The sequence below is a fragment of the Pygocentrus nattereri genome, chromosome 11, assembly GCF_015220715.1.
Source record: "Pygocentrus nattereri isolate fPygNat1 chromosome 11, fPygNat1.pri, whole genome shotgun sequence".
Taxonomy (NCBI): domain Eukaryota; kingdom Metazoa; phylum Chordata; class Actinopteri; order Characiformes; family Serrasalmidae; genus Pygocentrus; species Pygocentrus nattereri.
Window position 1 is genome coordinate 979,716 of NC_051221.1, and position 68,689 is coordinate 1,048,404.

Consider the following 68,689-nt stretch of genomic DNA (forward strand, 5'->3'; position numbering starts at 1 on the left):
GTTGTTGCTACAGCTGAACTTGTGGAAGGTGATGAAACCGTTAAAGCTGCAGTGCTTGTTTCAGTAGCTTTTGCAGTTGCAGAAGTTTTTGTGGTAATCTGACTTGCAGTTTTGGGTGTTGAAGTGGACTGAGCAACAGTTGTCAATGTTGGTGTTGTTTCCTCAGTGGAACTTGTAGAAGATGATAAAAAGGTTGTGGCTTCGGTGCTTTTCTGTGTAGTTTTTGTAGTTGCAGAAGTTCTTGTGCTAGTCTGACTTGCAGTTTTGGGTGTTGAAGTGGACTGAGCAACAGTTGACAATGTTGGTTTTGTTTCCTCAGTGGAACTTGTAGCAGCAACTGAAGACATTTCTGCAGTGGTGGTTATTTCAGGTGTTGTTGCAGTGGTCATTTGTGGTGCCAGTGAAGTTGCAGTGGAATCACCTGATGTTGTTCCTACAGCTGAACTTGTAGAAGGTAATAAAAAGGTTATGGCTGCAGTGCTTGTTTCAGTAGCTTTTGTAGTTGCAGAAGTTCTTGTGCTAGTCTGACTTGCAGTTTTGGGTGTTGAAGTGGACTGAGCAACAGTTGTCAGTGTTTGTGTTGTTTCCTCAGTGGAGCTTGTAGCAGCAACTGAAGATATTTCTGCAGTGGTAGTTATTTCAGGTGTTGTTGCAGTGCTCATTTGTGGTGCCACTGAAGTTGCAGTAGATTCACCTGATGGTGTTCCTACAGCTGGACTTGTGGAAGGTGATGAAAAAGTTAAAGCTGCAGTGCTTGTTTCAGAAGCTTTTGTAGTTGCAGAAGTTCTTGTGCTAGTCTGACTTGCAGTTTTTGGTGTTGAAGTGGACTGAGCAACAGTTGTCAGTGTTGGTGTTGTTTCCTCAGTGGAACTTGTAGCAGAAACTGAAGACATTTCTGCAGTGGTTGTTATTTCAGATGTCGTTGCAGTGGTAGTTTGAGGTGCCACTGATGTTGCAGTAAATGTGCCTTGTGGTGTTGTTGCTACAGCTGAACTTGTGGAAGGTGATGAAACCGTTAAAGCTGCAGTGCTTGTTTCAGTAGCTTTTGCAGTTGCAGAAGTTTTTGTGGTAATCTGACTTGCAGTTTTGTGTGTTGAAGTGGACTGAGCAACAGTTGTCAGTGTTGGTGTTGTTTCCTCAGTGGAACTTGTAGCTGAAACTGAAGACATTTCTGCAGTGGTTATTTCAGATGTCGTTGCAGTGGTAGTTTGAGGTGCCACTGATGTTGCAGTAGATGTGCCTTGTGGTGTTGTTCCTACAGCTGAACTTGTGGAAGGTGATGAAAAAGTTAAAGCTGCAGTGCTTGTTTCAGTAGCTTTTGTAGTTGCAGAAGTTCTTGTTGTAGTCTGACTTGCAGTTTTGGGTGTTGAAGAGGACTGAGCAACAATTGTCAGTGTTGGTGTTGTTTCCTCAGTGGAACTTGTAGAAGGTGAAAAAAGGGTTGTGGCTTCAGTGCTTTTCTGAGTAACTTTTGTAGTTGCAGAAGTTCTTGTGGTAGTCTGACTTGCAGTTTTGGGTGTTGAAGTGGACTGAGCAACAGTGGTCAGTGTTCGTGTTGTTTCCTCAGTGGAACTTGTAGCAGAAATTAAAGACATTTCTGCAGTGGTTGTTATTTCAGATGTCGTTGCAGTGGTAGTTTGAGGTGCCACTGATGTTGCAGTAGATGTGCCTTGTGGTGTTGTTCCTACAGCTGAACTTGTGGAAGGTGATGAATATGTTGAAGCTGCAGTACTTGTTTCAGTAGCTTTTGTAGTTGCAGAAGTTCTTGTGGTAGTCTGACTTGCAGTTTTGGGTGTTGAAGTGGACTGAGCAACAGTTGTCAGTGTTGGTGTTGTTTCCTCAGTGGAACTTGTAGAAGATGATAAAAAGGTTGTGGCTTCAGTGCTTTTCTGTGTAGCTTTTGTAGTTGCAGAAGTTCTTGTGGTAGTCTGACTTGCAGTTTTGGGTGTTGAAGTGGACTGAGCAACAGTTGTCCGTGTTTGTGTTGTTTCCTCAGTGGAGCTTGTAGCAGCAACTGAAGATATTTCTGCAGTGGTAGTTATTCCAGGTGTTGTTCCAGTGCTCATTTGTGGTGCCACTGAAGTTGCAGTAGATTCACCTGATGTTGTTCCTACAGCTGAACTTGTAGAAGGTAATAAAAAGGTTATGGCTGCAGTGCTTGTTTCAGTAGCTTTTGTAGTTGCAGAAGTTCTTGTGGTAGTCTGACTTGCTGTTGTGGATGTTGAAATGGACTGAGCAACAGCAGTCAATGTTGGTGTTGTTTCCTCAGCTGAACTTGTAGAAGGTAATAAAAAGGTTATGGCTGCAGTGCTTGTTTCAGTAGCTTTTGTACTTGCAGATGTTCTTATGCTACTCTGACTTGCTTTTGTGGATGTTGAAATGGACTGAGCAACAGCAGTCAGTGTTGGTGTTGTTTCCTCAGTGGAACTTGTAGAAGATGATAAAAAGATTGTGGCTTCAGTGCTTTTCTGAGTAACTTTTGTAGTTGCAGAAGTTCTTGTGCTAGTCTGACTTGCAGTTTTGGGTGTTGAAGTGGACTGAGCAACAGTTGACAATATTGGTGTTGTTTCCTCAGTGGAACTTGTAGCAGCAACTGAAGACATTTCTGCAGTGGTGCTTATTTCAGGTGTTGTTGCAGTGGTCATTTTTGGTGCCAGTGAAGTTGCAGTGGATTCACCTGATGTTGTTCCTACAGCTGAAATTGTAGAAGGTAATAAAAAGGTTATGGCTGCAGTGCTTGTTTCAGTAGCTTTTGTAGTTGCAGAACTTCTTGTGCTAGTCTGACTTGCAGTTTTGGGTGTTGAAGTGGACTGAGCAACAGTGGTCAGTGTTGGTGTTGTTTCCTCAGTGGAACTTGTAGCAGAAACTGAAGACATTTCTGCAGTGGTTGTTATTCCAGATGTCGTTGCAGTGGTAGTTTGAGGTGCCACTGATGTTGCAGTAGATGTGCCTTGTGGTGTTGTTCCTACAGCTGAACTTGTGGAAGGTGATGAAAACGTTAAAGCTGCAGTGCTTGTTTCATTAGCTTTTGTAGTTGCAGAAGTTCTTGTGGTAGTCTGACTTGCAGTTTTGGGTGTTGAAGTGGACTGAGCAACAGTTGTCAGTGTTTGTGTTGTTTCCTCAGTGGAGCTTGTAGCAGCAACTGAAGATATTTCTGCAGTGGTAGTTATTTCAGGTGTTGTTGCAGTGCTCATTTGTGGTGCCACTGAAGTTGCAGTAGATTCACCTGATGTTGTTCCTACAGCTGAACTTGTGGAAGGTGATGAAAAAGTTAAAGCTGCAGTGCTTGTTTCAGTAGCTTTTGTAGTTGCAGTTCTTGTGGTAGTCTGACTTGCAGCTTTGGGTGTTGAAGTGGACTGAGCAACAGTTGTCAGTGTTGGTGTTGTTTCCTCAGTGGAACTTGTAGAAGGTGAAAAAAAGGTTGTGGCTTCAGTGCTTTTCTGAGTAACTTTTGTAGTTGCAGAAGTTCTTGTGCTAGTCTGACTTGCAGTTTTGGGTGTTGAAGTGGACTGAGCAACAGTTGACAATGTTGGTGGTTTTTCCTCAGTGGAACTTGTAGCAGCAACTGAAGACATTTCTGCAGTGGTGGTTATTTCAGGTGTTGTTGCAGTGGTCATTTTTGGTGCCACTGAAGTTGCAGTGGATTCACCTGATGTTGTTCCTACAGCTGAACTTGTAGAAGGTAATAAAAAGGTTATGGCTGCAGTGCTTGTTTCAGTAGCTTTTGTAGTTGCAGAAGTACTTGTGCTAGTCTGACTTGCAGTTTTGGGTGTTGAAGTGGACTGAGCAACAGTGCTCAGTGTTGGTGTTGTTTCCTCAGTGGAACTTGTAGCAGCAACTGAAGACATTTCTGCAGTGGTAGTTATTTCAGGTGTTGTTGCAGTGCTCATTTGTGGTGCCACTGAAGTTGCAGTAGATTCACCTGATGTTATTCCTACAGCTGAACTTGTGGAAGGTGATGAAAACATTAAAGCTGCAGTGCTTGTTTCAGTAGCTTTTGCAGTTGCAGAAGTTCTTGTTGTAGTCTGACTTGCAGTTTTGGGTGTTGAAGTGGACTGAGCAACAGTGGTCAGTGTTCGTGTTGTTTCCTCAGTGGAACTTGTAGCAGAAACTAAAGACATTTCTGCAGTGGTTGTTATTTCAGATGTCGTTGCAGTGGTAGTTTGAGGTGCCACTGATGTTGCAGTAGATGTGCCTTGTGGTGTTGTTCCTACAGCTGAACTTGTGGAAGGTGATGAAAACGTTGAAGCTGCAGTGCTTGTTTCAGTAGCTTTTGTAGTTGCAGAAGTTCTTGTGGTAGTCTGACTTGCAGTTTTGGGTGTTGAAGTGGACTGAGCAACAGTTGTCAGTGTTTGTGTTGTTTCCTCAGTGGAGCTTGTAGCAGCAACTGAAGATATTTCTGCAGTGGTAGTTATTTCAGGTGTTGTTGCAGTGCTCGTTTGTGGTGCCACTGAAGTTGCAGTAGATTCACCTGATGTTGTTCCTACAGCTGGACTTGTGGAAGGTGATGAAAAAGTTAAAGCTGCAGTGCTTGTTTCAGAAGCTTTTGTAGTTGCAGAAATTCTTGTGCTAGTCTGACTTGCAGTTTTTGGTGTTGAAGTGGACTGAGAAACAGTGGTCAGTGTTGGTGTTGTTTCCTCAGTGGAACTTGTTGCAGAAACTGAAGATATTTCTGCAGTGGTTGTTATTTCAGATGTCGTTGCAGTGGTAGTTTGAGGTGCCACTGATGTTGCAGTAGATGTGCCTTGTGGTGTTGTTCCTACAGCTGAACTTGTGGAAGGTGATGAAAACGTTAAAGCTGCAGTGCTTGTTTCAGTAGCTTTTGTAGTTGCAGAAGTTCTTGTGGTAGTCTGACTTGCAGTTTTGGGTGTTGAAGTGGACTGAGCAACAGTTGTCAGTGTTTGTGTTGTTTCCTCAGTGGAGCTTGTAGCAGCAACTGAAGATATTTCTGCAGTGGTAGTTATTTCAGGTGTTGTTGCAGTGCTCATTTGTGGTGCCACTGAAGTTGCAGTAGATTCACCTGATGTTGTTCCTACAGCTGAATTTGTGGAAGGTGATGAAAAAGTTAAAGCTGCAGTGCTTGTTTCAGTAGCTTTTGTAGTTGCAGTTCTTGTGGTAGTCTGACTTGCAGCTTTGGGTGTTGAAGTGGACTGAGCAACAGTTGTCAGTGTTGGTGTTGTTTCCTCAGTGGAACTTGTAGAAGGTGAAAAAAAGGTTGTGGCTTCAGTGCTTTTCTGAGTAACTTTTGTAGTTGCAGAAGTTCTTGTGCTAGTCTGACTTGCAGTTTTGGGTGTTGAAGTGGACTGAGCAACAGTTGACAATGTTGGTGTTGTTTCCTCAGTGGAACTTGTAGCAGCAACTGAAGACATTTCTGCAGTGGTGGTTATTTCAGGTGTTGTTGCAGTGGTCATTTTTGGTGCCACTGAAGTTGCAGTGGATTCACCTGATGTTGTTCCTACAGCTGAACTTGTAGAAGGTAATAAAAAGGTTATGGCTGCAGTGCTTGTTTCAGTAGCTTTTGTAGTTGCAGAAGTACTTGTGCTAGTCTGACTTGCAGTTTTGGGTGTTGAAGTGGACTGAGCAACAGTGCTCAGTGTTGGTGTTGTTTCCTCAGTGGAACTTGTAGCAGCAACTGAAGACATTTCTGCAGTGGTAGTTATTTCAGGTGTTGTTGCAGTGCTCATTTGTGGTGCCACTGAAGTTGCAGTAGATTCACCTGATGTTATTCCTACAGCTGAACTTGTGGAAGGTGATGAAACCGTTAAAGCTGCAGTGCTTGTTTCAGTAGCTTTTGCAGTTGCAGAAGTTCTTGTTGTAGTCTGACTTGCAGTTTTGGGTGTTGAAGTGGACTGAGCAACAGTGGTCAGTGTTCGTGTTGTTTCCTCAGTGGAACTTGTAGCAGAAACTAAAGACATTTCTGCAGTGGTTGTTATTTCAGATGTCGTTGCAGTGGTAGTTTGAGGTGCCACTGATGTTGCAGTAGATGTGCCTTGTGGTGTTGTTCCTACAGCTGAACTTGTGGAAGGTGATGAAAACGTTGAAGCTGCAGTGCTTGTTTCAGTAGCTTTTGTAGTTGCAGAAGTTCTTGTGGTAGTCTGACTTGCAGTTTTGGGTGTTGAAGTGGACTGAGCAACAGTTGTCAGTGTTTGTGTTGTTTCCTCAGTGGAGCTTGTAGCAGCAACTGAAGATATTTCTGCAGTGGTAGTTATTTCAGGTGTTGTTGCAGTGCTCGTTTGTGGTGCCACTGAAGTTGCAGTAGATTCACCTGATGTTGTTCCTACAGCTGGACTTGTGGAAGGTGATGAAAAAGTTAAAGCTGCAGTGCTTGTTTCAGAAGCTTTTGTAGTTGCAGAAGTTCTTGTGCTAGTCTGACTTGCAGTTTTTGGTGTTGAAGTGGACTGAGCAACAGTTTTCAGTGTTGGTGTTGTTTCCTCAGTGGAACTTGTAGCAGAAACTGAAGACATTTCTGCAGTGGTTGTTATTTCAGATGTCATTGCAGTGGTAGTTTGAGGTGCCACTGATGTTGCAGTAAATGTGCCTTGTGGTGTTGTTGCTACAGCTGAACTTGTGGAAGGTGATGAAACCGTTAAAGCTGCAGTGCTTGTTTCAGTAGCTTTTGCAGTTGCAGAAGTTTTTGTGGTAATCTGACTTGCAGTTTTGGGTGTTGAAGTGGACTGAGCAACAGTTGTCAGTGTTGATGTTGTTTCCTCAGTGGAACTTGTAGCTGAAACTGAAGACATTTCTGCAGTGGTTATTTCAGATGTCGTTGCAGTGGTAGTTTGAGGTGCCACTGATGTTGCAGTAGATGTGCCTTGTGGTGTTGTTCCTACAGCTGAACTTGTGGAAGGTGATGAAAAAGTTAAAGCTGCAGTGCTTGTTTCAGTAGCTTTTTTAGTTGCAGAAGTTCTTGTTGTAGTCTGACTTGCAGTTTTGGGTGTTGAAGAGGACTGAGCAACAATTGTCAGTGTTGGTGTTGTTTCCTCAGTGGAACTTGTAGAAGGTGAAAAAAGGGTTGTGGCTTCAGTGCTTTTCTGAGTAACTTTTGTAGTTGCAGAAGTTCTTGTGGTAGTCTGACTTGCAGTTTTGGGTGTTGAAGTGGACTGAGCAACAGTTGTCAGTGTTTGTGTTGTTTCCTCAGTGGAGCTTGTAGCAGCAACTGAAGATATTTCTGCAGTGGTAGTTATTTCAGGTGTTGTTGCAGTGCTCATTTGTGGTGCCACTGAAGTTGCAGTAGATTCACCTGATGTTGTTCCTACAGCTGAACTTGTAGAAGGTAATAAAATGGTTATGGCGGCAGTGCTTGTTTCAGTAGCTTTTGTAGTTGCAGAAGTTCTTGTGGTAGTCTGACTTGCAGTTTTGGGTGTTGAAGTGGACTGAGCAACAGTTGTCAGTGTTGGTGTTGTTTCCTCAGTGGAACTTGTAGAAGATGATAAAAAGGTTGTGGCTTCAGTGCTTTTCTGTGTAGCTTTTGTAGTTGCAGAAGTTCTTGTGGTAGTCTGACTTGCAGTTTTGGGTGTTGAAGTGGACTGAGCAACAGTTGACAATATTGGTGTTGTTTCCTCAGTGGAACTTGTAGCAGCAACTGAAGACATTTCTGCAGTGGTGCTTATTTCAGGTGTTGTTGCAGTGGTCATTTTTGGTGCCAGTGAAGTTGCAGTGGATTCACCTGATGTTGTTCCTACAGCTGAAATTGTAGAAGGTAATAAAAAGGTTATGGCTGCAGTGCTTGTTTCAGTAGCTTTTGTAGTTGCAGAACTTCTTGTGCTAGTCTGACTTGCAGTTTTGGGTGTTGAAGTGGACTGAGCAACAGTGGTCAGTGTTGGTGTTGTTTCCTCAGTGGAACTTGTAGCAGAAACTGAAGACATTTCTGCAGTGGTTGTTATTTCAGATGTCGTTGCAGTGGTAGTTTGAGGTGCCACTGATGTTGCAGTAGATGTGCCTTGTGGTGTTGTTCCTACAGCTGAACTTGCGGAAGGTGATGAAAACGTTAAAGCTGCAGTGCTTGTTTCAGTAGCTTTTGTAGTTGCAGAAGTTCTTGTGGTAGTCTGGCTTGCTGTTGTGGATGTTGAAATGGACTGAGCAACAGCAGTCAGTGTTGGTGTTGTTTCCTCAGTGGAACTTGTAGCTGAAACTGAAGACATTTCTGCAGTGGTTGTTATTCCAGATGTCGTTGCAGTGGTAGTTTGAGGTGCCACTGATGTTGCAGTAGATGTGCCTTGTGGTGTTGTTCCTACAGCTGAACTTGTGGAAGGTGATGAAAACGTTAAAGCTGCAGTGCTTGTTTCAGTAGCTTTTGTAGTTGCAGAAGTTCTTGTGGTAGTCTGACTTGCAGTTTTGGGTGTTGAAGTGGACTGAGCAACAGTTGTCAGTGTTTGTGTTGTTTCCTCAGTGGAGCTTGTAGCAGCAACTGAAGATATTTCTGCAGTGGTAGTTATTTCAGGTGTTGTTGCAGTGCTCATTTGTGGTGCCACTGAAGTTGCAGTAGATTCACCTGATGTTGTTCCTACAGCTGAACTTGTGGAAGGTGATGAAAAAGTTAAAGCTGCAGTGCTTGTTTCAGTAGCTTTTGTAGTTGCAGTTCTTGTGGTAGTCTGACTTGCAGCTTTGGGTGTTGAAGTGGACTGAGCAACAGTTGTCAGTGTTGGTGTTGTTTCCTCAGTGGAACTTGTAGAAGGTGAAAAAAAGGTTGTGGCTTCAGTGCTTTTCTGAGTAACTTTTGTAGTTGCAGAAGTTCTTGTGCTAGTCTGACTTGCAGTTTTGGGTGTTGAAGTGGACTGAGCAACAGTTGACAATGTTGGTGTTGTTTCCTCAGTGGAACTTGTAGCAGCAACTGAAGACATTTCTGCAGTGGTGGTTATTTCAGGTGTTGTTGCAGTGGTCATTTTTGGTGCCACTGAAGTTGCAGTGGATTCACCTGATGTTGTTCCTACAGCTGAACTTGTAGAAGGTAATAAAAAGGTTATGGCTGCAGTGCTTGTTTCAGTAGCTTTTGTAGTTGCAGAAGTACTTGTGCTAGTCTGACTTGCAGTTTTGGGTGTTGAAGTGGACTGAGCAACAGTGCTCAGTGTTGGTGTTGTTTCCTCAGTGGAACTTGTAGCAGCAACTGAAGACATTTCTGCAGTGGTAGTTATTTCAGGTGTTGTTGCAGTGCTCATTTGTGGTGCCACTGAAGTTGCAGTAGATTCACCTGATGTTATTCCTACAGCTGAACTTGTGGAAGGTGATGAAACCGTTAAAGCTGCAGTGCTTGTTTCAGTAGCTTTTGCAGTTGCAGAAGTTCTTGTTGTAGTCTGACTTGCAGTTTTGGGTGTTGAAGTGGACTGAGCAACAGTGGTCAGTGTTCGTGTTGTTTCCTCAGTGGAACTTGTAGCAGAAACTAAAGACATTTCTGCAGTGGTTGTTATTTCAGATGTCGTTGCAGTGGTAGTTTGAGGTGCCACTGATGTTGCAGTAGATGTGCCTTGTGGTGTTGTTCCTACAGCTGAACTTGTGGAAGGTGATGAAAACGTTGAAGCTGCAGTGCTTGTTTCAGTAGCTTTTGTAGTTGCAGAAGTTCTTGTGGTAGTCTGACTTGCAGTTTTGGGTGTTGAAGTGGACTGAGCAACAGTTGTCAGTGTTTGTGTTGTTTCCTCAGTGGAGCTTGTAGCAGCAACTGAAGATATTTCTGCAGTGGTAGTTATTTCAGGTGTTGTTGCAGTGCTCGTTTGTGGTGCCACTGAAGTTGCAGTAGATTCACCTGATGTTGTTCCTACAGCTGAACTTGTGGAAGGTGATGAAAAAGTTAAAGCTGCAGTGCTTGTTTCAGAAGCTTTTGTAGTTGCAGAAGTTCTTGTGCTAGTCTGACTTGCAGTTTTTGGTGTTGAAGTGGACTGAGAAACAGTGGTCAGTGTTGGTGTTGTTTCCTCAGTGGAACTTGTTGCAGAAACTGAAGATATTTCTGCAGTGGTTGTTATTTCAGATGTCGTTGCAGTGGTAGTTTGAGGTGCCACTGATGTTGCAGTAGATGTGCCTTGTGGTGTTGTTCCTACAGCTGAACTTGTGGAAGGTGATGAAAACGTTAAAGCTGCAGTGCTTGTTTCAGTAGCTTTTGTAGTTGCAGAAGTTCTTGTGGTAGTCTGACTTGCAGTTTTGGGTGTTGAAGTGGACTGAGCAACAGTTGTCAGTGTTTGTGTTGTTTCCTCAGTGGAGCTTGTAGCAGCAACTGAAGATATTTCTGCAGTGGTAGTTATTTCAGGTGTTGTTGCAGTGCTCATTTGTGGTGCCACTGAAGTTGCAGTAGATTCACCTGATGTTGTTCCTACAGCTGAACTTGTGGAAGGTGATGAAAAAGTTAAAGCTGCAGTGCTTGTTTCAGTAGCTTTTGTAGTTGCAGTTCTTGTGGTAGTCTGACTTGCAGCTTTGGGTGTTGAAGTGGACTGAGCAACAGTTGTCAGTGTTGGTGTTGTTTCCTCAGTGGAACTTGTAGAAGGTGAAAAAAAGGTTGTGGCTTCAGTGCTTTTCTGAGTAACTTTTGTAGTTGCAGAAGTTCTTGTGCTAGTCTGACTTGCAGTTTTGGGTGTTGAAGTGGACTGAGCAACAGTTGACAATGTTGGTGTTGTTTCCTCAGTGGAACTTGTAGCAGCAACTGAAGACATTTCTGCAGTGGTGGTTATTTCAGGTGTTGTTGCAGTGGTCATTTTTGGTGCCACTGAAGTTGCAGTGGATTCACCTGATGTTGTTCCTACAGCTGAACTTGTAGAAGGTAATAAAAAGGTTATGGCTGCAGTGCTTGTTTCAGTAGCTTTTGTAGTTGCAGAAGTACTTGTGCTAGTCTGACTTGCAGTTTTGGGTGTTGAAGTGGACTGAGCAACAGTGCTCAGTGTTGGTGTTGTTTCCTCAGTGGAACTTGTAGCAGCAACTGAAGACATTTCTGCAGTGGTAGTTATTTCAGGTGTTGTTGCAGTGCTCATTTGTGGTGCCACTGAAGTTGCAGTAGATTCACCTGATGTTATTCCTACAGCTGAACTTGTGGAAGGTGATGAAACCGTTAAAGCTGCAGTGCTTGTTTCAGTAGCTTTTGTAGTTGCAGAAGTTCTTGTTGTAGTCTGACTTGCAGTTTTGGGTGTTGAAGTGGACTGAGCAACAGTGGTCAGTGTTCGTGTTGTTTCCTCAGTGGAACTTGTAGCAGAAACTAAAGACATTTCTGCAGTGGTTGTTATTTCAGATGTCGTTGCAGTGGTAGTTTGAGGTGCCACTGATGTTGCAGTAGATGTGCCTTGTGGTGTTGTTCCTACAGCTGAACTTGTGGAAGGTGATGAAAACGTTGAAGCTGCAGTGCTTGTTTCAGTAGCTTTTGTAGTTGCAGAAGTTCTTGTGGTAGTCTGACTTGCAGTTTTGGGTGTTGAAGTGGACTGAGCAACAGTTGTCAGTGTTTGTGTTGTTTCCTCAGTGGAGCTTGTAGCAGCAACTGAAGATATTTCTGCAGTGGTAGTTATTTCAGGTGTTGTTGCAGTGCTCGTTTGTGGTGCCACTGAAGTTGCAGTAGATTCACCTGATGTTGTTCCTACAGCTGGACTTGTGGAAGGTGATGAAAAAGTTAAAGCTGCAGTGCTTGTTTCAGAAGCTTTTGTAGTTGCAGAAGTTCTTGTGCTAGTCTGACTTGCAGTTTTTGGTGTTGAAGTGGACTGAGCAACAGTTTTCAGTGTTGGTGTTGTTTCCTCAGTGGAACTTGTAGCAGAAACTGAAGACATTTCTGCAGTGGTTGTTATTTCAGATGTCATTGCAGTGGTAGTTTGAGGTGCCACTGATGTTGCAGTAAATGTGCCTTGTGATGTTGTTGCTACAGCTGAACTTGTGGAAGGTGATGAAACCGTTAAAGCTGCAGTGCTTGTTTCAGTAGCTTTTGCAGTTGCAGAAGTTTTTGTGGTAATCTGACTTGCAGTTTTGGGTGTTGAAGTGGACTGAGCAACAGTTGTCAGTGTTGATGTTGTTTCCTCAGTGGAACTTGTAGCTGAAACTGAAGACATTTCTGCAGTGGTTATTTCAGATGTCGTTGCAGTGGTAGTTTGAGGTGCCACTGATGTTGCAGTAGATGTGCCTTGTGGTGTTGTTCCTACAGCTGAACTTGTGGAAGGTGATGAAAAAGTTAAAGCTGCAGTGCTTGTTTCAGTAGCTTTTTTAGTTGCAGAAGTTCTTGTTGTAGTCTGACTTGCAGTTTTGGGTGTTGAAGAGGACTGAGCAACAATTGTCAGTGTTGGTGTTGTTTCCTCAGTGGAACTTGTAGAAGGTGAAAAAAGGGTTGTGGCTTCAGTGCTTTTCTGAGTAACTTTTGTAGTTGCAGAAGTTCTTGTGGTAGTCTGACTTGCAGTTTTGGGTGTTGAAGTGGACTGAGCAACAGTTGTCAGTGTTTGTGTTGTTTCCTCAGTGGAGCTTGTAGCAGCAACTGAAGATATTTCTGCAGTGGTAGTTATTTCAGGTGTTGTTGCAGTGCTCATTTGTGGTGCCACTGAAGTTGCAGTAGATTCACCTGATGTTGTTCCTACAGCTGAACTTGTGGAAGGTGATGAAAAAGTTAAAGATGCAGTGCTTGTTTCAGTAGCTTTTGTAGTTGCAGTTCTTGTGGTAGTCTGACTTGCAGTTTTGGGTGTTGAAGTGGACTGAGCAACAGTTGTCAGTGTTGGTGTTGTTTCCTCAGTGGAACTTGTAGAAGGTGAAAAAAAGGTTGTGGCTTCAGTGCTTTTCTGAGTAACTTTTGTAGTTGCAGAAGTTCTTGTGGTAGTCTGACTTGCAGTTTTGGGTGTTGAAGTAGACTGAGCAACAGTTGACAATGTTGGTGTTGTTTCCTCAGTGGAACTTGTAGCAGCAACTGAAGACATTTCTGCAGTGGTGGTTATTTCAGGTGTTGTTGCAGTGGTCATTTTTGGTGCCACTGAAGTTGCAGTGGATTCACCTGATGTTGTTCCTACAGCTGAACTTGTAGAAGGTAATAAAAAGGGTATGGCTGCAGTGCTTGTTTCAGTAGCTTTTGTAGTTGCAGAAGTACTTGTGCTAGTCTGACTTGCAGTTTTGGGTGTTGAAGTGGACTGAGCAACAGTGCTCAGTGTTGGTGTTGTTTCCTCAGTGGAACTTGTAGCAGCAACTGAAGACATTTCTGCAGTGGTAGTTATTTCAGGTGTTGTTGCAGTGCTCATTTGTTGTGCCACTGAAGTTGCAGTAGATTCACCTGATGTTATTCCTACAGCTGAACTTGTGGAAGGTGATGAAACCGTTAAAGCTGCAGTGCTTGTTTCAGTAGCTTTTGCAGTTGCAGAAGTTCTTGTTGTAGTCTGACTTGCAGTTTTGGGTGTTGAAGTGGACTGAGCAACAGTGGTCAGTGTTCGTGTTGTTTCCTCAGTGGAACTTGTAGCAGAAACTAAAGACATTTCTGCAGTGGTTGTTATTTCAGATGTCGTTGCAGTGGTAGTTTGAGGTGCCACTGATGTTGCAGTAGATGTGCCTTGTGGTGTTGTTCCTACAGCTGAACTTGTGGAAGGTGATGAAAACGTTGAAGCTGCAGTGCTTGTTTCAGTAGCTTTTGTAGTTGCAGAAGTTCTTGTGGTAGTCTGACTTGCAGTTTTGGGTGTTGAAGTGGACTGAGCAACAGTTGTCAGTGTTTTTGTTTTTTCCTCAGTGGAGCTTGTAGCAGCAACTGAAGATATTTCTGCAGTGGTAGTTATTTCAGGTGTTGTTGCAGTGCTCATTTGTGGTGCCACTGAAGTTGCAGTAGATTCACCTGATGTTGTTCCTACAGCTGGACTTGTGGAAGGTGATGAAAAAGTTAAAGCTGCAGTGCTTGTTTCAGAAGCTTTTGTAGTTGCAGAAGTTCTTGTGCTAGTCTGACTTGCAGTTTTTGGTGTTGAAGTGGACTGAGCAACAGTTGTCAGTGTTGGTGTTGTTTCCTCAGTGGAACTTGTAGCAGAAACTGAAGACATTTCTGCAGTGGTTGTTATTTCAGATGTCGTTGCAGTGGTAGTTTGAGGTGCCACTGATGTTGCAGTAAATGTGCCTTGTGGTGTTGTTGCTACAGCTGAACTTGTGGAAGGTGATGAAACCGTTAAAGCTGCAGTGCTTGTTTCAGTAGCTTTTGCAGTTGCAGAAGTTTTTGTGGTAATCTGACTTGCAGTTTTGGGTGTTGAAGAGGACTGAGCAACAATTGTCAGTGTTGGTGTTGTTTCCTCAGTGGAACTTGTAGAAGGTGAAAAAAGGGTTGTGGCTTCAGTGCTTTTCTGAGTAACTTTTGTAGTTGCAGAAGTTCTTGTGGTAGTCTGACTTGCAGTTTTGGGTGTTGAAGTGGACTGAGCAACAGTTGTCAGTGTTCGTGTTGTTTCCTCAGTGGAACTTGTAGCAGAAATTAAAGACTTTTCTGCAGTGGTTGTTATTTCAGATGTCGTTGCAGTGGTAGTTTGAGGTGCCACTGATGTTGCAGTAGATGTGCCTTGTGGTGTTGTTCCTACAGCTGAACTTGTGGAAGGTGATGAATACGTTGAAGCTGCAGTGCTTGTTTCAGTAGCTTTTGTAGTTGCAGAAGTTCTTGTGGTAGTCTGACTTGCAGTTTTGGGTGTTGAAGTGGACTGAGCAACAGTTGTCCGTGTTTGTGTTGTTTCCTCAGTGGAGCTTGTAGCAGCAACTGAAGATATTTCTGCAGTGGTAGTTATTTCAGGTGTTGTTGCAGTGCTCATTTGTGGTGCCACTGAAGTTGCAGTAGATTCAGCTGATGTTGTTCCTACAGCTGAACTTGTAGAAGGTAATAAAAAGGTTATGGCTGCAGTGCTTGTTTCAGTAGCTTTTGTAGTTGCAGAAGTTCTTGTGATAGTCTGACTTGCAGTTTTGGGTGTTGAAGTGGACTGAGCAAAAGTTGTCAGTGTTGGTGTTGTTTCCTCAGTGGAACTTGTAGAAGGTGAAAAAAAGGTTGTGGCTTCAGTGCTTTTCTGAGTAACTTTGGTAGTTGCAGAAGTTCTTGTGCTAGTCTGACTTGCAGTTTTGGGTGTTGAAGTGGACTGAGCAACAGTTGACAATATTGGTGTTGTTTCCTCAGTGGAACTTGTAGCAGCAACTGAAGACATTTCTGCAGTGGTGCTTATTTCAGGTGTTGTTGCAGTGGTCATTTTTGGTGCCAGTGAAGTTGCAGTGGATTCACCTGATGTTGTTCCTACAGCTGAAATTGTAGAAGGTGAAAAAAAGGTTGTGGCTTCAGTGCTTTTCTGAGTAACTTTTGTAGTTGCAGAAGTTCTTGTGCTTGTCTGACTTGCAGTTTTTGGTGTTGAAGTGGACTGAGAAACAGTGGTCAGTGTTGGTGTTGTTTCCTCAGTGGAACTTGTTGCAGAAACTGAAGACATTTCTGCAGTGGTTGTTATTTCAGATGTCGTTGCAGTGGTAATTTGAGGTGCCACTGATGTTGCAGTAGATGTGCCTTGTGGTGTTGTTCCTACAGCTGAACTTTTGGAAGGTGATGAAAACGTTAAAGCTGCAGTCCTTGTTTCAGTAGCTTTTGTAGTTGCAGAAGTTTTTGTGGTAGTCTGACTTGCAGTTTTGGGTGTTGAAGTGGACTGAGCAACAGTTGTCAGTGTTGGTGTTGTTTCCTCAGTGGAACTTGTAGAAGATGATAAAAAGGTTGTGGCTTCGGTGCTTTTTTGTGTAGCTTTTGTAGTTGCAGAAGTTCTTGTGGTAGTCTGACTTGCAGTTTTGGGTGTTGAAGTGGACTGAGCAACAGTTGACAATGTTGGTGTTGTTTCCGTAGTGGAACTTGTAGCAGCAACTGAAGACATTTCTGCAGTGGTGCTTATTTCAGGTGTTGTTGCAGTGGTCATTTGTGGTGCCACTGAAGTTGCATTGGATTCACCTGATGTTGTTCCTACAACTGAACTTGTAGAAGGTAATAAAAAGGTTATGGCTGCAGTGCTTGTTTCAGTAGCTTTTGTAGTTGCATAAGTTCTTGTGGTAGTCTGACTTGCAGTTTTGGGTGTTGAAGTGGACTGAGCAAAAGTTGTCAGTGTTGGTGTTGTTTCCTCAGTGGAACTTGTAGAAGGTGAAAAAAAGGTTGTGGCTTCAGTGCTTTTCTGAGTAACTTTTGTAGTTGCAGAAGTTCTTGTGCTAGTCTGACTTGCAGTTTTGGGTGTTGAAGTGGACTGAGCAACAGTTGACAATGTTGGTGTTGTTTCCTCAGTGGAACTTGTAGCAGAAACTGAAGACATTTCTGCAGTGGTGCTTATTTCAGGTGTTGTTGCAGTGGTCATTTGTTGTGCCACTGAAGTTGCAGTAGATTCACCTGATGTTGTTCCTACAGCTGAACTTGTAGAAGGTAATAAAAAGGTTATGGCTGCAGTGCTTGTTTCAGTAGCTTTTGTAGTTGCAGAAGTTCTTGTGGTAGTCTGACTTGCAGTTTTGGGTGTTGAAGTGGACTGAGCAACAGTTGTCAGTATTCGTGTTGTTTCCTCAGTGGAACTTGTAGAAGGTGAAAAAAGGGTTGTGGCTTCAGTGCTTTTCTGAGTAACTTTTGTAGTTGCAGAAGTTCTTGTGGTAGTCTGACTTTCAGGTTTGGGTGTTGAAGTGGACTGAGCAACAGTTGTCAGTGTTTGTGTTGTTTCCTCAGTGGAGCTTGTAGCAGCAACTGAAGATATTTCTGCAGTGGTAGTTATTTCAGGTGTTGTTGCAGTGCTCATTTGTGGTGCCACTGAAGTTGCAGTAGATTCACCTGATGTTGTTCCTAAAGCTGAACTTGTGGAAGGTGATGAAAAAGTTAAAGCTGCAGTGCTTGTTTCAGTAGCTTTTGTAGTTGCAGAAGTTCTTGTGCTAGTCTGACTTGCAGTTTTGGGTGTTGAAGTGGACTGAGCAACAGTTGACAATGTTGGTGTTGTTTCCTCAGTGGAACTTGTAGCAGCAACTGAAGACATTTCTGCAGTGGTGGTTATTTCAGGTGTTGTTGCAGTGGTCATTTGTGGTGCCACTGAAGTTGCAGTGGATTCACCTGATGTTGTTCCTACAGCTGAACTTGTAGAAGGTAATAAAAACGTTATGGCTGCAGTGCTTGTTTCAGTAGCTTTTGTAGTTGCAGAGGTTCTTGTGCTAGTCTGACTTGCAGTTTTGGGTGTTGAAGTGGACTGAGCAACAGTGGTCAGTGTTGGTGTTGTTTCCTCAGTGGAACTTGTAGCTGAAACTGAAGACATTTCTGCAGTGGTTGTTATTTCAGATGTCGTTGCAGTGGTAGTTTGAGGTGCCACTGATGTTGCAGTAGATGTGCCTTGTGGTGTTGTTCCTACAGCTGAACTTGTGGAAGGTGATGAAAACGTTAAAGCTGCAGTGCTTGTTTCAGTAGGTTTTGTAGTTGCAGAAGTTCTTGTTGTAGTCTGACTTGCAGTTTTGGGTGTTGAAGAGGACTGAGCAACAGTTGTCAATGTTGGTGTTGTTTCCTCAGTGGAACTTGTAGCAGAAACTGAAGACATTTCTGCAGTGGTTGTTATTTCAGATGTCGTTGCAGTGGTAGTTTGAGGTGCCACTGATGTTGCAGTAGATGTGCCTTGTGGTGTTGTTCCTACAGCTGAACTTGCGGAAGGTGATGAAAACGTTAAAGCTGCAGTGCTTGTTTCAGTAGCTTTTGTAGTTGCAGAAGTTCTTGTGGTAGTCTGGTTTGCTGTTGTGGATGTTGAAATGGACTGAGCAACAGCAGTCAGTGTTGGTGTTGTTTCCTCAGTGGAACTTGTAGAAGGTGAAAAAAAGGTTGTGGCTTCAGTGCTTTTCTGAGTAACTTTTGTAGTTGCAGAAGTTCTTGTGCTAGTCTGACTTGCAGTTTTTGGTGTTGAAGTGGACTGAGAAACAGTGGTCAGTGTTGGTGTTGTTTCCTCAGTGGAACTTGTTGCAGAAACTGAAGATATTTCTGCAGTGGTTGTTATTTCAGATGTCGTTGCAGTGGTAGTTTGAGGTGCCACTGATGTTGCAGTAGATGTGCCTTGTGGTGTTGTTCCTACAGCTGAACTTGTGGAAGGTGATGAAAAAGTTAAAGCTGCAGTCCTTGTTTCAGTAGCTTTTGTAGTTGCAGAAGTTTTTGTGGTAGTCTGACTTGCAGTTTTGGGTGTTGAAGTGGACTGAGCAAAAGTTGTCAGTGTTGGTGTTGTTTCCTCAGTGGAACTTGTAGCAGGAACTGAAGACATTTCTGCAGTGGTAGTTATTTCAGGTGTTGTTGCAGTGGTCATTTGTGGTGCCACTGAATTTGCAGTAGATTCACCTGATGTTGTTCCTACAGCTGAACTTGTGGAAGGTGATGAAAAAGTTAAAGCTGCAGTGCTTGTTTCAGTAGCTTTTGTAGTTGCAGAAGTTCTTGTGGTAGTCTGACTTGCAGTTTTGGGTGTTGAAGTGGACTGAGCAACAGTTGTCAGTGTTGGTGTTGTTTCCTCAGTGGAACTTGTAGAAGATGATGAAAAGGTTGTGGCTTCAGTGCTTTTCTGAGTAACTTTTGTAGTTGCAGAAGTTCTTGTGCTAGTCTGACTTACAGTTTTGGGTGTTGAAGTGGACTGAGCAACAGTTGACAATGTTGGTGTTGTTTCCTCAGTGGAACTTGTAGCAGCAACTGAAGACATTTCTGCAGTGGTGGTTATTTCAGGTGTTGTTGCAGTGGTCATTTTTGGTGCCAGTGAAGTTGCAGCGGATTCACCTGATGTTGTTCCTACAGCTGAAATTGTAGAAGGTAATAAAAAGGTTATGGCTGCAGTGCTTGTTTCAGTAGCTTTTGTAGTTGCAGAAGTTCTTGTGGTAGTCTGGCTTGCTGTTGTGGATGTTGAAATGGACTGAGCAACAGCAGTCAGTGTTGGTGTTGTTTCCTCAGTGGAACTTGTAGAAGGTGAAAAAAAGGTTGTGGCTTCAGTGCTTTTCTGAGTAACTTTTGTAGTTGCAGAAGTTCTTGTGCTTGTCTGACTTGCAGTTTTGGGTGTTGAAGTGGACTGAGAAACAGTGGTCAGTGTTGGTGTTGTTTCCTCAGTGGAACTTGTTGCAGAAACTGAAGACATTTCTGCAGTGGTTGTTATTTCAGATGTCGTTGCAGTGGTAATTTGAGGTGCCACTGATGTTGCAGTAGATGTGCCTTGTGGTGTTGTTCCTACAGCTGAACTTTTGGAAGGTGATGAAAACGTTAAAGCTGCAGTCCTTGTTTCAGTAGCTTTTGTAGTTGCAGACGTTTTTGTGGTAGTCTGACTTGCAGTTTTGGGTGTTGAAGTGGACTGAGCAACAGTTGTCAGTATTCGTGTTGTTTCCTCAGTGGAACTTGTAGAAGGTGAAAAAAGGGTTGTGGCTTCAGTGCTTTTCTGAGTAACTTTTGTAGTTGCAGAAGTTCTTGTGCTAGTCTGACTTACAGTTTTGGGTGTTGAAGTGGACTGAGCAACAGTTGACAATGTTGGTGTTGTTTCCTCAGTGGAACTTGTAGCAGCAACTGAAGACATTTCTGCAGTGGTGGTTATTTCAGGTGTTGTTGCAGTGGTCATTTTTGGTGCCAGTGAAGTTGCAGCGGATTCACCTGATGTTGTTCCTACAGCTGAAATTGTAGAAGGTAATAAAAAGGTTATGGCTGCAGTGCTTGTTTCAGTAGCTTTTGTAGTTGCAGAAGTTCTTGTGGTAGTCTGGCTTGCTGTTGTGGATGTTGAAATGGACTGAGCAACAGCAGTCAGTGTTGGTGTTGTTTCCTCAGTGGAACTTGTAGAAGGTGAAAAAAAGGTTGTGGCTTCAGTGCTTTTCTGAGTAACTTTTGTAGTTGCAGAAGTTCTTGTGCTTGTCTGACTTGCAGTTTTGGGTGTTGAAGTGGACTGAGAAACAGTGGTCAGTGTTGGTGTTGTTTCCTCAGTGGAACTTGTTGCAGAAACTGAAGACATTTCTGCAGTGGTTGTTATTTCAGATGTCGTTGCAGTGGTAATTTGAGGTGCCACTGATGTTGCAGTAGATGTGCCTTGTGGTGTTGTTCCTACAGCTGAACTTTTGGAAGGTGATGAAAACGTTAAAGCTGCAGTGCTTGTTTCAGTAGCTTTTGTAGTTGCAGACGTTTTTGTGGTAGTCTGACTTGCAGTTTTGGGTGTTGAAGTGGACTGAGCAACAGTTGTCAGTGTTGGTGTTGTTTCCTCAGTGGAACTTGTAGAAGATGATAAAAAGGTTGTGGCTTCGGTGCTTTTTTGTGTAGCTTTTGTAGTTGCAGAAGTTCTTGTGGTAGTCTGACTTGCAGTTTTGGGTGTTGAAGTGGACTGAGCAACAGTTGACAATGTTGGTGTTGTTTCCGTAGTGGAACTTGTAGCAGCAACTGAAGACATTTCTGCAGTGGTGCTTATTTCAGGTGTTGTTGCAGTGGTCATTTGTGGTGCCACTGAAGTTGCAGTGGATTCACCTGATGTTGTTCCTACAGCTGAACTTGTAGAAGGTAATAAAAAGGTTATGGCTGCAGTGCTTGTTTCAGTAGCTTTTGTAGGTGCAGAAGTTCTTGTGGTAGTCTGACTTGCAGTTTTGGGTGTTGAAGTGGACTGAGCAAAAGTTGCCAGTGTTGGTGTTGTTTCCTCAGTGGAACTTGTAGAAGGTGAAAAAAAGGTTGTGGCTTCAGTGCTTTTTTGAGTAACTTTTGTAGTTGCAGAAGTTCTTGTGCTAGTCTGACTTGCAGTTTTGGGTGTTGAAGTGGACTGAGCAACAGTTGACAATGTTGGTGTTGTTTCCTCAGTGGAACTTGTAGCAGAAACTGAAGACATTTCTGCAGTGGTGCTTATTTCAGGTGTTGTTGCAGTGGTCATTTGTTGTGCCACTGAAGTTGCAGTAGATTCACCTGATGTTGTTCCTACAGCTGAACTTGTAGAAGGTAAAAAAAAGGTTATGGCTGCAGTGCTTGTTTCAGTAGCTTTTGTAGTTGCAGAAGTTCTTGTGGTAGTCTGACTTGCAGTTTTGGGTGTTGAAGTGGACTGAGCAACAGTTGTCAGTATTCGTGTTGTTTCCTCAGTGGAACTTGTAGAAGGTGAAAAAAGGGTTGTGGCTTCAGTGCTTTTCTGAGTAACTTTTGTAGTTGCAGAAGTTCTTGTGGTAGTCTGACTTTCAGTTTTGGGTGTTGAAGTGGACTGAGCAACAGTGGTCAGTGTTCGTGTTGTTTCCTCAGTGGAACTTGTAGCAGAAACTAAAGACATTTCTGCAGTGGTTGTTATTTCAGATGTCGTTGCAGTGGTAGTTTCAGGTGCCACTGATGTTGCAGTAGATGTGCCTTGTGGTGTTGTTCCTACAGCTGAACTTGTGGAAGGTGATGAAAACGTTGAAGCTGCAGTGCTTGTTTCAGTAGCTTTTGTAGTTGCAGAAGTTCTTGTGGTAGTCTGACTTGCAGTTTTGGGTGTTGAAGTGGACTGAGCAACAGTTGTCAGTATTCGTGTTGTTTCCTCAGTGGAACTTGTAGAAGGTGAAAAAAGGGTTGTGGCTTCAGTGCTTTTCTGAGTAACTTTTGTAGTTGCAGAAGTTCTTGTGGTAGTCTGACTTTCAGTTTTGGGTGTTGAAGTGGACTGAGCAACAGTGGTCAGTGTTCGTGTTGTTTCCTCAGTGGAACTTGTAGCAGAAACTAAAGACATTTCTGCAGTGGTTGTTATTTCAGATGTCGTTGCAGTGGTAGTTTCAGGTGCCACTGATGTTGCAGTAGATGTGCCTTGTGGTGTTGTTCCTACAGCTGAACTTGTGGAAGGTGATGAAAACGTTGAAGCTGCAGTGCTTGTTTCAGTAGCTTTTGTAGTTGCAGAAGTTCTTGTGGTAGTCTGACTTGCAGTTTTGGGTGTTGAAGTGGACTGAGCAACAGTTGTCAGTATTCGTGTTGTTTCCTCAGTGGAACTTGTAGTAGGTGAAAAAAGGGTTGTGGCTTCAGTGCTTTTCTGAGTAACTTTTGTAGTTGCAGAAGTTCTTGTGGTAGTCTGACTTTCAGTTTTGGGTGTTGAAGTGGACTGAGCAACAGTGGTCAGTGTTCGTGTTGTTTCCTCAGTGGAACTTGTAGCAGAAACTAAAGACATTTCTGCAGTGGTTGTTATTTCAGATGTCGTTGCAGTGGTAGTTTCAGGTGCCACTGATGTTGCAGTAGATGTGCCTTGTGGTGTTGTTCCTACAGCTGAACTTGTGGAAGGTGATGAAAACGTTGAAGCTGCAGTGCTTGTTTCAGTAGCTTTTGTAGTTGCAGAAGTTCTTGTGGTAGTCTGACTTGCAGTTTTGGGTGTTGAAGTGGACTGAGCAACAGTTGTCAGTGTTTGTGTTGTTTCCTCAGTGGAGCTTGTAGCAGCAACTGAAGATATTTCTGCAGTGGTAGTTATTTCAGGTGTTGTTGCAGTGCTCATTTGTGGTGCCACTGAAGTTGCAGTAGATTCACCTGATGTTGTTCCTACAGCTGAACTTGTGGAAGGTGATGAAAAAGTTAAAGCTGCAGTGCTTGTTTCAGTAGCTTTTGTAGTTGCAGAAGTTCTTGTGGTAGTCTTACTTGCAGTTTTGGGTGTTGAAGTGGACTGAGCAACAGCAGTCAATGTTGGTGTTGTTTCCTCAGCTGAACTTGTAGAAGGTAATAAAAAGGTTATGGCTGCAGTGCTTGTTTCAGTAGCTTTTGTACTTGCAGATGTTCTTATGCTACTCTGTATTGCTGTTGTGGATGTTGAAATGGACTGAGCAACAGCAGTCAGTGTTGGTGTTGTTTCCTCAGTGGAACTTGTAGAAGATGATAAAAAGATTGTGGCTTCAGTGCTTTTCTGAGTAACTTTTGTAGTTGCAGAAGTTCTTGTGGTAGTCTGACTTGCAGTTTTTGGTGTTGAAGTGGACTGAGCAACAGTTGACAATGTTGGTGTTGTTTCCTCAGTGGAACTTGTAGCAGCAACTGAAGACATTTCTGCAGTGGTGGTTATTTCAGGTGTTGTTGCAGTGGTCATTTGTGGTGCCACTGAAGTTGCAGTGGATTCACCTGATGTTGTTCCTACAGCTGAACTTGTAGAAGGTAATAAAAACGTTATGGCTGCAGTGCTTGTTTCAGTAGCTTTTGTAGTTGCAGAGGTTCTTGTGCTAGTCTGACTTGCAGTTTTGGCTGTTGAAGTGGACTGAGCAACAGTGGTCAGTGTTGTTGTTGTTTCCTCAGTGGAACTTGTAGCTGAAACTGAAGACATTTCTGCAGTTGTTGTTATTTCAGATGTCGTTGCAGTGGTAGTTTGAGGTGCCACTGATGTTGCAGTAGATGTGCCTTGTGGTGTTGTTCCTACAGCTGAACTTGTGGAAGGTGATGAAAACGTTATGGCTGCAGTGCTTGTTTCAGTAGGTTTTGTAGTTGCAGAAGTTCTTGTTGTAGTCTGACTTGCAGTTTTGGGTGTTGAAGAGGACTGAGCAACAGTTGTCAGTGTTGGTGTTGTTTCCTCAGTGGAACTTGTAGAAGATGATAAAAAGGTTGTGGCTTCAGTGCTTTTCTGTGTAGCTTTTGTAGTTGCAGAAGTTCTTGTGGTAGTCTGACTTGCAGTTTTGGGTGTTGAAGTGGACTGAGCAACAGTTGTCCGTGTTTGTGTTGTTTCCTCAGTGGAGCTTGTAGCAGCAACTGAAGATATTTCTGCAGTGGTAGTTATTTCAGGTGTTGTTGCAGTGCTCATTTGTGGTGCCACTGAAGTTGCAGTAGATTCACCTGATGTTGTTCCTACAGCTGAACTTGTGGAAGGTGATGAAAAAGTTAAAGCTGCAGTGCTTGTTTCAGTAGCTTTTGTAGTTGCAGAAGTTCTTGTGCTAGTCTGACTTGCAGTTTTGGGTGTTGAAGTGGACTGAGCAACAGTGGTCAGTGTTGGTGTTGTTTCCTCAGTGGAACTTCTAGCAGAAACTGAAGACATTTCTGCAGTGGTTGTTATTTCAGATGTCGTTGCAGTGGTAGTTTGAGGTGCCACTGATGTTGCAGTAGATGTGCCTTGTGGTGTTGTTGCTACAGCTGAACTTGTGGAAGGTGATGAAACCGTTAAAGCTGCAGTGCTTGTTTCAGTAGCTTTTGCAGTTGCAGAAGTTTTTGTGGTAATCTGACTTGCAGTTTTGGGTGTTGAAGTGGACTGAGCAACAGTTGTCAGTGTTGGTGTTGTTTCCTCAGTGGAACTTGTAGAAGATGATAAAAAGGTTGTGGCTTCGGTGCTTTTCTGTGTAGCTTTTGTAGTTGCAGAAGTTCTTGTGCTAGTCTGACTTGCAGTTTTGGGTGTTGAAGTGGACTGAGCAACAGTTGACAATGTTGGTGTTGTTTCCTCAGTGGAACTTGTAGCAGCAACTGAAGACATTTCTGCAGTGGTGGTTATTTCAGGTGTTTTTGCAGTGGTCATTTGTGGTGCCAGTGAAGTTGCAGTGGATTCACCTGAGGTTGTTCCTATAGCTGAACTTATAGAAGGTAATAAAAAGGTTATGGCTGCAGTGCTTCTTTCAGTAGCTTTTGTAGTTGCAGAAGTTCTTGTGCTAGTCTGACTTGCAGTTTTGGGTGTTGACGTGGACTGAGCAACAGTGATCAGTGCTCGTGTTGTTTCCTCAGTGGAACTTGTAGCAGAAACTAAATACATTTCTGCAGTGGTGGTTATTTCAGATGTCGTTGCAGTGGTAGTTTGAGGTGCCACTGATGTTGCAGTAGATGTGCCTTGTGGTGTTGTTCCTACAGCGGAACTTGTGGAAGGTGATGAAAACGTTAAAGCTGCAGTGCTTGTTTCAGTAGCTTTTGTAGTTGCAGAAGTTCTTGTGGTAGTCTGACTTGCAGTTTTGGGTGTTGAAGTGGACTGAGCAACAGTTGTCAGTGTTGGTGTTGTTTCCTCAGTGGAACTTGTAGAAGATGATAAAAAGGTTGTGGCTTCAGTGCTTTTCTGTGTAGCTTTTGTAATTGCAGAAGTTCTTGTGGTAGTCTGACTTGCAGTTCTGGGTGTTGAAGTGGACTGAGCAACAGTTGTCAGTGTTGGTGTTGTTTCCTCAGTGGAACTTGTAGAAGATGATAAAAAGGTTGTGGCTTCAGTGCTTTTCTGTGTAGCTTTTGTAGTTGCAGAAGTTCCTGTGGTAGTCTGACTTGCAATTTTGGGTGTTGAAGTGGACTGAGCAACAGTTGTCAGTGTTGGAGTTGTTTCCTCAGTGGAACTTGTAGCAGCAACTGAAAACATTTCTGCAGTGGTGGTTATTTCAGGTGTTGTTGCAGTGGTTATTTGTGGTGCCAATGAAGTTGCAGTGGATTCACCTGATGTTGTTCCTACAGTTGAACTTGTAGAAGGTAATAAAAAGGTTATGGCTGCAGTGCTTCTTTCAGTAGCTTTTGTAGTTGCAGAAGTTCTTGTGGTAGTCTGACTTGCTGTTGTGGATGTTGAAATGGACTGAGCAACAGCAGTCAATGTTGGTGTTGTTTCCTCAGCTGAACTTGTAGAAGGTAATAAAAAGGTTATGGCTGCAGTGCTTGTTTCAGTAGCTTTTGTACTTGCAGATGTTCTTATGCTACTCTGACTTGCTTTTGTGGATGTTGAAATGGACTGAGCAACAGCAGTCAGTGTTGGTGTTGTTTCCTCAGTGGAACTTGTAGAAGATGATAAAAAGATTGTGGCTTCAGTGCTTTTCTGAGTAACTTTTGTAGTTGCAGAAGTTCTTGTGGTAGTCTGACTTGCAGTTTTGGGTGTTGAAGTGGACTGAGCAACAGTTGACAATGTTGGTGTTGTTTCCTCAGTGGAACTTGTAGAAGGTGAAAAAAGGGTTGTGGCTTCAGTGCTTTTCTGAGTAACTTTTGTAGTTGCAGGAGTTCTTGTGCTAGTCTGACTTGCAGTTTTGGGTGTTGAAGTGGACTGAGCAACAGTTGACAATGTTGGTGTTGTTTCCTCAGTGGAACTTGTAGCAGAAACTGAAGACATTTCTGCAGTGGTTGTTATTTCAGATGTCGTTGCAGTGGTAGTTTGAGGTGCCACTGATGTTGCAGTAGATGTGCCTTGTGGTGTTGTTCCTACAGCTGAACTTGTGGAAGGTGATGAAAACGTTAAAGCTGCAGTGCTTGTTTCAGTAGCTTTTGTAGTTGCAGAAGTTCTTGTGGTAGTCTGACTTGCAGTTTTGGGTGTTGAAGTGGACTGAGCAACAGTTGACAATGTTGGTGTTGTTTCCTCAGTGGAACTTGTAGCAGCAACTGAAGACATTTCTGCAGTGGTGGTTATTTCAGGTGTTGTTGCAGTGGTCATTTTTGGTGCCACTGAAGTTGCAGTGGATTCACCTGATGTTGTTCCTACAGCTGAACTTGTAGAAGGTAATAAAAACGTTATGGCTGCAGTGCTTGTTTCAGTAGCTTTTGTAGTTGCAGAGGTTCTTGTGCTAGTCTGACTTGCAGTTTTGGCTGTTGAAGTGGACTGAGCAACAGTGGTCAGTGTTGGTGTTGTTTCCTCAGTGGAACTTGTAGCTGAAACTGAAGACATTTCTGCAGTGGTTGTTATTTCAGATGTCGTTGCAGTGGTAGTTTGAGGTGCCACTGATGTTGCAGTAGATGTGCCTTGTGGTGTTGTTCCTACAGCTGAACTTGTGGAAGGTGATGAAACCGTTAAAGCTGCAGTGCTTGTTTCAGTAGGTTTTGTAGTTGCAGAAGTTCTTGTTGTAGTCTGACTTGCAGTTTTGGGTGTTGAAGAGGACTGAGCAACAGTTGTCAGTGTTGGTGTTGTTTCCTCAGTGGAACTTGTAGAAGATGATAAAAAGGTTGTGGCTTCAGTGCTTTTCTGTGTAGCTTTTGTAGTTGCAGAAGTTCTTGTGGTAGTCTGACTTGCAGTTTTGGGTGTTGAAGTGGACTGAGCAACAGTTGTCCGTGTTTGTGTTGTTTCCTCAGTGGAGCTTGTAGCAGCAACTGAAGATATTTCTGCAGTGGTAGTTATTTCAGGTGTTGTTGCAGTGCTCATTTGTGGTGCCACTGAAGTTGCAGTAGATTCACCTGATGTTGTTCCTACAGCTGAACTTGTGGAAGGTGATGAAAAAGTTAAAGCTGCAGTGCTTGTTTCAGTAGCTTTTGTAGTTGCAGAAGTTCTTGTGCTAGTCTGACTTGCAGTTTTGGGTGTTGAAGTGGACTGAGCAACAGTGGTCAGTGTTGGTGTTGTTTCCTCAGTGGAACTTCTAGCAGAAACTGAAGACATTTTTGCAGTGGTTGTTATTTCAGATGTCGTTGCAGTGGTAGTTTGAGGTGCCACTGATGTTGCAGTAGATGTGCCTTGTGGTGTTGTTGCTACAGCTGAACTTGTGGAAGGTGATGAAACCGTTAAAGCTGCAGTGCTTGTTTCAGTAGCTTTTGCAGTTGCAGAAGTTTTTGTGGTAATCTGACTTGCAGCTTTGGGTGTTGAAGTGGACTGAGCAACAGTTGTCAGTGTTGGTGTTGTTTCCTCAGTGGAACTTGTAGAAGATGATAAAAAGGTTGTGGCTTCGGTGCTTTTCTGTGTAGCTTTTGTAGTTGCAGAAGTTCTTGTGCTAGTCTGACTTGCAGTTTTGGGTGTTGAAGTGGACTGAGCAACAGTTGACAATGTTGGTGTAGTTTCCTCAGTGGAACTTGTAGCAGCAACTGAAGACATTTCTGCAGTGGTGGTTATTTCAGGTGTTTTTGCAGTGGTCATTTGTGGTGCCACTGAAGTTGCAGTGGATTCACCTGAGGTTGTTCCTATAGCTGAACTTATAGAAGGTAATAAAAAGGTTATGGCTGCAGTGCTTCTTTCAGTAGCTTTTGTAGTTGCAGAAGTTCTTGTGCTAGTCTGACTTGCAGTTTTGGGTGTTGACGTGGACTGAGCAACAGTGATCAGTGCTCGTGTTGTTTCCTCAGTGGAACTTGTAGCAGAAACTAAATACATTTCTGCAGTGGTGGTTATTTCAGATGTCGTTGCAGTGGTAGTTTGAGGTGCCACTGATGTTGCAGTAGATGTGCCTTGTGGTGTTGTTCCTACAGCTGAACTTGTGGAAGGTGATGAAAACGTTAAAGCTGCAGTGCTTGTTTCAGTAGCTTTTGTAGTTGCAGAAGTTCTTGTGGTAGTCTGACTTGCAGTTTTGGGTGTTGAAGTGGACTGAGCAACGGTTGTCAGTGTTGGTGTTGTTTCCTCAGTGGAACTTGTAGAAGATGATAAAAAGGTTGTGGCTTCAGTGCTTTTCTGTGTAGCTTTTGTAATTGCAGAAGTTCTTGTGGTAGTCTGACTTGCAGTTCTGGGTGTTGAAGTGGACTGAGCAACAGTTGTCAGTGTTGGTGTTGTTTCCTCAGTGGAACTTGTAGAAGATGATAAAAAGGTTGTGGCTTCAGTGCTTTTCTGTGTAGCTTTTGTAGTTGCAGAAGTTCCTGTGGTAGTCTGACTTGCAATTTTGGGTGTTGAAGTGGACTGAGCAACAGTTGTCAGTGTTGGAGTTTTTTCCTCAGTGGAACTTGTAGCAGCAACTGAAAACATTTCTGCAGTGGTGGTTATTTCAGGTGTTGTTGCAGTGGTTATTTGTGGTGCCAATGAAGTTGCAGTGGATTCACCTGATGTTGTTCCTACAGTTGAACTTGTAGAAGGTAATAAAAAGGTTATGGCTGCAGTGCTTGTTTCAGTAGCTTTTGTAGTTGCAGAAGTTCTTGTGGTAGTCTGACTTGCTGTTGTGGATGTTGAAATGGACTGAGCAACAGCAGTCAATGTTGGTGTTGTTTCCTCAGCTGAACTTGTAGAAGGTAATAAAAAGGTTATGGCTGCAGTGCTTGTTTCAGTAGCTTTTGTACTTGCAGATGTTCTTATGCTACTCTGACTTGCTGTTGTGGATGTTGAAATGGACTGAGCAACAGCAGTCAGTGTTGGTGTTGTTTCCTCAGTGGAACTTGTAGAAGATGATAAAAAGATTGTGGCTTCAGTGCTTTTCTGAGTAACTTTTGTAGTTGCAGAAGTTCTTGTGGTAGTCTGACTTGCAGTTTTGGGTGTTGAAGTGGACTGAGCAACAGTTGACAATGTTGGTGTTGTTTCCTCAGTGGAACTTGTAGCAGCAACTGAAGACATTTCTGCAGTGGTGGTTATTTCAGGTGTTGTTGCAGTGGTCATTTTTGGTGCCACTGAAGTTGCAGTGGATTCACCTGATGTTGTTCCTATAGCTGAACTTGTAGAAGGTAATAAAATGCTTATGGCTGCAGTGCTTGTTTCAGTAGCTTTTGTAGTTGCAGAAGTTCTTGTGGTAGTCTGACTTGCAGTTTTGGGTGTTGAAGTGGACTGAGCAACAGTTGTCAGTGTTGGTGTTGTTTCCTCAGTGGAACTTGTAGAAGGTGAAAAAAGGGTTGTGGCTTCAGTGCTTTTCTGAGTAACTTTTGTAGTTGCAGGAGTTCTTGTGCTAGTCTGACTTGCAGTTTTGGGTGTTGAAGTGGACTGAGCAACAGTGGTCAGTGCTCGTGTTGTTTCCTCAGTGGAACTTGTAGCAGAAACTAAAGACATTTCTGCAGTGGTTGTTATTTCAGATGTCGTTGCAGTGGTAGTTTGAGGTGCCACTGATGTTGCAGTAGATGTGCCTTGTGGTGTTGTTCCTACAGCTGAACTTGTGGAAGGTGATGAAAACGTTAAAGCTGCAGTGCTTGTTTCAGTAGCTTTTGTAGTTGCAGAAGTTCTTGTGGTAGTCTGACTTGCAGTTTTGGGTGTTGAAGTGGACTGAGCAACAGTTGTCAGTGTTGGTGTTGTTTCCTCAGTGGAACTTGTAGAAGATGATAAAAAGGTTGTGGCTTCAGTGCTTTTCTGTGTAGCTTTCGTAGTTGCAGAAGTTCTTGTGGTAGTCTGACTTGCAGTTTTGGGTGTTGAAGTGGACTGAGCAACAGTTGTCAGTGTTGGTGTTGTTTCCTCAGTGGAACTTGTAGAAGATGATAAAAAGGTTGTGGCTTCAGTGCTTTTCTGTGTAGCTTCTGTAGTTACAGAAGTTCTTGTGGTAGTCTGACTTGCAATTTTGGGTGTTGAAGTGGACTGAGCAACAGTTGTCAGTGTTGGAGTTGTTTCCTCAGTGGAACTTGTAGCAGCAACTGAAAACATTTCTGCAGTGGTAGTTATTTCAGGTATTGTTGCAGTGGTTATTTGTGGTGCCAATGAAGTTGCAGTGGATTCACCTGATGTTGTTCCTACAGTTGAACTTGTAGAAGGTAATAAAAAGGTTATGGCTGCAGTGCTTGTTTCAGTAGCTTTTGTAGTTGCAGAAGTTCTTGTGGTAGTCTGACTTGCAGTTTTGGGTGTTGAAGTGGACTGAGCAACAGCAGTCAATGTTGGTGTTGTTTCCTCAGCTGAACTTGTAGAAGGTAATAAAAAGGTTATGGCTGCAGTGCTTGTTTCAGTAGCTTTTGTACTTGCAGATGTTCTTATGCTACTCTGACTTGCTGTTGTGGATGTTGAAATGGACTGAGCAACAGCAGTCAGTGTTGGTGTTGTTTCCTCAGTGGAACTTGTAGAAGATGATAAAAAGATTGTGGCTTCAGTGCTTTTCTGAGTAACTTTTGTAGTTGCAGAAGTTCTTGTGGTAGTCTGACTTGCAGTTTTGGGTGTTGAAGTGGACTGAGCAACAGTTGACAATGTTGGTGTTGTTTCCTCAGTGGAACTTGTAGCAGCAACTGAAGACATTTCTGCAGTGGTGCTTATTTCAGGTGTTGTTGCAGTGGTCATTTTTGGTGCCACTGAAGTTGCAGTGGATTCACCTGATGTTGTTCCTACAGCTGAACTTGTAGAAGGTATTAAAATGGTTATGGCTGCAGTGCTTGTTTCAGTTGCTTTTGTAGTTGCAGAAGTTCTTGTGGTAGTCTGACTTGCAGTTTTGGGTGTTGAAGTGGACTGAGCAACAGTTGTCAGTGTTGGTGTTGTTTCCTCAGTGGAACTTGTAGAAGGTGAAAAAAGGGTTGTGGCTTCAGTGCTTTTCTGAGCAACTTTTGTAGTTGCAGAAATTCTTGTGCTAGTTTGACTTGCAGTTTTGGGTGTTGAAGTGGACTGAGCAACAGTGATCAGTGCTCGTGTTGTTTCCTCAGTGGAACTTGTAGCAGAAACTAAAGACATTTCTGCAGTGGTGGTTATTTCAGGTGTTGTTGCAGTGCTCATTTGTGATTCCACTGAAGTTGCAGTAGATTCACCTGATGTTGTTCCTACAGGTGAACTTGTGGAAGGTGATGAAAAAGTTAAAGCTGCAGTGCTTTTTTCAGTAGCTTTTGTAGTTGCAGAAGTTCTTGTGGTAGTCTGACTTGCAGTTTTGGGTGTTGAAGTGGACTGAGCAACAGTTGTTAGTGTTGGTGTTGTTTCCTCAGTGGAACTTGTAGCAGGAACTGAAGACATTTCTGCAGTGGTGGTTATTTCAGATGTCGTTGCAGTGGTAGTTTGAGGTGCCACTGATGTTGCAATAGATGTGCCTTGTGGTGTTGTTCCTACAGCTGAACTTGTGGAAGGTGATGAAAACGTTAAAGCTGCAGTGCTTGTTGCAGTAGCTTTTGTAGTTGCAGAAGTTCTTGTGGTAGTCTGACTTGCAGTTTTGGGTGTTGAAGTGGACTGAGCAACAGTTGTCAGTGTTGGTGTTGTTTCCTCAGTGGAACTTGTAGAAGGTGAAAAAAAGGTTGTGGCTTCAGTGCTTTTCTGAGCAACTTTTGTAGTTGCAGAAGTTCTTGTGGTAGTCTGACTTGCAGTTTTGGGTGTTGAAGTGGACTGAGCAACAGTTGACAATGTTGGTGTTGTTTCCTCAGTGGAACTTGTAGCAGCAACTGAAGACATTTCTGCAGTGGTGGTTATTTCAGGTGTTGTTGCAGTGGTCATTTTTGGTGCCACTGAAGTTGCAGTGGATTCACCTGATGTTGTTCCTACAGCTGAACTTGTAGAAGGTAATAAAATGGTTATGGCTGCAGTGCTTGTTTCAGTAGCTTTTGTAGTTGCAGAAGTTCTTGTGGTAGTCTGACTTGCAGTTTTGGGTGTTGAAGTGGACTGAGCAACAGTTGTCAGTGTTGGTGTTGTTTCCTCAGTGGAACTTGTAGAAGGTGAAAAAAGGGTTGTGGCTTCAGTGCTTTTCTGAGCAACTTTTGTAGTTGCAGAAATTCTTGTGCTAGTCTGACTTGCAGTTTTGGGTGTTGAAGTGGACTGAGCAACAGTTGTCAGTGTTGGTGTTGTTTCCTCAGTGGAACTTGTAGAAGGTGAAAAAAGGGTTGTGGCTTCAGTGCTTTTCTGAGCAACTTTTGTAGTTGCAGAAGTTCTTGTGCTAGTCTGACTTGCAGTTTTGGGTGTTGAAGTGGACTGAGCAACAGTGATCAGTGCTCGTGTTGTTTCCTCAGTGGAACTTGTAGCAGAAACTAAAGACATTTCTGCAGTGGTGGTTATTTCAGATGTCGTTGCAGTGGTAGTTTGAGGTGCCACTGATGTTGCAGTAGATGTGCCTTGTGGTGTTGTTCCTACAGCTGAACTTGTGGAAGGTGATGAAAACGTTAAAGCTGCAGTGCTTGTTTCAGTAGCTTTTGTAGTTGCAGAAGTTTTTGTGGTAGTCTGACTTGCAGTTTTGGGTGTTGAAGTGGACTGAGCAACAGTTGTCAGTGTTGGAGTTGTTTCCTCAGTGGAACTTGTAGCAGCAACTGAAGACATTTCTGCAGTGGTGGTTATTTCAGGTGTTGTTGCAGTGCTCATTTGTGATTCCACTGAAGTTGCAGTGGATTCACCTGATGTTGTTCCTACAGCTGAACTTGTGGAAGGTGATGAAAAAGTTAAAGCTGTAGTGCTTTTTTCAGTAGCTTTTGTAGTTGCAGAAGTTCTTGTGGTAGTCTGACTTGCAGTTTTGGGTGTTGAAGTGGACTGAGCAACAGTTGTTAGTGTTGGTGTTGTTTCCTCAGTGGAACTTGTAGCAGGAACTGAAGACATTTCTGCAGTGGTGGTTATTTCAGATGTCGTTGCAGTGGTAGTTTGAGGTGCCACTGATGTTGCAATAGATGTGCCTTGTGGTGTTGTTCCTACAGCTGAACTTGTGGAAGGTGATGAAAACGTTAAAGCTGCAGTGCTTGTTGCAGTAGCTTTTGTAGTTGCAGAAGTTCTTGTGGTAGTCTGACTTGCAGTTTTGGGTGTTGAAGTGGACTGAGCAACAGTTGTCAGTGTTGGTGTTGTTTCCTCAGTGGAACTTGTAGAAGGTGAAAAAAAGGTTGTGGCTTCAGTGCTTTTCTGAGCAACTTTTGTAGTTGCAGAAGTTCTTCTGCTAGTCTGATTTGCAGTTTTGGGTGTTGAAGTGGACTGAGCAACAGTTGACAATGTTGGTTTTGTTTCCTCAGTGGAACTTGTAGCAGCAACTGAAGACATTTCTGCAGTGGTGGTTATTTCAGGTGTTGTTGCAGTGGTCATTTTTGGTGCCACTGAAGTTGCAGTGGATTCACCTGATGTTGTTCCTACAGCTGAACTTGTAGAAGGTAATAAAATGGTTATGGCTGCAGTGCTTGTTTCAGTAGCTTTTGTAGTTGCAGAAGTTCTTGTGGTAGTCTGACTTGCAATTTTGGGTGTTGAAGTGGACTGAGCAACAGTTGACAATGTTGGTGTTGTTTCCTCAGTGGAACTTGTAGAAGGTGAAAAAAGGGTTGTGGCTTCAGTGCTTTTCTGAGTAACTTTTGTAGTTGCATAAGTTCTTGTGCTAGTCTGACTTGCAGTTTTGGGTGTTGACGTGGACTGAGCAACAGTGGTCAGTGCTCGTGTTGTTTCCTCAGTGGAACTTGTAGCAGAAACTAAATACATTTCTGCAGTGGTTGTTATTTCAGATGTCGTTGCAGTGGTAGTTTGAGGTGCCACTGATGTTGCAGTAGATGTGCCTTGTGGTGTTGTTCCTACAGCTGAACTTGTGGAAGGTGATGAAAACGTTAAAGCTGCAGTGCTTGTTTCAGTAGCTTTTGTAGTTGCAGAAGTTCTTGTGGTAGTCTGACTTGCAGTTTTGGGTGTTGAAGTGGACTGAGCAACAGTTGTCAGTGTTGGTGTTGTTTCCTCAGTGGAACTTGTAGAAGATGATAAAAAGGTTGTGGCTTCAGTGCTTTTCTGTGTAGCTTTTGTAATTGCAGAAGTTCTTGTGGTAGTCTGACTTGCAATTTTGGGTGTTGAAGTGGACTGAGCAACAGTTGTCAATGTTGGAGTTGTTTCCTCAATGGAACTTGTAGCAGCAACTGAAAACATTTCTGCAGTGGTGGTTATTTCAGGTGTTGTTGCAGTGGTTATTTGTGGTGCCAATGAAGTTGCAGTGGATTCACCTGATGTTGTTCCTACAGTTGAACTTGTAGAAGGTAATAAAAAGGTTATGGCTGCAGTGCTTGTTTCAGTAGCTTTTGTAGTTGCAGAAGTTCTTGTGGTAGTCTGACTTGCAGTTTTGGGTGTTGAAGTGGACTGAGCAACAGCAGTCAATGTTGGTGTTGTTTCCTCAGCTGAACTTGTAGAAGGTAATAAAAAGGTTATGGCTGCAGTGCTTGTTTCAGTAGCTTTTGTACTTGCAGATGTTCTTATGCTACTCTGTATTGCTGTTGTGGATGTTGAAATGGACTGAGCAACAGCAGTCAGTGTTGGTGTTGTTTCCTCAGTGGAACTTGTAGAAGATGATAAAAAGATTGTGGCTTCAGTGCTTTTCTGAGTAACTTTTGTAGTTGCAGAAGTTCTTGTGGTAGTCTGACTTGCAGTTCTGGGTGTTGAAGTGGACTGAGCAACAGTTGACAATGTTGGTGTTGTTTCCTCAGTGGAACTTGTAGAAGGTGAAATAAGGGTTGTGGCTTCAGTGCTTTTCTGAGCAACTTTTGTAGTTGCAGAAGTTCTTGTGCTAGTCTGACTTGCAGTTTTGGGTGTTGAAGTGGACTGAGCAACAGTGATCAGTGCTCGTGTTGTTTCCTCAGTGGAACTTGTAGCAGAAACTGAAAACATTTCTGCAGTGGTGGTTATTTCAGGTGTTGTTGCAGTGGTTATTTGTGGTGCCAATGAAGTTGCAGTGGATTCACCTGATGTTGTTCCTACAGTTGAACTTGTAGAAGGTAATAAAAAGGTTATGGCTGCAGTGCTTGTTTCAGTAGCTTTTGTAGTTGCAGAAGTTCTTGTGGTAGTCTGACTTGCAGTTTTGGGTGTTGAAGTGGACTGAGCAACAGCAGTCAATGTTGGTGTTGTTTCCTCAGCTGAACTTGTAGAAGGTAATAAAAAGGTTATGGCTGCAGTGCTTGTTTCAGTAGCTTTTGTACTTGCAGATGTAATTATGCTACTCTGTATTGCTGTTGTGGATGTTGAAGTGGACTGAGCAACAGCAGTCAGTGTTGGTGTTGTTTCCTCAGTGGAACTTGTAGAAGATGATAAAAAGATTGTGGCTTCAGTGCTTTTCAGAGTAACTTTTGTAGTTGCAGAAGTTCTTGTGGTAGTCTGACTTGCAGTTTTGGGTGTTGAAGTGGACTGAGCAACAGTTGACAATGTTGGTGTTGTTTCCTCAGTGGAACTTGTAGCAGCAACTGAAGACATTTCTGCAGTGGTGGTTATTTCAGGTGTTGTTGCAGTGCTCATTTGTGATTCCACTGAAGTTGCAGTGGATTCACCTGATGTTGTTCCTACAGCCGAACTTGTGGAAGGTGATGAAAAAGTTAAAGCTGCAGTGCTTTTTTCAGTAGCTTTTGTAGTTGCAGAAGTTCTTGTGGTAGTCTGACTTGCAGTTTTGGGTGTTGAAGTGGACTGAGCAACAGTTGTCAGTGTTGTTTCCTCAGTGGAACTTGTAGAAGGTGAAAAAAAGGTTGTGGCTTCAGTGCTTTTCTGAGCAACTTTTGTAGTTGCAGAAGTTCTTCTGCTAGTCTGACTTGCAGTTTTGGGTGTTGAAGTGGACTGAGCAACAGTTGACAATGTTGGTGTTGTTTCCTCAGTGGAACTTGTAGCAGCAACTGAAGACATTTCTGCAGTGGTGGTTATTTCAGGTGTTGTTGCAGTGGTCATTTTTGGTGCCACTGAAGTTGCAGTGGATTCACCTGATGTTGTTCCTACAGCTGAACTTGTAGAAGGTAATAAAATGGTTATGGCTGCAGTGCTTGTTTCAGTAGCTTTTGTAGTTGCAGAAGTTCTTGTGGTAGTCTGACTTGCAATTTTGGGTGTTGAAGTGGACTGAGCAACAGTTGTCAGTGTTTGTGTTGTTTCCTCAGTGGAACTTGTAGAAGGTGAAAAAAGGGTTGTGGCTTCAGTGCTTTTCTGAGTAACTTTTGTAGTTGCATAAGTTCTTGTCCTAGTCTGACTTGCAGTTTTGGGTGTTGACGTGGACTGAGCAACAGTGGTCAGTGCTCGTGTTGTTTCCTCAGTGGAACTTGTAGCAGAAACTAAATACATTTCTGCAGTGGTTGTTATTTCAGATGTCGTTGCAGTGGTAGTTTGAGGTGCCACTGATGTTGCAGTAGATGTGCCTTGTGGTGTTGTTCCTACAGCTGAACTTGTGGAAGGTGATGAAAACGTTAAAGCTGCAGTGCTTGTTTCAGTAGCTTTTGTAGTTGCAGAAGTTCTTGTGGTAGTCTGACTTGCAGTTTTGGGTGTTGAAGTGGACTGAGCAACAGTTGTCAGTGTTGGTGTTGTTTCCTCAGTGGAACTTGTAGAAGATGATAAAAAGGTTGTGGCTTCAGTGCTTTTCTGTGTAGCTTTTGTAATTGCAGAAGTTCTTGTGGTAGTCTGATTTGCAGTTCTGGGTGTTGAAGTGGACTGAGCAACAGTTGTAAGTGTTGGTGTTGTTTCCTCAGTGGAACTTGTAGAAGATGATAAAAAGGTTGTGGCTTCAGTGCTTTTCTGTGTAGCTTTTGTAGTTGCAGAAGTTCCTGTGGTAGTCTGACTTGCAGTTTTGGGTGTTGAAGTGGACTGAGCAACAGTTGTCAGTGTTGGAGTTGTTTCCTCAGTGGAACTTGTAGCAGCAACTGAAAACATTTCTGCAGTGGTGGTTATTTCAGGTGTTGTTGCAGTGGTTATTTGTGGTGCCAATGAAGTTGCAGTGGATTCACCTGATGTTGTTCCTACAGTTGAACTTGTAGAGGGTAATAAAAAGGTTATGGCTGCAGTGCTTGTTTCAGTAGCTTTTGTAGTTGCAGAAGTTCTTGTGGTAGTCTTACTTGCAGTTTTGGGTGTTGAAGTGGACTGAGCAACAGCAGTCAATGTTGGTGTTGTTTCCTCAGCTGAACTTGTAGAAGGTAATAAAAAGGTTATGGCTGCAGTGCTTGTTTCAGTAGCTTTTGTACTTGCAGATGTTCTTATGCTACTCTGTATTGCTGTTGTGGATGTTGAAATGGACTGAGCAACAGCAGTCAGTGTTGGTGTTGTTTCCTCAGTGGAACTTGTAGAAGATGATAAAAAGATTGTGGCTTCAGTGCTTTTCTGAGTAACTTTTGTAGTTGCAGAAGTTCTTGTGGTAGTCTGACTTGCAGTTTTGGGTGTTGAAGTGGACTGAGCAACAGTTGACAATGTTGGTGTTGTTTCCTCAGTGGAACTTGTAGCAGCAACTGAAGACATTTCTGCAGTGGTGGTTATTTCAGGTGTTGTTGCAGTGCTCATTTGTGATTCCACTGAAGTTGCAGTAGATTCACCTGATGTTGTTCCTACAGCTGAACTTGTGGAAGGTGATGAAAAAGTTAATGCTGCAGTGCTTTTTTCAGTAGCTTTTGTAGTTGCAGAAGTTCTTGTGGTAGTCTGACTTGCAGTTTTGGGTGTTGAAGTGGACTGAGCAACAGTTGTCAGTGTTGGTTCCTCAGTGGAACTTGTAGAAGATGATAAAAAGGTTGTGGCTTCAGTGCTTTTCTGAGTAACTTTTGTAGTTGCAGAAGTTCTTCTGCTAGTCTGACTTGCAGTTTTGGGTGTTGAAGTGGACTGAGCAACAGTTGTCAGTGTTGTTTCCTCAGTGGAACTTGTAGAAGGTGAAAAAAAGGTTGTGGCTTCAGTGCTTTTCTGAGCAACTTTTGTAGTTGCAGAAGTTCTTCTGCTAGTCTGACTTGCAGTTTTGGGTGTTGAAGTGGACTGAGCAACAGTTGACAATGTTGGTGTTGTTTCCTCAGTGGAACTTGTAGCAGCAACTGAAGACATTTCTGCAGTGGTGGTTATTTCAGGTGTTGTTGCAGTGGTCATTTTTGGTGCCACTGAAGTTGCAGTGGATTCACCTGATGTTGTTCCTACAGCTGAACTTGTAGAAGGTAATAAAATGGTTATGGCTGCAGTGCTTGTTTCAGTAGCTTTTGTAGTTGCAGAAGTTCTTGTGGTAGTCTGACTTGCAATTTTGGGTGTTGAAGTGGACTGAGCAACAGTTGTCAGTGTTTGTGTTGTTTCCTCAGTGGAACTTGTAGAAGGTGAAAAAAGGGTTGTGGCTTCAGTGCTTTTCTGAGTAACTTTTGTAGTTGCATAAGTTCTTGTCCTAGTCTGACTTGCAGTTTTGGGTGTTGACGTGGACTGAGCAACAGTGGTCAGTGCTCGTGTTGTTTCCTCAGTGGAACTTGTAGCAGAAACTAAATACATTTCTGCAGTGGTTGTTATTTCAGATGTCGTTGCAGTGGTAGTTTGAGGTGCCACTGATGTTGCAGTAGATGTGCCTTGTGGTGTTGTTCCTACAGCTGAACTTGTGGAAGGTGATGAAAAGGTTAAAGCTGCAGTGCTTGTTTCAGTAGCTTTTGTAGTTGCAGAAGTTCTTGTGGTAGTCTGACTTGCAGTTTTGGGTGTTGAAGTGGACTGAGCAACAGTTGTCAGTGTTGGTGTTGTTTCCTCAGTGGAACTTGTAGAAGATGATAAAAAGGTTGTGGCTTCAGTGCTTTTCTGTGTAGCTTTTGTAATTGCAGAAGTTCTTGTGGTAGTCTGACTTGCAGTTCTGGGTGTTGAAGTGGACTGAGCAACAGTTGTAAGTGTTGGTGTTGTTTCCTCAGTGGAACTTGTAGAAGATGATAAAAAGGTTGTGGCTTCAGTGCTTTTCTGTGTAGCTTTTGTAGTTGCAGAAGTTCCTGTGGTAGTCTGACTTGCAGTTTTGGGTGTTGAAGTGGACTGAGCAACAGTTGTCAGTGTTGGAGTTGTTTCCTCAGTGGAACTTGTAGCAGCAACTGAAGACATTTCTGCAGTGGTGGTTATTTCAGGTGTTGTTGCAGTGGTTATTTGTGGTGCCAATGAAGTTGCAGTGGATTCACCTGATGTTGTTCCTACAGCTGAACTTGTAGAAGGTAATAAAAAGTTTATGGCTGCAGTGCTTGTTTCAGTAGCTTTTGTAGTTGCAGAAGTTCTTGTGGTAGTCTGACTTGCAGTTTTGGGTGTTGAAGTGGACTGAGCAACAGCAGTCAATGTTGGTGTTGTTTCCTCAGCTGAACTTGTAGAAGGTAATAAAAAGGTTATGGCTGCAGTGCTTGTTTCAGTAGCTTTTGTACTTGCAGATGTTCTTATGCTACTCTGTATTGCTGTTGTGGATGTTGAAATGGACTGAGCAACAGCAGTCAGTGTTGGTGTTGTTTCCTCAGTGGAACTTGTAGAAGATGATAAAAAGATTGTGGCTTCAGTGCTTTTCTGAGTAACTTTTGTAGTTGCAGAAGTTCTTGTGGTAGTCTGACTTGCAGTTTTGGGTGTTGAAGTGGACTGAGCAACAGTTGACAATGTTGGTGTTGTTTCCTCAGTGGAACTTGTAGCAGCAACTGAAGACATTTCTGCAGTGGTGGTTATTTCAGGTGTTGTTGCAGTGCTCATTTGTGATTCCACTGAAGTTGCAGTAGATTCACCTGATGTTGTTCCTACAGCTGAACTTGTGGAAGGTGATGAAAAAGTTAAAGCTGCAGTGCTTTTTTCAGTAGCTTTTGTAGTTGCAGAAGTTCTTGTGGTAGTCTGACTTGCAGTTTTGGGTGTTGAAGTGGACTGAGCAACAGTTGTCAGTGTTGGTTCCTCAGCGGAACTTGTAGAAGATGATAAAAAGGTTGTGGCTTCAGTGCTTTTCTGAGTAACTTTTGTAGTTGCAGAAGTTCTTCTGCTAGTCTGACTTGCAGTTTTGGGTGTTGAAGTGGACTGAGCAACAGTTGTCAGTGTTGTTTCCTCAGTGGAACTTGTAGAAGGTGAAAAAAAGGTTGTGGCTTCAGTGCTTTTCTGAGCAACTTTTGTAGTTGCAGAAGTTCTTCTGCTAGTCTGACTTGCAGTTTTGGGTGTTGAAGTGGACTGAGCAACAGTTGACAATGTTGGTGTTGTTTCCTCAGTGGAACTTGTAGCAGCAACTGAAGACATTTCTGCAGTGGTGGTTATTTCAGGTGTTGTTGCAGTGGTCATTTTTGGTGCCACTGAAGTTGCAGTGGATTCACCTGATGTTGTTCCTACAGCTGAACTTGTAGAAGGTAATAAAATGGTTATGGCTGCAGTGCTTGTTTCAGTAGCTTTTGTAGTTGCAGAAGTTCTTGTGGTAGTCTGACTTGCAATTTTGGGTGTTGAAGTGGACTGAGCAACAGTTGTCAGTGTTTGTGTTGTTTCCTCAGTGGAACTTGTAGAAGGTGAAAAAAGGGTTGTGGCTTCAGTGCTTTTCTGAGTAACTTTTGTAGTTGCATAAGTTCTTGTCCTAGTCTGACTTGCAGTTTTGGGTGTTGACGTGGACTGAGCAACAGTGGTCAGTGCTCGTGTTGTTTCCTCAGTGGAACTTGTAGCAGAAACTAAATACATTTCTGCAGTGGTAGTTTGAGGTGCCACTGATGTTGCAGTAGATGTGCCTTGTGGTGTTGTTCCTACAGCTGAACTTGAGGAAGGTGATGAAAAGGTTAAAGCTGCAGTGCTTGTTTCAGTAGCTTTTGTAGTTGCAGAAGTTCTTGTGGTAGTCTGACTTGCAGTTTTGGGTGTTGAAGTGGACTGAGCAACAGTTGTCAGTGTTGGTGTTGTTTCCTCAGTGGAACTTGTAGAAGATGATAAAAAGGTTGTGGCTTCAGTGCTTTTCTGTGTAGCTTTTGTAATTGCAGAAGTTCTTGTGGTAGTCTGACTTGCAGTTCTGGGTGTTGAAGTGGACTGAGCAACAGTTGTAAGTGTTGGTGTTGTTTCCTCAGTGGAACTTGTAGAAGATGATAAAAAGGTTGTGGCTTCAGTGCTTTTCTGTGTAGCTTTTGTAGTTGCAGAAGTTCCTGTGGTAGTCTGACTTGCAGTTTTGGGTGTTGAAGTGGACTGAGCAACAGTTGTCAGTGTTGGAGTTGTTTCCTCAGTGGAACTTGTAGCAGCAACTGAAAACATTTCTGCAGTGGTGGTTATTTCAGGTGTTGTTGCAGTGGTTATTTGTGGTGCCAATGAAGTTGCAGTGGATTCACCTGATGTTGTTCCTACAGTTGAACTTGTAGAAGGTAATAAAAAGGTTATGGCTGCAGTGCTTGTTTCAGTAGCTTTTGTAGTTGCAGAAGTTCTTGTGGTAGTCTGACTTGCAGTTTTGGGTGTTGAAGTGGACTGAGCAACAGCAGTCAATGTTGGTGTTGTTTCCTCAGCTGAACTTGTAGAAGGTAATAAAAAGGTTATGGCTGCAGTGCTTGTTTCAGTAGCTTTTGTACTTGCAGATGTTCTTATGCTACTCTGTATTGCTGTTGTGGATGTTGAAATGGACTGAGCAACAGCAGTCAGTGTTGGTGTTGTTTCCTCAGTGGAACTTGTAGAAGATGATAAAAAGATTGTGGCTTCAGTGCTTTTCTGAGTAACTTTTGTAGTTGCAGAAGTTCTTGTGGTAGTCTGACTTGCAGTTTTGGGTGTTGAAGTGGACTGAGCAACAGTTGACAATGTTGGTGTTGTTTCCTCAGTGGAACTTGTAGCAGCAACTGAAGACATTTCTGCAGTGGTGGTTATTTCAGGTGTTGTTGCAGTGGTCATTTTTGGTGCCACTGAAGTTGCAGTGGATTCACCTGATGTTGTTCCTACAGCTGAACTTGTAGAAGGTAATAAAAAGGTTATGGCTGCAGTGCTTGTTTCAGTAGCTTTTGTAGTTGCACAAGTTCTTGTGGTAGTCTGACTTGCAGTTTTGGGTGTTGAAGTGGACTGAGCAACAGTTGTCAGTGTTGGTGTTTCCTCAGTGGAACTTGTAGCAGCAACTGAAGACATTTCTGCAGTGGTGTTTTTTTCAGGTGTTGTTGCAGTGGTAGTTTGAGGTGCCACTGATGTTGCAGTAGATGTGCCTTGTGTTGTTGTTCCTACAGCTGAACTTGTGGAAGGTGATGAAAACATTAAAGCTGCAGAGCTTGTTTCAGTAGCTTTTCTAGTTGCAGTAGTTCTTGTGGTACTCTGACTTGCTGTTGTGGATGTTGAAATGGACTGAGCAACAGCAGTCAGTGTTGGTATTGTTTCCTCAGTGGAACTTGTAGAAGGTGAAAAAAAGGTTGTGGCTTCAGTGCTTTTCTGAGTAACTTTTGTAGTTGCAGAAGTTCTTGTGCTAGTCTGACTTGCAATTTTGGGTGTTGAAGTGGACTGAGCAACAGTTGTCAGTGTTGGAGTTGTTTCCTCAGTGGAACTTGTAGCAGCAACTGAAAACATTTCTGCAGTGGTGGTTATTTCAGGTGTTGTTGCAGTGGTTATTTGTGGTGCCAATGAAGTTGCAGTGGATTCACCTGATGTTGTTCCTACAGTTGAACTTGTAGAAGGTAATAAAAAGATTATGGCTGCAGTGCTTGTTTCAGTAGCTTTTTTAGTTGCAGAAGTTCTTGTGGTAGTCTGACTTGCAGTTTTGGGTGTTGAAGTGGACTGAGCAACAGCAGTCAATGTTGGTGTTGTTTCCTCAGCTGAACTTGTAGAAGGTAATAAAAAGGTTATGGCTGCAGTGCTTGTTTCAGTAGCTTTTGTACTTGCAGATGTTCTTATGCTACTCTGACTTGCTCTTGTGGATGTTGAAATGGACTGAGCAACAGTGGTCAGTGTTGGTGTTGTTTCCTCAGTGGAACTTGTAGAAGGTGAAAAAAAGGTTGTGGCTTCAGTGCTTTTCTGAGTAACTTTTGTAGTTGCAGAAGTTCTTGTGCTAGTCTGACTTGCAGTTTTGGGTGTTGAAGTGGACTCAGCAACAGTTGACAATGTTGGTGTTGTTTCCTCAGTGGAACTTGTAGCAGCAACTGAAGACATTTCTGCAGTGGTGGTTATGTCAGGTGTTGTTGCAGTGGTCATTTTTGGTGCCACTGAAGTTGCAGTGGATTCACCTGATGTTGTTCCTACAGCTGAACTTGTAGAAGGTAATAAAATGGTTATGGCTGCAGTGCTTGTTTCAGTAGCTTTTGTAGTTGCAGAAGTTCTTGTGGTAGTCTGACTTGCAGTTTTGGGTGTTGAAGTGGACTGAGCAACAGTTGTCAGTGTTGGTGTTGTTTCCTCAGTGGAACTTGTAGAAGGTGAAAAAAGGGTTGTGGCTTCAGTGCTTTTCTGAGTAACTTTTGTAGTTGCAGAAGTTCTTGTGGTAGTCTGACTTGCAGTTTTGGGTGTTGAAGTGGACTGAGCAACAGTGGTCAGTGCTCGTGTTGTTTCCTCAGTGGAACTTGTAGCAGAAACTAAAGACATTTCTGCAGTGGTTGTTATTTCATATGTCGTTGCAGTGGTAGTTTGAGGTGCCACTGATGTTGCAGTAGATGTGCCTTGTGGTGTTGTTCCTACAGTTGAACTTGTGGAAGGTGATGAAAACCTTAAAGCTGCAGTGCTTGTTTCAGTAGCTTTATTAGTTGCAGAAGTTCTTGTGGTAGTCTGACTTGCAGTTTTGGGTGTTGAAGTGGACTGAGCAACAGCAGTCAGTGTTGGTATTGTTTCCGCGGTGGAACTTGTAGAAGATGATGAAAAGGTTGTGGCATCAGTGCTTTTCTGAGTAACTTTTGAAGTTGCAGAAGTTCTTGTGGTAGTCTGACTTGCAGTTTTGGGTGTTGAAATGGACTGAGCAACAGCAGTCAGTGTTGGTGTTGTTTTCTCAGTGGAACTTGTAGAAGATGATAAAAAGGTTGTGGCTTCAGTGCTTTTCTGTGTAGCTTCTGTAGTTGCAGAAGTTCTTGTGGTAGTCTGACTTGCAGTTCTGGGTGTTGAAGTGGACTGAGCAACAGTTGTCAGTGTTGGTGTTGTTTCCTCAGTGGAATTTGAAGAAGATGATAAAAAGGTTGTGGCTTCAGTGCTTTTCTGTGTAGCTTCTGTAGTTGCAGAAGTTTTTGTGGTAGTCTGACTTGCAATTTTGGGTGTTGAAGTGGACTGAGCAACAGTTGTCAGTGTTGGTGTTGTTTCCTCAGTGGAACTTGTAGCTGCAACTGAAGACATTTCTGCAGTGGTGGTTATTTCAGGTGTTGTTGCAGTGGTCATTTTTGGTGCCACTGAAGTTGCAGTGGATTCACCTGATGTTGTTCCTACAGCTGAACTTGTAGAAGGTAATAAAATGGTTATGGCGGCAGTGCTTGTTTCAGTAGCTTTTGTAGTTGCAGAAGTTCTTGTGGTAGTCTGACTTGCAGTTTTGGGTGTTGAAGTGGACTGAGCAACAGTTGTCAGTGTTGGTGTTGTTTCCTCAGTGGAACTTGTAGAAGGTGAAAAAAGGGTTGTGGCTTCAGTGCTTTTCTGAGTAACTTTTGTAGTTGCAGAAGTTCTTGTGGTAGTCTGACTTGCAGTTCTGGGTGTTGAAGTGGACTGAGCAACAGTTGTCAGTGTTGGTGTTGTTTCCTCAGTGGAACTTGTAGAAGATGATAAAAAGGTTGTGGCTTCAGTGCTTTTCTGTGTAGCTTCTGTAGTTGCAGAAGTTCTTGTGGTAGTCTGACTTGCAATTTTGGGTGTTGAAGTGAACTGAACAACAGTTGTCAGTGTTGGAGTTGTTTCCTCAGTGGAACTTGTAGCAGCAACTGAAAACATTTCTGCAGTGGTGGTTATTTCAGGTGTTGTTGCAGTGGTTATTTGTGGTGCCAATGAAGTTGCAGTGGATTCACCTGATGTTGTTCCTACAGTTGAACTTGTAGAAGGTAATAAAAAGTTTATGGCTGCAGTGCTTGTTTCAGTAGCTTTTGTAGTTGCAGAAGTTCTTGTGGTAGTCTGACTTGCAGTTTTGGGTGTTGAAGTGGACTGAGCAACAGCAGTCAATGTTGGTGTTGTTTCCTCAGCTGAACTTGTAGAAGGTAATAAAAAGGTTATGGCTACAGTGCTTGTTTCAGTAGCTTTTGTACTTGCAGATGTTCTTATGCTACTCTGACTTGCTGTTGTGGATGTTGAAATGGACTGAGCAACAGCAGTCAGTGTTGGTGTTGTTTCCTCAATGGAACTTGTAGAAGATAATAAAAAGGTTGTGGCTTCAGTGCTTTTCTGAGTAACTTTTGTAGTTGCAGAAGTTCTTGTGGTAGTCTGACTTGCAGTTTTGGGTGTTGAAGTGGACTGAGCAACAGTTGACAATGTTGGTGTTGTTTCCTCAGTGGAACTTGTAGCAGCAACTGAAGACATTTCTGCAGTGGTGGTTATTTCAGGAGTTGTTGCAGTGGTCATTTTTGGTGCCACTGAAGTTGCAGTGGATTCACCTGATGTTGTTCCTACAGCTGAACTTGTAGAAGGTAATAAAAAGGTTATGGCTGCAGTGCTTGTTTCAGTAGCTTTTGTAGTTGCAGAAGTTCTTGTGGTAGTCTGACTTGCAGTTTTGGGTGTTGAAGTGGACTGAGCAACAGTTGTCAGTGTTGGTGTTTCCTCAGTGGAACTTGTAGCAGCAACTGAAGACATTTCTGCAGTGGTGGTTTTTTCAGGTGTTGTTGCAGTGGTAGTTTGAGGTGCCACTGATGTTGCAGTAGATGTGCCTTGTGTTGTTGTTCCTACAGCTGAACTTGTGGAAGGTGATGAAAACATTAAAGCTGCAGAGCTTGTTTCAGTAGCTTTTCTAGTTGCAGTAGTTCTTGTGGTACTCTGACTTGCTGTTGTGGATGTTGAAATGGACTGAGCAACAGCAGTCAGTGTTGCTATTGTTTCCGCCGTGGAACTTGTAGAAGATGATGAAAAGGTTGTGGCTTCAGTGCTTTTCTGAGTAACTTTTGAAGTTGCAGAAGTTCTTGTGGTAGTCTGACTTGCAGTTTTGGGTGTTGAAATGGACTGAGCAACAGCAGTCAGTGTTGGTATTGTTTCCGCCGTGGAACTTGTAGAAGGTAATAAAAAGGTTATAGCTGCAGTGCTTGTTTCAGTAGCTTTTGTAGTTGCAGAAGTTCTTGTGGTACTCTGACTTGCTGTTGTGGATGTTGAAATGGACTGAGCAACAGCAGTCAGTGTTGGTGTTCTTTCCTCAGTGGAACTTGTAGAAGCAAGTGAAGACATTTCTGCAGTGGTGGTTACTTCAGGTGTTGTTGCAGTGGTAGTTTGAGGTGACACTGATGTTGCAGTAGATGTGCCTTGTGTTGTTGTTCCTACAGCTGAACTTCTGGAAGGTGCTGAAAACATTAAAGCTGCAGAGATTGTTTCAGTAGCTTTTGTAGTTGCAGAAGTTCTTGTGGTAGTCTGACTTGCAGTTTTGGGTGTTGAAGTGGACTGAGCAACAGTTGTCAGTGTTGGTGTTGTTTCCTCAGTGGAACTTGTAGCAGCAACTGAAGACATTTCTGCAGTGGTGGTTATTTCAGGTGTTGTTGCAGTGGTAGTTTGAGGTGCCAGTGATGTTGCAGTAGATGTGCTATGTGGTGTTGTTCCTACAGCTGAACTTGTGGAAGGTGATGAAAACGTTAAAGCTGCAGAGCTTGTTTCAGTAGCTTTTGTAGTTGCAGAAGTTTTTGTGGTAGTCTGGCTTGCTGTTGTGGATGTTGAAATGGACTGAGCAAAAGCAGTCAGTGTTGGTGTTGTTTCCTCAGTGGAACTTGTAGAAGATGATAAAAAGGTTGTGGCTTCAGTGCTTTTCTGAGTAACATTTGTAGTTGCAGAAGTTCTTGTGGTAGTCTGACTTGCAGTTTTGGGTGTTGAAGTGGACTGAGCAACAGTTGACAATGTTGGTGTTGTTTCCTCAGTGGAACTTGTAGCAGCAACTGAAGACCTTTCTGCAGTGGTGGTTATTTCAGGTGTTGTTGCAGTGTTCATTTTTGGTGCCACTGAAGTTGCAGTGGATTCACCTGATGTTGTTCCTACAGCTGAACTTGTAGAAGGTAATAAAAAGGTTATGGCTGCAGTGCTTGTTTCAGTAGCTTTTGTAGTTGCAGAAGTTCTTGTGGTAGTCTGACTTGCAGTTTTGGGTGTTGAAGTGGACTGAGCAACAGTTGTCAGTGTTGGTGTTGTTTCCTCAGTGGAACTTGTAGAAGATGATAAAAAGGTTGTGGCTTCAGTGCTTTTCTGTGTAGCTTCTGTAGTTGCAGAAGTTTTTGTGGTAGTCTGACTTGCAATTTTGGGTGTTGAAGTGGACTGAGCAACAGTTGTCAGTGTTGGAGTTGTTTCCTCAGTGGAACTTGTAGCAGCAACTGAAGACATTTCTGCAGTGGTGGTTATTTCAGGTGTTGTTGCACTGGTAGTTTGAGGTGCCAATAATGTTGCAGTAGATGTGCTATGTGGTGTTGTTCCTACAGCTGAACTTGTGGAAGGTGATGAAAACATTAAAGCTGCAGTGCTTGTTTCAGTAGCTTTTGTAGTTGCAGAAGTTCTTGTGGTACTCTGACTTGCTGTTGTGGATGTTGAAATGGACTGAGCAATAGCAGTCAGTGTTGGTGTTGTTTCCTCAGTGGAACCTGTAGCAGCAACTGAAGACATTTCTGCAGTGGTGGTTATTTCAGGTGTTGTTGCAGTGGTAGTTTGAGGTGCCACTGATGTTGCAGTATATGTGCCTTGTGTTGTTGTTCCTACAGCTGAACTTGTGGAAGGTGATGAAAACATTAAAGCTGCAGAGCTTGTTTCAGTAGCTTTTGTAGTTGCAGAAGTTCTTGTGGTAAGCTGACTTGCTGTTGTGGATGTTGAAATGGACTGAGCAATAGCAGTCAGTGTTGGTGTTGTTTCCTCAGTGGAACCTGTAGCAGCAACTGAAGACATTTCTGCAGTGGTGGTTATTTCAGGTGTTGTTGCAGTGGTAGTTTGAGGTGCCACTGATGTTGCAGTAGATGTGCCTTGTGTTGTTGTTCCTACAGCTGAACTTGTGGAAGGTGATGAAAACATTAAAGCTGCAGAGATTGTTTCAGTAGCTTTTGTAGTTGCAGAAGTTCTTGTGGTAGTCTGACTTGCAGTTTTGGGTGTTGAAATGGACTGAGCAACAGTTGTCAGTGTTGGTGTCGTTTCCTCAGTGGAACTTGTAGAAGATGATGAAAAGGTTGTGGCTTCAGTGCTTTTCTGAGTATTTTTTGTAGTTGCAGAAGTTCTTGTGGTAGTCTGACTTGCACTTTTGGGTGTTGAAGTGGACTGAGCAACAGTTGACAATGTTGGTGTTGTTTCCTCAGTGGAACTTGTAGCAGCAACTGAAGACATTTCTGCAGTGGTGGTTATTTCAGGTGTTGTTGCAGTGGTCATTTGTGGTGCCACTGAAGTTGCAGTGGATTCACCTGATGTTGTTCCTACAGCCGAACTTGTAGAAGGTAATAAAAAGGTTATGGCTGCAGTCCTTGTTTCAGTAGCTTTTGTAGTTGCAGAAGTTCTTGTGGTAGTCTGACTTGCAGTTTTGGGTGTTGAAGTGGACTGAGCAACAGTTGTCAGTTTTGGTGTTGTTTCCTCAGTGGAACTTGTAGCAGCAACTGAAGACATTTCTGCAGTGGTGGTTATTTCAGATGTTGTTCCAGTGGTCATTTGTGGTGCAACTGAAGTTGCAGTGGATTCACCTGATGTTGTTCCTACAGCTGAACCTTTAGAAGGTAATAAAAAGGTTATGGCTGCAGTGCTTGTTTCAGTAGCTTTTGTAGTTGCAGAAGTTCTTGTGGTAGTCTGACTTGCAGTTTTGGGTGTTGAAGTGGACTGAGCAACAGTTATCAGTGTTGGTGTTGTTTCCTCAGTGGAACCTGTAGATGATGAAAAGGTTGTGGCTTCAGTGCTTTTCTGAGTAACTTTTGTAGTTGCAGAAGTTCTTGTGGTAGTGTGACTTTCAGTTTTGGGTGCTGAAGTTGACTGAGCAACAGTTGACAATGTTGGTGTTATTTCCTCAGTGGAACTTGTAGCAGCAACTGAAGACATTTCTGCAGTGGTGGTTATTTCAGGTGTTGTTGCAGTGGTCATTTGTGGTGCCCATAAAGTTGCAGTGGATTCACCTGATATTGTTCCTACAGCTGAACTTGTAGAACATAATAAAAAGGTTATGGCTGCAGTGCTTGTTTCAGTAGCTTTTGTAGTTGCAGAAGTTCTTGTGGTACTCTGACTTGCTGTTGTGGATGTTGAAATGGACTGAGCAACAGCAGTCAGTGTTGTTGTTTCCTCAGTGGAACTTGTAGAAGGTGATAAAAAGGTTGTGGCTTCAGTGCTTTTCTGAGTAGCTTTTGTAGTTGCAGAAGTTCTTGTGGTACTCTGAATTGCTGTTGTGGATGTTGAAATGGACTGAGCAACAGTTGTCAGTGTTGGTGTTGTTTCCTCAGTGGAACTTGTAGAAGATGATGAAAAGGTTGTGGCTTCAGTGCTTTTCTGAGTAACTTTTGTAGTTGGAGAAGTTCTTGTGGTACTCTGAATTGCTGTTGTGGATGTTGAAATGGACTGAGCAATAGCAGTCAGTGTTGCTGATGTTTCCTCAGTGGAACTTGTTGCAGCAACTGAAGACATTTCTGCAGTGGTGGGTATTTCAGGTGTTGTTGCAGTGGTAATTTGTGGTGCCACTGAAGGTGCAGTGGATTCACCTGATGTTGTTCCTACAGCTGTACTTGTAGAAGGTAATAAAAAGGTTATGGCTGCAGTGCTTGTTTCAGTAGCTTTTGTAGTTGCAGGAGTTCTTGTGGTAGTCTGACTTGCAGTTTTGGGTGTTGAAGTGGACTGAGCAACAGTTTTCAGTGTTGGTGCTTCCTCAGTGGAACTTGTAGCAGCAACTGAAGACATTTCTGCAGTGGTGGTTATTTCAGGTGTTGTTGCAGTGGTCATTTGTGGTGCCACTGAAGTTGCAGTGGATTCACCTGATGATGTTCCTACAGGTGAACTTGTAGAAGTTAATAAAAAGGTTATGACTGCAGTGCTTGTTTCAGTAGCTTTTGTAGTTGCAGAAGTTCTTGTGGCAGTCTGACTTTCAGTTTTGGGTGCTGAAGTGGACTGAGCAACAGTTGTCAGTGTTGGTGTTTCCTCAGTGGAACTTGTAGAAGATGATGAAAAGGTTGTGGCTTCAGTGCTTTTCTGAGTAACTTTTGTAGTTGAAGAAGTTCTTGTGGTAGTCTGACTTGCAGTTTTGGGTGTTGAAGTGGACTGAGCAACACTTGACAATGTTGGTGTTGTTTCCTCAGTGGAACTTGTAGCAGCAACTGAAGACATTTCTGCAGTGGTGGTTATTTCAGGTGTTGTTGCAGTGGTCATTTGTGGTGCCACTGAAGTTGCAGTGGATTCACCTGATGTTGTTCCTACAGCTGAACTTGTAGAAGGTAATAAAAATGTTATGGCTGCAGTGCTTGTTTCAGTAGCTTTTGTAGTTGCAGAAGTTCTTGTGGTAGTCTGACTTTCAGTTTTGGGTGTTGAAGTGGACTGAGCAACAGTTGACAATGTTGGTGTTGTTTGCTCAGTGGAACCTTTAAAAGCAACTGAAGCCATTTCTGCAGTGGTGGTTATTTCAGGTGTTGTTGCAATGGTAGTTTGAGGTGCCACTGATGTTGCAGTAGATGTGCCTTGTGGTGTTGTTCCTACAGCTGAACTTGTGGAAGGTGATGAAAACGTTAAAGCTGCAGTGCTTCTTTCAGTAGCTTTTGTAGTTGCAGACGTTCTTGTGGTAGTCTGGCTTGCTGTTGTGGATGTTGAAGTGGACTGAGCAACAGCAGTCAGTGTTGTTGTTGTTTCCTCAGTGGAACTTGTAGAAGATGATAAAAAGGTTGTGGCTTCAGTGCTTTTCTGAGTAACTTTTGTAGTTGCAGAAGTTCTTGTGGTAGTCTGACTTGCAGTTTTGGGTGTTGAAGTGGACTGAGCAACAGTTGTCAGTGTTGGTGTTGTTTCCTCAGTGGAACTTGTAGCAGCAACTGAAGACATTTCTGCAGTGGTGGTTATTTCAGGTGTTGTTGCAGTGGTCATTTTTGGTGCCACTGAAGTTGCAGTGGATTCACCTGATGTTGTTCCTACAGCTGAACGTGTAGAAGGTAATAAAAAAGTTATGGGTGCAGTGCTTGTTTCAGTAGCTTTTGTAGTTGCAGAAGTTCTTGTGGTAAGCTGACTTGCTGTTGTGGATGTTGAAATGGACTGAGAAACAGCAGTCAGTGTTGGTGTTTTTTCCTCAGTGGAACTTGTAGAAGATGATAAAAAGGTTGTGGCTTCAGTGCTTTTCTGAGTAACGTTTGTAGTTGCAGAAGTTCTTGTGCTAGTCTGACTTGCAGTTTTGGGTGTTGAAGTGGACTGAGCAACAGTTGACAATGTTGGTGTTGTTTCCTCAGTGGAACTTGTAGAAGATGATGAAAAGGTTGTGGCTTCAGTGTTTTTCTGAGTAACTTTTGTAGTTGCAGAAGTTCTTGTGGTAGTGTGACTTGCAGTTTTGGGTGTTGAAGTGGACTGAGCAACAGTGGTCAGTGTTGGTGTTTCCTCAGTGGAACGTGTAGCAACAACTGAAGACATTTCTGCAGTGGTGGTTATTTCAGGTGTTGTTGCAGTGGTAGTTTGAGGTGCCACTGATGTTGCAGTAGATGTGCCTTGTGGTGTTGTTCCTACAGCTGAACGTGTGGAAGGTGATGAAAACATTAAAGCTGCAGAGATTGTTTCAGTAGCTTTGGTAGTTGCAGAAGTTCTTGTGGTATTCTGACTTGCAGTTTTGGGTGTTGAAGTGGACTGAGCAACAGTTGTCAGTGTTGGTGTTGTTTCCTCAGTGGAACTTGTAGAAGATGATGAAAAGGTTGTGGCTTCAGTGCTTTTCTGAGTAACGTTTGTAGTTGCAGAAGTTCTTGTGCTAGTCTGACTTGCAGTTTTGGGTGTTGAAGTGGACTGAGCAACAGTTGTCAGTGTTGGTGTTGTTTCCTCAGTGGAACTTGTAGCAGCAACTGAAGACATTTCTGCAGTGGTGGTTATTTCAGGTGTTGTTGCAGTGGTAGTTTGAGGTGCCAGTGATGTTGCAGTAGATGTGCTATGTGGTGTTGTTCCTACAGCTGAACTTGTGGAAGGTGATGAAAACGTTAAAGCTGCAGAGCTTGTTTCAGTAGCTTTTGTAGTTGCAGAAGTTTTTGTGGTAGTCTGGCTTGCTGTTGTGGATGTTGAAATGGACTGAGCAAAAGCAGTCAGTGTTGGTGTTGTTTCCTCAGTGGAACTTGTAGAAGATGATAAAAAGGTTGTGGCTTCAGTGCTTTTCTGAGTAACATTTGTAGTTGCAGAAGTTCTTGTGGTAGTCTGACTTGCAGTTTTGGGTGTTGAAGTGGACTGAGCAACAGTTGACAATGTTGGTGTTGTTTCCTCAGTGGAACTTGTAGCAGCAACTGAAGACCTTTCTGCAGTGGTGGTTATTTCAGGTGTTGTTGCAGTGTTCATTTTTGGTGCCACTGAAGTTGCAGTGGATTCACCTGATGTTGTTCCTACAGCTGAACTTGTAGAAGGTAATAAAAAGGTTATGGCTGCAGTGCTTGTTTCAGTAGCTTTTGTAGTTGCAGAAGTTCTTGTGGTAGTCTGACCTGCAGTTTTGGGTGTTGAAGTGGACTGAGCAACAGTTGTCAGTGTTGGTGTTGTTTCCTCAGTGGAACTTGTAGAAGATGATAAAAAGGTTGTGGCTTCAGTGCTTTTCTGAGTAACTTTTGTAGTTGCAGACATTCTTGTGGTAGTCTGACTTGCAGTTTTGGGTGTTGAAGTGGACTGAGCAACAGTTGTCAGTGTTGGTGTTGTTTCCTCAGTGGAACTTGTAGCAGCAACTGAAGACATTTCTGCAGTGGTGGTTATTTCAGATGTTGGTGCAGTGGTAGTTTGAGGTGCCACTGATGTTGCAGTAGATGTGCCTTGTGGTGTTGTTCCTACAGCTGAACTTATGGAAGGTGATGAAAACGTTAAAGCTGCAGTGCTAGTTTCAATAGCTTTTGTAGTTGCAGAAATTCTTGTGGTAGTCTGACTTGCAGTTTTGGGTGTTGAAGTGGACTGAGCAACAGTTGTCAGTGTAGGTGTTTCCTCAGTGGAACTTGTAGCAACAACTGAAGACATTTCTGCAGTGGTGGTTATTTCAGGTGTTGTTGCAGTGGTCATTTGTGGTGCCACTGAAGTTGCAGTGGATTCACCTGATGTTGTTCCTACAGCTGAACTTGTAGAAGGTAATAAAAAGGTTATGGGTGCAGTGCTTGTTTCAGTAGCTTTTGTAGTTGCAGGAGTTCTTGAGGTAAGCTGAATTGCTGTTGTGGATGTTGAAATGGACTGAGCAACAGCAGTCAGTGTTGGTTTTGTTTCCTCAGTGGAACTTGTAGAAGATGATAAAAAGGTCGTGGCTTCAGTGCTTTTCTGAGTAACTTTTGTAGTTGCAGAAGTTCTTGTGCTAGTCTGAATTGCAGTTTTGGGTGTTGAAGTGGACTGAGCAACAGTTGACAATGTTGGTGTTGTTTCCTCAGTGGAACCTTTAAAAGCAACTGAAGCCATTTCTGCAGTGGTGGTTATTTCAGGTGTTGTTGCAATGGTAGTTTGAGGTGCCACTGATGTTGCAGTAGATGTGCCTTGTGGTGTTGTTCCTACAGCTGAACTTGTGGAAGGTGATGAAAACGTTAAAGCTGCAGTGCTTCTTTCAGTAGCTTTTGTAGTTGCAGACGTTCTTGTGGTAGTCTGGCTTGCTGTTGTGGATGTTGAAGTGGACTGAGCAACAGCAGTCAGTGTTGGTGTTGTTTCCTCAGTGGAACTTGTAGAAGATGATGAAAAGGTTGTGGCTTCAGTGCTTTTCTGAGTAACTTTTGTAGTTGCAGAAGTTCTTGTGGTAGTCTGACTTGCAGTTTTGGGTGTTGAAGTGGACTGAGCAACAGTTGTCAGTGTTGGTGTTGTTTCCTCAGTGGAACTTGTAGAAGGTGAAAAAAGGGTTGTAGCTTCAGTGCTTTTCTGAGTAACTTTTGTAGTTGCAGAAGTTCTTGTGATAGTCTGACTTGCAGTTTTGGGTGTTGAAGTGGACTGAGCAACAGTTGTCAGTGTTGGTGTTGTTTCCTCAGTGGAACTTGTAGCAGCAACTGAAGACATTTCTGCAGTGGTGGTTATTTCAGGTGTTGTTGCAGTGGTCATTTTTGGTGCCACTGAAGTTGCAGTGGATTCACCTGATGTTGTTCCTACAGCTGAACGTGTAGAAGGTAATAAAAAAGTTATGGGTGCAGTGCTTGTTTCAGTAGCTTTTGTAGTTGCAGAAGTTCTTGTGGTAAGCTGACTTGCTGTTGTGGATGTTGAAATGGACTGAGCAACAGCAGTCAGTGTTGGTGTTTTTTCCTCAGTGGAACTTGTAGAAGATGATAAAAAGGTTGTGGCATCAGTGCTTTTCTGAGTAACGTTTGTAGTTGCAGAAGTTCTTGTGCTAGTCTGACTTGCAGTTTTGGGTGTTGAAGTGGACTGAGCAACAGTTGACAATGTTGGTGTTGTTTCCTCAGTGGAACTTGTAGCAGCAACTGAAGACATTTCTGCAGTGCTGGTTATTTCAGGTGTTGTTGCAGTGGTCATTTGTGGTGCCACTGAAGTTGCATTGGATTCACCTGATGTTGTTCCTACAACTGAACGTGTAGAAGGTAATAAAAAAGTTATGGCTGCAGTGCTTGTTTCAGTAGCTTTTGTAGTTGCAGAAGTTCTTGTGGTAGTCTGACTTGCAGTTTTGGGTGTTGAAGTGGACTGAGCAACAGTTGACAATGTTGGTGTTGTTTCCTCAGTGGAACTTGTAGAAGATGATGAAAAGGTTGTGGCTTCAGTGCTTTTCTGAGTAACTTTTGTAGTTGCAGAAGTTCTTGTGGTAGTGTGACTTGCAGTTTTGGGTGTTGAAGTGGACTGAGCAACAGTTGACAATGTTGGTGTTGTTTCCTTAGTGGAACTTGTAGAAGATGATGAAAAGGTTGTGGCTTCAGTGCTTTTCTGAGTAACATTTGTAGTTGCAGAAGTTCTTGTGGTAGTCTGACTTGCAGTTTTGGGTGTTGAAGTGGACTGAGCAACAGTTGACAATGTTGGTGTTGTTTCCTCAGTGGAACTTGTAGCAGCAACTGAAGACCTTTCTGCAGTGGTGGTTATTTCAGGTGTTGTTGCAGTGTTCATTTTTGGTGCAACTGACGTTGCAGTGGATTCACCTGATGTTGTTCCTACAGCTGAACTTGTAGAAGGTAATAAAAAGGTTATGGCTGCAGTGCTTGTTTCAGTAGCTTTTGTAGTTGCAGAAGTTCTTGTGGTAGTCTGACTTGCAGGTTTGGGTGTTGAAGTGGACTGAGCAACAGTTGTCAGTGTTGGTGTTGTTTCCTCAGTGGAACTTTTAGCAGCAAGTGAAGACATTTCTGCAGTGGTGGTTATTTCAGGTGTTGTTGCAGTGGTAGTTTGAGGTGCCAGTGATGTTGCAGTAGATGTGCTATGTGGTGTTGTTCCTACAGCTGAACTTGTGGAAGGTGATGAAAACGTTAAAGCTGCAGAGCTTGTTTCAGTATCTTTTGTAGTTGCAGAAGTTCTTGTGGCAGTCTGACTTGCAGTTTTGGGTGTTGAAGTGGACTGAGCAACAGTTGTCAGTGTTGGTGTTGTTTCCTCAGTGGAACTTGTAGAAGGAACTGAAGACATTTCTGCAGTGGTGATTATTTCAGGTGTTGTTGCAATGGTAGTTTGAGGTGCCACTGATGTTGCAGTAGATGTGCCTTGTGTTGTTGTTCCTACAGCTGAACTTGTGGAAGGTGATGAAAACATTAAAGCTGCAGAGCTTGTTTCAGTAGCTTTTGTAGTTGCAGAAGTTCTTGTGATAAGCTGACTTGCTGTTGTGGATGTTGAAATGGACTGAGCAACAGCAGTCAGTGTTGGTGTTGTTTCCTCAGTGGAACTTGTAGAAAATGATGAAAAGGTTGTGGCTTCAGTGCTTTTCTGTGTTTTTTTTTTAGTTGCAGAAGTTCTTGTGGCAGTCTGACTTGCAGTTTTGGGTAATGAAGTGGACTGAGCAACAGTTGACAATGTTGGTGTTGTTTCCTCAGTGGAAATTGTAGCAGCAACTGAAGACATTTCTGCAGTGGTGGTTATATCAGGTGTTTTTGCAGTGGTCATTTTAGGTGCCACTGAAGTTGCAGTGGATTCACCTGATGTTGTTCCTACAGCTGAACTTGTAGAAGGTAATAAAAAGGTTATGGCTGCAGTGCTTGTTTCAGTAGCTTTTGTAGTTGCAGAAGTTCTTGTGGTAGTCTGACTTGCAGTTTTGGGTGTTGAAGTGGACTGAGCAACAGTTGTCAGTGTTGGTGTTGTTTCCTCAGTGGAACTTGTAGAAGATGATAAAAAGGTTGTGGCTTCGGTGCTTTTCTGTGTAGCTTTTGTACTTGCAGAAGTTCTTGTGGTAGTCTGACTTGCAGTTTTGGGTGTTGAAGTGGACTGAGCAACAGTTGACAATGTTGGTGTTGTTTCCTCAGTGGAACTTGTAGCAGCAACTGAAGACATTTCTGCAGTGGTGGTTATTTCAGATGTAGTTGCAGTGGTAGTTTGAGGTGCCACTGATGTTGCAGTGGATGTGCCTTGTGGTGTTGTTCCTACAGCTGAACTTGTGGAAGGTGATGAAAACGTTACCACTGCAGTGCTTCTTTCAGTACCTTTTGTAGTTGCAGAAGTTCTTATGGTACTCTGACTTGCAGTTTTGGGTGTTGAAGTGGACTGAGCAACAGTTGTCAGTGTTGGTTTTGTTTCCTCAGTGGAACTTGTAGCAGCAACTGAAGACATTTCTGCAGTGGTGGTTATTTCAGGTGTTGTTGCAGTGGTAGTTTGAGGTGCCAGTGATGTTGCAGTAGATGTGCTATGTGGTGTTGTTCCTACAGCTGAACTTGTGGAAGGTGATGAAAACGTTAAAGCTGCAGAGCTTGTTTCAGTAGCTTTTGTAGTTGCAGAAGTTTTTGTGGTAGTCTGGCTTGCTGTTGTGGATGTTGAAATGGACTGAGCAAAAGCAGTCAGTGTTGGTGTTGTTTCCTCAGTGGAACTTGTAGAAGATGATAAAAAGGTTGTGGCTTCAGTGCTTTTCTGAGTAACATTTGTAGTTGCAGAAGTTCTTGTGGTAGTCTGACTTGCAGTTTTGGGTGTTGAAGTGGACTGAGCAACAGTTGTCAGTGTTGGTGTTGTTTCCTCAGTGGGACTTTTAGCAGCAAGTGAAGACATTTCTGCAGTGGTGGTTATTTCAGGTGTTGTTGCAGTGGTAGTTTGAGGTGCCAGTGATGTTGCAGTAGATGTGCTATGTGGTGTTGTTCCTACAGCTGAACTTGTGGAAGGTGATGAAAACGTTAAAGCTGCAGAGCTTGTTTCAGTATCTTTTGTAGTTGCAGAAGTTCTTGTACTAGTCTGACTTGCAGTTTTGGGTGTTGAAGTGGAATGGGCAAATTTCTGCAATGGTTTTGCTTCCACAGTGGAACGTGTATCAGGAACTGAAGAAATTTCTGCAGTGGTGGTTATTGCAGATGTCATTGCAGTGGTAGTTTTAGGTGCCACTGATGTTACAGTGGATGTGCCTTGTGGTGTTGTTCCTACAGCTGAACTTGTGGAAGGTGATGAAAACATTAAAGCTGCAGTGCTTTTTTCAGTAGATTTTGTAGTTGCAGAAGTTCTTGTAGTGGTCTGACTTGCAGTCGTGGGTTTTGAAGTGAACTGAGCAACAGCAGTCAGTGTTGGTGTTGTTTCCTCAGTGGAACTTGTAGCAGCAACTGAAGACATTTCTGCAGTGGTGGTTATTTTAGATGTAGTTGCAGTGGTAGTTTGAGGTGCCATTGACGTTGCAGTGGATGTGGCTTGTGATGTTGTTCCTACAGCTGAACTTGTAGAAGGTAATAAAAACGTTATGGCTGCAGTGCTTGTTTCAGTAACTTTTGTAGTTCCAGAAGTTCTTGTGGTAGTCTGACGTGCAGTTCTGGGTTTTGAAGTAGACTGAGCAACAGCAGTCAGTGTTGGTGTTATTTCCTCAGTGGAACTTGTAGCAGCAACTGAAGACATTTCTGCAGTGGTGGTTATTTCAGAAGTTGTTGCAGTGGTCATTTTTGGTGCCACTGAAGTTGCAGTGGATTCACCTGATGTTGTTCCTACAGCTGAGCTTGTGGGCAGTGTTGAAAGGGTTAAGGCTTCAATGCTTGTTTGAGTGGCTTTTGTAGCTACAGACGTTTTTGTTGTAGTCTGACGTGCAGTTGTGGGTTTTGAAGTGGACTGAGCAACAGCAGTCAGTTTTGGTGTTGTTTCTGCAGTGGGACTTATAGCCGCATCTGAAGGCATTTCTGCAGTTGTGGTTACTTGAGATGTATTTGCAGTGGGAGTTTGTGGTGCTATTGATGCACTGGATGCACCTCGTGTTGTTGGTCCTACAGCTGAACTTGTGGAAGATGATGAAAAGCTTCTGTCTTCAGTGCTTTTCTGACTAACTTTTGTAGTTGCAGAAGTTCTTGTAGTGGTCTGACTTGCAGTCGTGGGTTTTGAAGTGGACTGAGCAACAGCAGTCAGTGTTGGTGTTGTTTCCTCAGTGGAAGATGTAGCAGACACTGAAGACATTTCTGCAGTGGTAGTTATTTCAGATGTTGTTGCAGTAGTAGTTTGATGTGCGACTGATTTTGCAGTGGATGCGCGTTGTGGTGTTGTTCCTACAGCTGAACTTGTGGAAGGTGATGAAAACGTTAAAGCTGCAGTGCGTGTTTCAGTAACTTTTGTAGTTGCAGAAGTTCTTGTAGTCTGACGTGCAGTTGTGGGTTTTGAAGTGGACTGAGCAACAGTACTCAGTGATGATGTGATTTCTGCAGTGGAACTTGTAGCTGCAACTGAAGACATTTCTTCAGTGGTAGTCATTTCTGATGTTGTTCCTGTGGTAGTTTGAGGTGCCACTGATGTTGCAGTGGATTCGCCTTGTGGTTTTGTTCCTACAGCTGAACTTGTGGAAGGTGATGAAAACGTTAAAGCTGCAGTGCTTGTTTCAGTAGCTTTTGTAGATGCAGAAGTTCTTGTGGTAGTCTGACTTGCTGTTGTGGATGTTGAAGTGGACTGAGCAACAGCAGTCAGTTTTGGTGTTGTTTCTGCAGTGGGACTTATAGCCGCATCTGAAGGCATTTCTGCAGTTGTGGTTACTTGAGATGTATTTGCAGTGGGAGTTTGTGGTGCTATTGATGCACTGGATGCACCTCGTGTTGTTGGTCCTACAGCTGAACTTGTGGAAGATGATGAAAAGCTTCTGTCTTCAGTGCTTTTCTGACTAACTTTTGTAGTTGCAGAAGTTCTTGTAGTGGTCTGACTTGCAGTCGTGGGTTTTGAAGTGGACTGAGCAACAGCAGTCAGTGTTGGTGTTGTTTCCTCAGTGGAAGTTGTAGCAGACACTGAAGACATTTCTGCAGTGGTAGTTATTTCAGATGTTGTTGCAGTAGTAGTTTGATGTGCGACTGATTTTGAAGTGGATGCGCGTTGTGGTGTTGTTCCTACAGCTGAACTTGTGGAAGGTGATGAAAACGTTAAAGATGCAGTGCGTGTTTCAATAACTTTTGTAGTTGCAGAAGTTCTTGTAGTCTGACGTGCAGTTGTGGGTTTTGAAGTGGACTGAGCAACAGTACTCAGTGATGATGTGATTTCTGCAGTGGAACTTGTAGCTGCAACTGAAGACATTTCTTCAGTGGTAGTCATTTCAGATGTTGTTCCTGTGGTAGTTTGAGGTGCCACTGATGTTGCAGTGGATTCGCCTTGTGGTTTTGTTCCTACAGCTGAACTTGTGGAAGGTGATGAAAACGTTAAAGCTGCAGTGCTTGTTTCAGTAGCTTTTGTAGTTGCAGACGTTGTTTCTGTGGTCTGACTTGCAGTTTTGGGTGTTGAAGTTGTCTGAGCAACAGTTGTCACTGATGGTGTTGTTTCCTCAGTGGAAGTTGTAGCAGACACTGAAAACATTTCTGCTGTGGTAGTTATTTGAGATGTTGTTGCAGTAGTAGTTTGATGTGCCACTGAAGTTGCAGTGGATGCACGTGGTGGTGTTGTTCCTTCAGCTGATCTTGTGGGCAGTGTTGAAAGGGTTAAGGCTTCAATGCTTGTTTCAGTAACTTTTGTAGTTGCAGAAGTTCTTGTAGTCTGACGTGCAGTTGTGGGTTTTGAAGTGGACTGAGCAACAGTACTCAGTGATGATGTGATTTCTGCAGTGGAACTTGTAGCTGCAACTGAAGACATTTCTTCAGTGGTAGTCATTTCAGATGTTGTTCCTGTGGTAGTTTGAGGTGCCACTGATGTTGCAGTGGATTCGCCTTGTGGTTTTGTTCCTACAGCTGAACTTGTGGAAGGTGATGAAAACGTTAAAGCTGCAGTGCTTGTTTCAGTAGCTTTTGTAGATGCAGGAGTTCTTGTGGTAGTCTGACTTGCTGTTGTGGATGTTGAAGTGGACTGAGCAACAGCAGTCAGTTTTGGTGTTGTTTCTGCAGTGGGACTTATAGCCGCATCTGAAGGCATTTCTGCAGTTGTGGTTACTTGAGATGTATTTGCAGTGGGAGTTTGTGGTGCTATTGATGCACTGGATGCACCTCGTGTTGTTGGTCCTACAGCTGAACTTGTGGAAGATGATGAAAAGCTTCTGTCTTCAGTGCTTTTCTGACTAACTTTTGTATTTGCAGAAGTTCTTGTAGTGGTCTGACTTGCAGTCGTGGGTTTTGAAGTGGACTGAGCAACAGCAGTCAGTGTTGGTGTTGTTTCCTCAGTGGAAGTTGTAGCTGCAACTGAAGACATTTCTTCAGTGGTAGTCATTTCAGATGTTGTTCCTGTGGTAGTTTGAGGTGCCACTGATGTTGCAGTGGATTCGCCTTGTGGTTTTGTTCCTACAGCTGAACTTGTGGAAGGTGATGAAAACGTTAAAGCTGCAGTGCTTGTTTCAGTAGCTTTTGTAGATGCAGAAGTTCTTGTGGTAGTCTGACTTGCTGTTGTGGATGTTGAAGTGGACTGAGCAACAGCAGTCAGTTTTGGTGTTGTTTCTGCAGTGGGACTTATAGCCGCATCTGAAGGCATTTCTGCAGTTGTGGTTACTTGAGATGTATTTGCAGTGGGAGTTTGTGGTGCTATTGATGCACTGGATGCACCTCGTGTTGTTGGTCCTACAGCTGAACTTGTGGAAGATGATGAAAAGCTTCTGTCTTCAGTGCTTTTCTGACTAACTTTTGTAGTTGCAGAAGTTCTTGTAGTGGTCTGACTTGCAGTCGTGGGTTTTGAAGTGGACTGAGCAACAGCAGTCAGTGTTGGTGTTGTTTCCTCAGTGGAAGTTGTAGCAGACACTGAAGACATTTCTGCAGTGGTAGTTATTTCAGATGTTGTTGCAGTAGTAGTTTGATGTGCGACTGATTTTGCAGTGGATGCGCGTTGTGGTGTTGTTCCTACAGCTGAACTTGTGGAAGGTGATGAAAACGTTAAAGCTGCAGTGCGTGTTTCAGTAACTTTTGTAGTTGCAGAAGTTCTTGTAGTCTGACGTGCAGTTGTGGGTTTTGAAGTGGACTGAGCAACAGTACTCAGTGATGATGTGATTTCTGCAGTGGAACTTGTAGCTGCAACTGAAGACATTTCTTCAGTGGTAGTCATTTCTGATGTTGTTCCTGTGGTAGTTTGAGGTGCCACTGATGTTGCAGTGGATTCGCCTTGTGGTTTTGTTCCTACAGCTGGACTTGTGGAAGGTGATGAAAACGTTAAAGCTGCAGTGCTTGTTTCAGTAGCTTTTGTAGATGCAGAAGTTCTTGTGGTAGTCTGACTTGCTGTTGTGGATGTTGAAGTGGACTGAGCAACAGCAGTCAGTTTTGGTGTTGTTTCTGCAGTGGGACTTATAGCCGCATCTGAAGGCATTTCTGCAGTTGTGGTTACTTGAGATGTATTTGCAGTGGGAGTTTGTGGTGCTATTGATGCACTGGATGCACCTCGTGTTGTTGGTCCTACAGCTGAACTTGTGGAAGATGATGAAAAGCTTCTGTCTTCAGTGCTTTTCTGACTAACTTTTGTAGTTGCAGAAGTTCTTGTAGTGGTCTGACTTGCAGTCGTGGGTTTTGAAGTGGACTGAGCAACAGCAGTCAGTGTTGGTGTTGTTTCCTCAGTGGAAGATGTAGCAGACACTGAAGACATTTCTGCAGTGGTAGTTATTTCAGATGTTGTTGCAGTAGTAGTTTGATGTGCGACTGATTTTGCAGTGGATGCGCGTTGTGGTGTTGTTCCTACAGCTGAACTTGTGGAAGGTGATGAAAACGTTAAAGCTGCAGTGCGTGTTTCAGTAACTTTTGTAGTTGCAGAAGTTCTTGTAGTCTGACGTGCAGTTGTGGGTTTTGAAGTGGACTGAGCAACAGTACTCAGTGATGATGTGATTTCTGCAGTGGAACTTGTAGCTGCAACTGAAGACATTTCTTCAGTGGTAGTCATTTCTGATGTTGTTCCTGTGGTAGTTTGAGGTGCCACTGATGTTGCAGTGGATTCGCCTTGTGGTTTTGTTCCTACAGCTGAACTTGTGGAAGGTGATGAAAACGTTAAAGCTGCAGTGCTTGTTTCAGTAGCTTTTGTAGATGCAGAAGTTCTTGTGGTAGTCTGACTTGCTGTTGTGGATGTTGAAGTGGACTGAGCAACAGCAGTCAGTTTTGGTGTTGTTTCTGCAGTGGGACTTATAGCCGCATCTGAAGGCATTTCTGCAGTTGTGGTTACTTGAGATGTATTTGCAGTGGGAGTTTGTGGTGCTATTGATGCACTGGATGCACCTCGTGTTGTTGGTCCTACAGCTGAACTTGTGGAAGATGATGAAAAGCTTCTGTCTTCAGTGCTTTTCTGACTAACTTTTGTAGTTGCAGAAGTTCTTGTAGTGGTCTGACTTGCAGTCGTGGGTTTTGAAGTGGACTGAGCAACAGCAGTCAGTGTTGGTGTTGTTTCCTCAGTGGAAGTTGTAGCAGACACTGAAGACATTTCTGCAGTGGTAGTTATTTCAGATGTTGTTGCAGTAGTAGTTTGATGTGCGACTGATTTTGAAGTGGATGCGCGTTGTGGTGTTGTTCCTACAGCTGAACTTGTGGAAGGTGATGAAAACGTTAAAGATGCAGTGCGTGTTTCAATAACTTTTGTAGTTGCAGAAGTTCTTGTAGTCTGACGTGCAGTTGTGGGTTTTGAAGTGGACTGAGCAACAGTACTCAGTGATGATGTGATTTCTGCAGTGGAACTTGTAGCTGCAACTGAAGACATTTCTTCAGTGGTAGTCATTTCAGATGTTGTTCCTGTGGTAGTTTGAGGTGCCACTGATGTTGCAGTGGATTCGCCTTGTGGTTTTGTTCCTACAGCTGAACTTGTGGAAGGTGATGAAAACGTTAAAGCTGCAGTGCTTGTTTCAGTAGCTTTTGTAGTTGCAGACGTTCTTTCTGTGGTCTGACTTGCAGTTTTGGGTGTTGAAGTTGTCTGAGCAACAGTTGTCACTGATGGTGTTGTTTCCTCAGTGGAAGTTGTAGCAGACACTGAAAACATTTCTGCTGTGGTAGTTATTTGAGATGTTGTTGCAGTAGTAGTTTGATGTGCCACTGAAGTTGCAGTGGATGCACGTGGTGGTGTTGTTCCTTCAGCTGATCTTGTGGGCAGTGTTGAAAGGGTTAAGGCTTCAATGCTTGTTTCAGTAACTTTTGTAGTTGCAGAAGTTCTTGTAGTCTGACGTGCAGTTGTGGGTTTTGAAGTGGACTGAGCAACAGTACTCAGTGATGATGTGATTTCTGCAGTGGAACTTGTAGCTGCAACTGAAGACATTTCTTCAGTGGTAGTCATTTCAGATGTTGTTCCTGTGGTAGTTTGAGGTGCCACTGATGTTGCAGTGGATTCGCCTTGTGGTTTTGTTCCTACAGCTGAACTTGTGGAAGGTGATGAAAACGTTAAAGCTGCAGTGCTTGTTTCAGTAGCTTTTGTAGATGCAGGAGTTCTTGTGGTAGTCTGACTTGCTGTTGTGGATGTTGAAGTGGACTGAGCAACAGCAGTCAGTTTTGGTGTTGTTTCTGCAGTGGGACTTATAGCCGCATCTGAAGGCATTTCTGCAGTTGTGGTTACTTGAGATGTATTTGCAGTGGGAGTTTGTGGTGCTATTGATGCACTGGATGCACCTCGTGTTGTTGGTCCTACAGCTGAACTTGTGGAAGATGATGAAAAGCTTCTGTCTTCAGTGCTTTTCTGACTAACTTTTGTATTTGCAGAAGTTCTTGTAGTGGTCTGACTTGCAGTCGTGGGTTTTGAAGTGGACTGAGCAACAGCAGTCAGTGTTGGTGTTGTTTCCTCAGTGGAAGTTGTAGCTGCAACTGAAGACATTTCTTCAGTGGTAGTCATTTCAGATGTTGTTCCTGTGGTAGTTTGAGGTGCCACTGATGTTGCAGTGGATTCGCCTTGTGGTTTTGTTCCTACAGCTGAACTTGTTGAAGGTGATGAAAACGTTAAAGCTGCAGTGCTTGTTTCAGTAGCTTTTGTAGATGCAGAAGTTCTTGTGGTAGTCTGACTTGCTGTTGTGGATGTTGAAGTGGACTGAGCAACAGCAGTCAGTTTTGGTGTTGTTTCTGCAGTGGGACTTATAGCCGCATCTGAAGGCATTTCTGCAGTTGTGGTTACTTGAGATGTATTTGCAGTGGGAGTTTGTGGTGCTATTGATGCACTGGATGCACCTCGTGTTGTTGGTCCTACAGCTGAACTTGTGGAAGATGATGAAAAGCTTCTGTCTTCAGTGCTTTTCTGACTAACTTTTGTAGTTGCAGAAGTTCTTGTAGTGGTCTGACTTGCAGTCGTGGGTTTTGAAGTGGACTGAGCAACAGCAGTCAGTGTTGGTGTTGTTTCCTCAGTGGAAGTTGTAGCAGACACTGAAGACATTTCTGCAGTGGTAGTTATTTCAGATGTTGTTGCAGTAGTAGTTTGATGTGCGACTGATTTTGCAGTGGATGCGCGTTGTGGTGTTGTTCCTACAGCTGAACTTGTGGAAGGTGATGAAAACGTTAAAGCTGCAGTGCGTGTTTCAGTAACTTTTGTAGTTGCAGAAGTTCTTGTAGTCTGACGTGCAGTTGTGGGTTTTGAAGTGGACTGAGCAACAGTACTCAGTGATGATGTGATTTCTGCAGTGGAACTTGTAGCTGCAACTGAAGACATTTCTTCAGTGGTAGTCATTTCTGATGTTGTTCCTGTGGTAGATTGAGGTGCCACTGATGTTGCAGTGGATTCGCCTTGTGGTTTTGTTCCTACAGCTGGACTTGTGGAAGGTGATGAAAACGTTAAAGCTGCAGTGCTTGTTTCAGTAGCTTTTGTAGATGCAGAAGTTCTTGTGGTAGTCTGACTTGCTGTTGTGGATGTTGAAGTGGACTGAGCAACAGCAGTCAGTTTTGGTGTTGTTTCTGCAGTGGGACTTATAGCCGCATCTGAAGGCATTTCTGCAGTTGTGGTTACTTGAGATGTATTTGCAGTGGGAGTTTGTGGTGCTATTGATGCACTGGATGCACCTCGTGTTGTTGGTCCTACAGCTGAACTTGTGGAAGATGATGAAAAGCTTCTGTCTTCAGTGCTTTTCTGACTAACTTTTGTAGTTGCAGAAGTTCTTGTAGTGGTCTGACTTGCAGTCGTGGGTTTTGAAGTGGACTGAGCAACAGTACTCAGTGATGATGTGATTTCTGCAGTGGAACTTGTAGCTGCAACTGAAGACATTTCTTCAGTGATAGTCATTTCAGATGTTGTTCCTGTGGTAGTTTGAGGTGCCACTGATGTTGCAGTGGATTCGCCTTGTGGTTTTGTTCCTACAGCTGAACTTGTGGAAGGTGATGAAAACGTTAAAGCTGCAGTGCTTGTTTCAGTAGCTTTTGTAGATGCAGAAGTTCTTGTGGTAGTCTGACTTGCTGTTGTGGATGTTGAAGTGGACTGAGCAACAGCAGTCAGTTTTGGTGTTGTTTCTGCAGTGGGACTTATAGCCGCATCTGAAGGCATTTCTGCAGTTGTGGTTACTTGAGATGTATTTGCAGTGGGAGTTTGTGGTGCTATTGATGCACTGGATGCACCTCGTGTTGTTGGTCCTACAGCTGAACTTGTGGAAGATGATGAAAAGCTTCTGTCTTCAGTGCTTTTCTGACTAACTTTTGTAGTTGCAGAAGTTCTTGTAGTGGTCTGACTTGCAGTCGTGGGTTTTGAAGTGGACTGAGCAACAGCAGTCAGTGTTGGTGTTGTTTCCTCAGTGGAAGTTGTAGCAGACACTGAAGACATTTCTGCAGTGGTAGTTATTTCAGATGTTGTTGCAGTAGTAGTTTGATGTGCGACTGATTTTGAAGTGGATGCGCGTTGTGGTGTTGTTCCTACAGCTGAACTTGTGGAAGGTGATGAAAATGTTAAAGATGCAGTGCGTGTTTCAATAACTTTTGTAGTTGCAGAAGTTCTTGTAGTCTGACGTGCAGTTGTGGGTTTTGAAGTGGACTGAGCAACAGTACTCAGTGATGATGTGATTTCTGCAGTGGAACTTGTAGCTGCAACTGAAGACATTTCTTCAGTGGTAGTTATTTCAGATGTTGTTCCTGTGGTAGTTTGAGGTGCCACTGATGTTGCAGTGGATTCGCCTTGTGGTTTTGTTCCTACAGCTGAACTTGTGGAAGGTGATGAAAACGTTAAAGCTGCAGTGCTTGTTTCAGTAGCTTTTGTAGTTGCAGACGTTGTTTCTGTGGTCTGACTTGCAGTTTTGGGTGTTGAAGTTGTCTGAGCAACAGTTGTCACTGATGGTGTTGTTTCCTCAGTGGAAGTTGTAGCAGACACTGAAAACATTTCTGCTGTGGTAGTTATTTGAGATGTTGTTGCAGTAGTAGTTTGATGTGCCACTGAAGTTGCAGTGGATGCACGTGGTGGTGTTGTTCCTTCAGCTGATCTTGTGGGCAGTGTTGAAAGGGTTAAGGCTTCAATGCTTGTTTCAGTAACTTTTGTAGTTGCAGAAGTTCTTGTAGTCTGACGTGCAGTTGTGGGTTTTGAAGTGGACTGAGCAACAGTACTCAGTGATGATGTGATTTCTGCAGTGGAACTTGTAGCTGCAACTGAAGACATTTCTTCAGTGGTAGTCATTTCAGATGTTGTTCCTGTGGTAGTTTGAGGTGCCACTGATGTTGCAGTGGATTCGCCTTGTGGTTTTGTTCCTACAGCTGAACTTGTGGAAGGTGATGAAAACGTTAAAGCTGCAGTGCTTGTTTCAGTAGCTTTTGTAGATGCAGGAGTTCTTGTGGTAGTCTGACTTGCTGTTGTGGATGTTGAAGTGGACTGAGCAACAGCAGTCAGTTTTGGTGTTGTTTCTGCAGTGGGACTTATAGCCGCATCTGAAGGCATTTCTACAGTTGTGGTTACTTGAGATGTATTTGCAGTGGGAGTTTGTGGTGCTATTGATGCACTGGATGCACCTCGTGTTGTTGGTCCTACAGCTGAACTTGTGGAAGATGATGAAAAGCTTCTGTCTTCAGTGCTTTTCTGACTAACTTTTGTAGTTGCAGAAGTTCTTGTAGTGGTCTGACTTGCAGTCGTGGGTTTTGAAGTGGACTGAGCAACAGCAGTCAGTGTTGGTGTTGTTTCCTCAGTGGAAGTTGTAGCTGCAACTGAAGACATTTCTTCAGTGGTAGTCATTTCAGATGTTGTTCCTGTGGTAGTTTGAGGTGCCACTGATGTTGCAGTGGATTCGCCTTGTGGTTTTGTTCCTACAGCTGAACTTGTTGAAGGTGATGAAAACGTTAAAGCTGCAGTGCTTGTTTCAGTAGCTTTTGTAGATGTAGAAGTTCTTGTGGTAGTCTGACTTGCTGTTGTGGATGTTGAAGTGGACTGAGCAACAGCAGTCAGTGTTGGTGTTGTTTCTGCAGTGGGACTTATAGCCGCATCTGAAGGCATTTCTGCAGTTGTGGTTACTTGAGATGTATTTGCAGTGGGAGTTTGTGGTGCTATTGATGCACTGGATGCACCTTGTGTTGTTGGTCCTACAGCTGAACTTGTGGAAGATGATGAAAAGCTTCTGTCTTCAGTGCTTTTCTGACTAACTTTTGTAGTTGCAGAAGTTCTTGTAGTGGTCTGACTTGCAGTCGTGGGTTTTGAAGTGGACTGAGCAACAGCAGTCAGTGTTGGTGTTGTTTCCTCAGTGGAAGTTGTAGCAGACACTGAAGACATTTCTGCAGTGGTAGTCATTTCAGATGTTGTTTTTGTGGTAGTTTGAGGTGCCACTGATGTTGCAGTGGATTCACCTTGTGGTTTTGTTCCTACAGCTGAACTTGTGGAAGGTGATGAAAACGTTAAAGCTGCAGTGCTTGTTTCAGTAGCTTTTGTAGTTGCAGACGTTCTTTCTGTGGTCTGACTTGCAGTTTTGGGTGTTGAAGTTGTCTGAGCAACAGTTGTCACTGATGGTGTTGTTTCCTCAGTGGAAGTTGTAGCAGACACTGAAAACATTTCTGCAGTGGTAGTTATTTGAGATGTTGTTGCAGTAGTAGTTTGACTTGTTTCAGTATCTTTTGTAGTTGCAGAAAGTCTTGTGGTAGTCTGACTTGCTGTTGTGGATGCTGAAATAGACTGAGCAACAGTAGTCAGTGATGGTGTTGTTTCTGCAGTGGGACTTGTAGCAGCAACAGAAGACATTTCTGCAGTGGTGGTTATTTCAGATGTTTTTGCAGTGGTAGTTCGTGGTGCCATTGATGCAGTGGATGCACCTTGTGTTGTTG